General features: G+C 40.4%; 1 protein-coding gene across 1 annotated transcript; it reads right to left on the minus strand.

Moving 5' to 3' along the window:
* Nucleotides 1-2,637: 2,637 nt before the first annotated feature.
* On the minus strand, nt 2,638-37,419 carry LRRN1 (leucine rich repeat neuronal 1). Its single transcript, XM_039480906.1, has 2 exons — nt 37,047-37,419; nt 2,638-5,622 (listed from the first exon to the last, which is right to left on the minus strand). The coding sequence occupies exon 2, from the start codon at nt 5,384-5,386 to the stop codon at nt 3,236-3,238; it is 2,151 nt and encodes a 716-aa protein (XP_039336840.1). The 5' UTR covers nt 5,387-5,622; nt 37,047-37,419; the 3' UTR covers nt 2,638-3,235.
* Between the last annotated feature and the right edge of the window lie 34,670 nt (nt 37,420-72,089).

A 72,089-nucleotide genomic window follows, 5' to 3' on the forward strand; every position in this document is an offset into this window, starting at 1 on the left:
ACATTATTTTATAGCCCATTACACTGCAAAAGCTGTAGACACAAATAGCTTGTTCTTGCACCAGTTCAGACAGGAGGTTCAGATACAATACCATTGACGTTGTGGTCATCTTATACTTTGAGTATCATTATACAGCTATGCAGTGCTGAAGAAGTGTGAAGAGATGGTGAGGAGGCCTATGCTGCAGCATCTGACACCTGCTCAGTGAATTATTTTGTGAAGACTATTTGATGCCATGCAAGTGGGAAGCCATAATTTTCTGTCAACCTTGTCCTTACTGTGTCCTTTACATTGAAGAAACCAAGAGTGCATCTCCACTGCAAAGCAGATCCCAATTTTAATTAATATAGTCTATCAGAGCAGTGGCAACTCTAGATTATAACTGCATGTATACATGTATAACTGCATGCTCTGAAGCTGCACTTCAGAAAGAGGCAGAAATTGACATTAAGAAGCAGATATAGTAGAGTATGACAAAATTAACACGTTCCTCACCTTGTTTCCTCTCCACAAGTAAAAGAAACACTTAAAAAAAAACCATATACAGCAGGCATGTAGGTAAAGATTTGAGATTTCACAACCATATAAAGAAGTTCTTGATTTTTTACATGAAAAACCAATAGTTTTACCAAACTCTCTTTAATTAAAACATGAGATTGAGGAAGCTATACATTAGCAATATAAAATTATTATATTGAAGCTTTTGCAGCAGTGAAACTTGTATGAAAGATTATCATAGAATTGTAGGCCTGGAAGGGACCTTGAGAGGTCATCTAGTTCAGTCCCCTGCACTCATGGCAGGACTAAAATAGACCATCCCTGACAGGTGTTTGGAGATTAAGAGGAGGTTAGACAATGATGGAGATTCCACAGCCTCCTTAGACAATTTATTCCAGTGCTTAGGTTGATGTTGAGACTTTATTTCTCATATTCAGACATAACTGTCTGAAGAAGAATTCTTTGAGCTTGAGACAAGGGTGGATAGTTTCATACCAGAAAGTTTTGGGGAAATGTTATTTTTGAGTTACTGAAGATTTTAAAAAAAAATAAATTAAAACTACGATTCCAGCATTCAGACAATTTATTTGTGCTCATCATTAACTCAAAAATAGCTTATCAGTATGCAAAAACATCCCACACATTGCATATAGTTAATGATCATTGCAGAGTCAGCACTTAGCCACATTTTGGGTAAGGAGAAGAGGGGTAGTCGAAAATTAACATGCCACACAAAATTTTCAGCTTCCTCACTTAGCGTCTGGCATGACTACAATTGATGCTTCATTAGAAACTCTGTCCCCTTTGTGACCTCACAATGAACAGTCCCTGTCAAGGATTTTAATGAGAGTAGAAAGGCCAAGGTTGAGTGCTTCTGAAAATCCAGCTCTAAATTATTCATGTATTCTCACCACTGTTTTCTGTAATTTTGTACCATTTTAACCTATTCTGTAATTTGGTAAAATATTTTGAACTACAGATATGGAAGTCTATAAAATAGATATTGGTTGTTAAGCCCTCATTCCACATGAGCTATTGTATCAGAATTGTAAATACCCTAACTGATCCTTTAAAAGACAGTAATCCAAATAACATGGATTTTTTTTTAAATAGGTAAACATTTGTGGATTCAACTATTATAATTGACTTAGTGATGTTGAGTTGCCTTGCTTCTTTAATTGTCAGTGATAACCAAACACTTGTTTCATGTATAACTTAGCTTATAATATAAAGAAAAATGTGTACAGAAAGGAAAATGTGCCACATTCAGTGTATTTTCTTGATGTGTACCTAAGTTGTATCATAGAACTATAGGGCTGGAAGAGACCACGAGAGGTCCTTTAGTCCAGTCCCTTGCGCTGAGGCAGTTTTGATTTTCCATGTGATACAGATACAGCCCTTACTTTACTTGATATCTTTCTGATTAGGTACTCTGTAGTACTTTGTTATTAATATTGAAAAACAGTGCAGAAAAAACATCCCAGTTAAAACAGATATTTCTTCTTTAGAGCAAAAACTGAAAATCTGTTGAAATTTGACTCCCCTCCCCCATGTTACATAATAATTTGGATATATTTATATTAAAACATGATCACCAGTCAAACTAATGGCAACTAAAAACAATACATTATTGTGACTGTTTTTAAAAAAATCAGAACAAAACTGTAATTTATTATAGTTTTGCCTTCATTATACACCATGTGTTGGTGGATTAAGCACAACAAAATGCTAGTATTCTTTAAAAGTGTCTACTAAATATAATAAAAAGAATAAGATAATTAACATTTAGTTTGTTACATTTAAAAAAAAATCAGATGTACATATTTCTATTGCCTGTTAGGTTTACCTAAGTCAGTGTTTCTCAAACTGGGGTCACTGCTTGTGTAGGGAAAGCCCCTGGCGGGCTGGGCCGGTTTGTTTACCTGCTGCGTCCACAGGTCCAGCCGACTGCGGCTCCCGCTGGCTACAGTTTGCTGCTCCAGGCCAATGAGAGGTGCTGGAAGCGGCGCGGGCCGAGGGACTTACTGGCCGCTGCTTCCAGCAGCCCCCATTGGCCTGCAGCGGCGAACTGCGGCCAGGGGGAGCTGCAGTCGGCTGGACCTGTGGACGCAGCAGGTAAACAAACCGGCCCAGCCCACAAGGGGTTTTCCCTACACAAGCAGTGACACCAGTTTGAAAAACACTGATCTAAGCCTTTTCAACTATTACAAAAAAGAAAAAAAAAGTCATTGTTTAAAGTCAAAAACATTCAAATCAGTTGATACAACATTACAGTACAGTCAACTAACATCACTGAAGATCTAGTCTTCTTTTCTCAGTTTGAGTCTTTAGACCAGAGTGTTATAAAACTGGTTCAATGCCATTTCAAAACTGTATGTTAGCTGTTGCAGGATACTGTACTCTCTACTGATGGCTTCAGAAGAAAGGGGCTGTGCTATCTGTGAATCATAAGGTAACCCCAGCCTGTCATTAATTTTATTCAGTACTGTAGTTAGAACAGCATTAAGTTTAGCACAACTAAAAAAAAAAGTAATTGGAAGCTAGGTGAAGCTGCCATTTGTGTCAAACAATTGCGATACGCTATACTAAAAAATTCTGAAATATCCACCTGTCCTCACCACTCTGCCACAAACTAGCAAAGTCAAAAAATTACAAAAGTCTTCAACTTTTCATTTTTGCAGAATAAAGCAAAAAAGCCTTTGTGCTCCTTACTACCAGAAGCAGAATATCCTCTGAGTTACCACATGTAATAGCTTCTGGTTGTGTCAACTTGGGTTGGCTTGGTCTCTGCAGAACCATCCTTGTCTTTTTCACTGTCACCTTCCCAGAGATTAATAAGTGGCGGATAGAGCTCATTCAGTGGGATTGAAGAGGTCTTTTGCATATACTTTTTCAATGAATGGTGGTAGTTTTTTCTCTTAAACCTTTTAGCAATATAAACAGAGATGGAGGCAAGGCTGATCACAGCAAACATTGAACCCATTACAGCTGCAAGGGCGGTACTGGTTTCTTGGTCAGAAATGTCAAGGGCAAAAGCTGCATTTTTTGTTGTAACATTAACACAAGACTTTTGAGTTTGCTGATGGATATTTGATACAGTTAGACAGACCTCGTAATCTGTGGATGGCTGCAAATGAGTGAGGTTATATTCATGTACATCAACTGGGACCCTCGCGGTGTATGTAATGTGAGGGTTATCAATCTTCATAGTGGCTGAGGACCATTTTAAATTGGAGGTCATGACATTGGAATTAACCTTCCAAGAAACTAATATCGAATGAGACTCAGCTTGCTTGACATATATTTTCAGCACTTGTGTACCATCCAAAAGAGTTCCATTCACTCTTATAGTAGCTACTCTTGTATCAGCCCCTTCTATATTTTGAGCAACACATGTATATCTTCCAGAGTCTTCAATCTGAATATTCGAGATTTCCAGGGTACCTTCACTACTCAGCTTGTACTTGTCTGAGAGACTTTCAACTGTTATTTTATTTCCAAGTGGAGTTACCCAATAAATTTCTGGTTCGGGTTCTGCCATGGCTCGACAATCTAGAAACACTGTCATGCCAATGTCCAAATTCAAATGATTTGGAAAAGTGTCATGAGAAATCATTGGAAGACATTGTTCACTTGAATCCTGTATTAACACTTCTTTCACCTGTTGTCCTCTGTATTCAGGTGGCATAGCACAAAACATTGATAGAGGCTCCATAAAACGGATATTGGTTTTGTTTGAGTTGATCCAGTGAATGACACAGTCACACCTGAGTGGATTACTGTGAATACTGATCTCACGCAGATTTGGAAGGGATTCCACTGTCTTTTGGTAGACTGCATTCAAAGCATTGTTGTTCAGCATCAGGCTTTCTAGAGCAGGAACATTACGAAATGCTAAACGATGTATGTAAGACAACTTTGGATTGTTGGTAGCTTCAAGCTTTGTAAGTTCAGGTAGGTTGTCTAGTGCATACCTATCAACAGAAACTAGTTCTCCCATATTATTGATCCCAAGTTCTTTCAACCGCAGCATATTTTTAAAGTCACCTTCTTGGATTTTGTGAATTGGGTTTTTGTTGAGATCAAGGAATTTTAAATTTGGAACTTTCTCAAGAGCAAGCTGAGGAACCTTGACCAATTTGTTATCATAAAAGGAAAGACTTTCAAGACTATCCAAGCCTACTAATGCATTTCCAGGAATATCAGTGAGGTACATACCTGCCAAAACCAGACTTCTTAAATTTGAGAGTGGCTTGAAGTTCATATCTAGTATTCCAATCACTGGATTTTCTCCAATCATAAGGATCTCCAGGTTAGGAGTAGAATCAAACCAACGACTGTCAATAACCTTTAATTTGTTAGAGTTAAGATGAAGTCTTAAAAGGTTCCTCAGGCCAGAGAATGCATTTGCAGAGATGCTACTAATCTGGTTATGGTTTATATATAGTTCCTGGAGATTGCAAAGGTCCTGCAAACAGTAGTCAGTCATCTCTGTTATCTGGTTTTCCTCCAAATGTAAAGTAGTGAGCTGAGTCAGATTTGAGAGTCCCACCTCTTTGATACTAGTAAAATTATTCTGTGAAAAATCTAACTCTGTTAAATTGAAAAGCTGTTGGAGTTCATCTGTGGTCTTTGCAATGTTGTTGCTTTGTAAGAGAAGAACTTGAGTGTCACTGGAAAGATTGCTGGGGATTTTTGTTAAACGAAGGTCATTGCAGTCAACTGTTGTAGCTTCTCTGTAGGTCGACTGTGGTGTAAACCATGGCCTGATTTCACATACACAAAGCTGTGGACATTCATTATTCTGTATAGAAGGCTCAGTTACTGAATTCATTAGCAATTCTAGCACCAACAGGCAAGCTATTAAAACCAATCTAATCCTAGCCATGTTGGTTTGCTAGTAAGTTCAACTGCCTAGCCCCTTAAAATAGCAAAAGACTGAATATATAAATCAGTATCCAAAAAAAAAAAAAGTACAAATTAAAGTTTAGGTTGAAACTCTTGGACATTCAGAATATGGAAGATGGTTTTCAGAGTCTCTTCACTCTTCTCTTTTGTTCCGAGTGCTTGTACAAAGCTCTGCTGCATGCGTTGGTTAACCAAAATCAGTATCTGGCGAGGTGCCTGAAAAGCAGATTAGGACAGATGTTATGTTCATTTCATAACCATTTTTGTACATTTCATATGTTCATTTTCATATACATGTATGTTCCTTTCATTTTTTCCTTCTCTAGATAAAGTAATTTTAAATAAGAACCCTTTTAATTTCCAAATTCCTTAAATGAAAATTCCACTTAGGTATGGTAGAAACTCTTTTCTACAGTTAATTCATATTAGAACTATTTTTGATATTCCTAGCTGACTGAACATTAAAGCCACTAGAAAACAAAATACTTAATTTACAAATACATCACAAAAAGACTAACTGAAAATTTAATATTGTTGAAGCGTGTTGTCTTGGAGCATGAAATTTCGTGGGTGAATACCAACTTCGTCGGATGCATGCATTCACCCACGAAAGCTCATGCTCCAAAACTTCTGTTAGTCTATAAGGTGCCACAGGACTCTTTGCTGCTTTTACAGATCCAGACTAACACGGCTACCCCTCTGATACGTGTTGTCTTGTTTTTCTTGCAAAACACTAAAAATATTGAAACCCACTAAAATGTGTTTTGAACTGAAGGTAGGCCAGGGAAATCAGTGTTCTGAACTCAGTATTGATTAGATTTAAGGCTTGTGTTCACTTTTGGGCTCAAGACCAAGCCAATGTAATATTTTAGGTTCAATGGCACTGAAATCTAGCAAGATGTTCTCTTCAAAATTTCAACTGACCATTGGAAAAATCTTCCAGGACTTCCACCATCCTGGGTTGATCTCACCCAGTTCCAGAGAATGGGGTCTACTGGGTTGGGATCTAACTGCACTCAAAATAATAGTGATTGGATTTTATCTAGGGAGTCAAATCCAAATGAAATTTTTGCAGGTCAGACCCTTGTATATCAGAAACTCCAAGTCTGAATAAGAAATACAAATAGATGTGGTGTACAAAGAGGTTAAACAAAACTGATAAAATATAAGTTAGCCTGGAAAATAAGTTTTAATATACAAATTTCCAATATGATATTTAAACAATGAATGGATTATGAATGTTTATTTATTGGACTAATGACATTTTATTTTAGTTTTCAAAACGTTGATCTTTATTTGTGTGTGTCATATAGTGAGCACAAGCAAACAAAACTTCATAATGACTGAGCTACTTCTCTTCCTCCTCCTCAGACTCCCCACATGGTTGGAAGTTGCCTCCAATTTTAGCTTCCACTGACCCAAAATATGATGGCTGGATCTCCCATATGATGATAGGATCCATTATTCCAATAGGTTGGACAGTGTAAGATAGATCTATATAAAATATACTACCCTCAATATCCATATAATGTGTTTCTGTTAATGAAAAGGCTCTTTTAAATATATATGGAACAACCTCCCATATGGGCTTTCAGAATTTGAATCCAGAAACTGTACCATCCCACTGCAGATCACATGAGCTAAAGAAGGAACTCCATTAGCTAGTAGCAGAAGTAGGCTGTTGTACTCTAATGAATCAGGGTCATGACATACACCAGGGGTAGGCAACCTATGGCACAGGTGCCGAAGGCGGCACGCAAGCTGATTTTCATTGGCACTCACACTGCCCGGGTCCTGGCCATTGGTCCGGGGGGCTCTGCATTTTAATTTAATTTTAAATGAAGCTTCTTAAACATTTTAAAAACCTTATTTACTTTACATACAACAATAGTTTAGTTATATATTATAGACTTATAGAAAGAGACCTTCTAAAAACGTTAAAATGTATTACTGGCATGCGAAACCTTAAATCAGAGTGAATAAATGAAGACTCGGCACACCACTTCTGAAAGGTTGCCGACCCCTGACATACACTTTGTCAGTATCTTCATACAGAACTCTACAAAAGACCTCCTGCTTGATATCTTCATTCTCTTATTGTGAGAGGTTTCTCCCTATTGCTGGAAATGATCTCCACTCTAGATTGTCATCATCGCTACTGCCTACAAACTGTGGAACCTAATATTGCAGTCCTTACCCAGAAACCATTCCCACTCAACTTCTGTGAGGGCTTTGTCTGAGCCCAGTATTTGATAAAACATCTCCTAAATGTAGCTGTTTGCATTGCATTGAGCGTCTGTGGATACACTATTCACAGCATTTACTTATTACTATGCAAAGCTTGCCAACTGTAGGTGTCACATTAGACTGAAGTTATTCATAACAGAGAGTCTTTGAATTAAAGTTAAATTTTGACATTATTTGGGAAACCTATTCTATTAAAATTTCTTGAGTCATTAAATGTACCTTCAAGGCATATGCCAGGCTCTTGACAGAAAACTTCTTGATGTTTGCTTTCTAAAAAAACCCAAACCAAAACACTATAATGGAATGTTTTGTATATGCAAACTTAGTGATAGATAATTTCCTCTGTATATTGTGAATGTAGTTTTGTGTGTGTGCAATCAAAGTTCAGTATTATGTACAACTACTATATAACCCTAACCTTGGTGGTAGGAGGAGAACTTTAATTGCTAGATTCTCCTGTAGACACATGTAGTACCAAACCAACCAATGTGTTGAGGTTCCTCAGTAAAGTTTCAGGATACAGTTTATTTTCAGCTCTTCACAAGTCTCATTCCAACACTAACCTATTCTGTTTCTCCAGTTCAGAGACCTATAGATGCTGCCACATAGACTCCTTTTCTCTAGTGGTACTTATGGTGGGAATTTCAGATATACCTAGGCTTGTTACTCATTGGCATTTTGAGAATGCTGCTATTGTCAGATCAAGTTTCTTAAACTCATTGTAAAGGTATTGACACTGTCTACCACATAAGGCAGATACAGTTATTGAACTCAATGAGACCCCAGTAAGGGGCAAAACTGAGTAAGGATGTCAAGATTCATCCTCTGGAAGTTTACTAGGAGATGCTTAGGTTCATACTATAAGGATTATGACAACATTCACCTGAACCAAGGATGCTTGGGGAAATCATACTCCAGGGTACTTGTGGATGAGAGAACTCTCAATTAGATGTACTTATCTTAATTACCTTTACTTATAAAGCAGATATAGACCTACTATATCTGAAACAAATGGAAATGGAGAAGTAGTATGCCATTCTTTAGTAAAACTGTTAGATTGTAATCTTTAGTAAGATTTCTTAGACTGTAAGCTCTTTGGATCAAGGAATGCCATTTTCTATGTTTGTGCTATGCACATTACATTGGGGTCTCAACCTAGTAAAGGCCCCTAGAAGCTGCCACAATATAAACAAACCAGGTAATGGTTTTCAGAAATATCCCTTAGAACATAAGAATGGCCATGCTGGCTCCATCTAGCCCAGTGTCCTGTCTTCCGACAGTGGCCAATGCCAGGTGCCCCAGAGGGAATGAACAGGTAATCATCAAGTGATCCATCCCCCATCGCCCATTCCCAGCTTCTGGCAAATAGAGGCTAGGAACACCATCGCTGCCCATCATGGCTAATAGCCATTGATAGACTTATCCTCCATGAATTTATCTAGTTCTTTTTTGAATCCTGTTATAGTCTTGGCCTTTTTTGAATCCTGTTATAGTCTTGGCCTTGACTGTGCATAGGTGGAAAAAATACTTCCTTTTGTTTGTTTTAAACCTGTTGCCTACTATTTTCATTTGGTGGCCTCTAGTTCTTGTGTTATGAGAAGGAGTAAATAATACTTCCTAATTTACTTTCCCCACACCAGTCATGATTTTATAGACCTTTCTCATATCCCCCCTTAGTCATCTCTTTTCCAAGCTGAAAAGTCCCAGTCTTATTAATCTCTCCTCATACGGCAGCCATTCCATACCCCTAATAATTTTTGTTGCCCTTTTCTGAACCTTTTCCAATTCTAATATGTCTTTTTTTGAGATGGGGCAACCACAGCTGCACACGGTATTCAAGATGTGGGCATACCAATGATTTATATAGAGGTAATATGATATTTTTGGTCTTATTATCTATTCTTTTCTTAATGATTCCAACATTCTGTTAGTTTTTTTGACTGCCGCTGCACATTAAGTGGATGTTTTCAGAGAACTATCCACAATGACTCCAAAATCTCTTTCTTGAGTGGTAACAGCTAATTTAGACCTCAACATTTCTTATGTATAGTTGGGATTATGTTCTCCAGTGTGCATTACTTGGCATTTATCAACATTGAATTTCATCTGCCATTTTGTTGCCCAGTCACCCAGTTTTGAGAGATCCTTTTGTAGCTCTTCGCAGTCTCTCTAGGACTTAACTATCCTGAGTAGTTTTGTATCATCTGCAAATTTTGCCACCTCATTGTTTACCCCCTTTTCCAGATCATTTATGAATATTTTGAATAGGACTGATCCTAGTACAGACCACTGGGAGACACCACTATTTACCTCTCTCCATTCTGAAAACTGAACATTTATTCCTACCCTTTGTTTCCTATCTTTTAACCAATTACCAATCCATGAATGCTACCATGGAGGTCCTGGACTTCAATCTCTTACCTAGCAGCCTAAATTTGGCCTCCGGGCTCTCTCTCTCTTATCCTTCCCTGTGTCATTAGTACCTAGATGTACCATGACCACCGGCTCCTCCCCAGCACTATAAGTAAGGCTATCTAGCTATCTCAAGAGATACGCAACCTTCGCACCAGGCAGGCAAGTCACCATGCCGTTCTCCCGGTCATAGCAAACACAGTTATCTATGTTTTTAATGATCAAATCACCCATTACTAATACCTGTCTCATCTTAATAACTGGAGTCCCCCCTCCCAACTCGAGAGGTAGCCTCAGTGAGGGAGGATACCACAGCATCATCTGGAACAACTATGGGATCGTTTCCCTCAGGCGTGGGTGGATTTTAGAGACAACTGCAGTTGGCAGTGTGCAGCAAACCAGATCCCCAGACAAGGCAATTCTGCTCCAAGTGTTTCATCCTGTGGATTCCCTTCTATAGCATATACTATACAATTGAAGTGAGAGGCAGACAGTTACAAAGCTCGAGTTTCCAACCCAAGGAGAGAGATTACTTTCTTAATCATCGGAGGAGGGAATGAAGGGGAAGCTCCAAACTGCATCAGTTTATTAGGAAGATAGCAGTTGGATGCAGAAATAAAAGGTCAAAAAGTCATCTGGAAGTAGCTCAGTGGTTTGAGCATTGGCCTGCTAAACCCAGGGTTGTGAGTTCAGTCCTTAAGGGGACCACTTAGGGATCTGGGGCAAAAATCAGTACTTGGTCCTGCTAGTGAAGGCAGGGCTGAACTTGATGACCTTTCAAGGTCCCTTCCAGTTCTAGGAGATAGGTATATCTCCTATTATTATAATATTTCTCTGGTGAATGGTATCAAGTTTGTGATTCAGATAAGCTTCAAATGTTTTTATTTAAACACTTGATAGAATGACTCTAAAGTGAATACTCTAACTTAAAACAGTAGTGCCTGAGATGTACCAGTTTTTGTCTGACATTCTTTTAGGGAGGGGGGATGTTGGTGATCAGATGCTGGCAGGCAGTGACAGCCTAGCAGCAGAAGGTACGGGAGATCTCCAGAATTCTAACTTAAAGGTCTGTTTTCTCAGTCTTTCAGAAATGAACTCTGACATATTGAGGGAAAGTCTATCAGAACAGAGGTCTCAGATTAATTTTACACTGAAATAATAAAAATTTGCTATCTGAAATAATTGAATTAATGGCTTAAATTACAATTTAAATACCAAAAATGGTTGCTAATATTAATTTGAATGTTTAAATGAGTTTGTTTCTGCCATGTCCTTGCACCGCTTCTGTGGGATTTCCTGTGAATATTCAAGCAAAGGTACTTACAAGCAAAAATGCTCAGAGAAAGTGAATGTCAAGGTCACAGGCATCAATATTTGAACCAGTACTGCTAGTTTGCTTGTCCAGTCAGGAAACAGGAGCATCACCACTCACAAGTAAGCAATACAGCTCAAATATACATGTCTGATTCAAAGAGTTAAAAAAAAAATCTAAAGGATATTTGTTGAATTGATTATTTAAATTTTTAAGGAAATTTAAATCTTCTCACAGAATATCCACAAGCAGAAAAAGAGCATAACAATTATTCATTCCAAACGATTGGTTTACCCACACTTTGCCTATATGTATTTACATCTAAAATTTTACCTATAAAGACTTCATTAGCTTTTTCATTAGGATTTTGAATAAACTATAAAAACAAACTTTTGTTTGTTTAATGCTTATATCCCATCATTTGTACATTACATTTCTAGCTCATATTGCAGAGATCAGCAACCTTTCAGAAGTGGTGTGCTAAGTCTTCATTTAGTCACTCTAATTTAAGGTTTCACATGCCAGTAATACATTTTAGCATTTTTAGAAGGTCTCTTTCTATAAGTCTATAATATATAGGAAAACTATTGTTGTATGTAAAGTAAATAAGGTTTTAAAAATGTTTAAGAAGCTTCATTTAAAATTAAATTAAAATGCAGAGCCCCCCCAGACTGGTGGCCAGGACCTGGGCAGTGTGAGTGCCACTGAAAATCAGCTCGTGTGCCGCCTTCGGCACGTGTGCCATAGGTTGCCTACCCCTGCCATATTGTATAAAGGTACATTTCTGATTTTATTGACCAGAGTCTTGGTTTCTAAACTTTGTAGACATATGGCTTTAGAAGCTAACTGTGACACTTTCTCTCTTCTCTAGGTAAGTTATTTTCTACTGCAGATAGATTTAATTTTCTTTTTTTCCCCCACTGAAAAATGTTCTTTATAAATGTGCAGGTCATTTATAATTGGCTCCAATCTCATCCAGCCCTAGGGCAGCTTGGATGAAGCTATAAATGAAAATCCAATGTAAATCAAAAAGCAAATTCTGATTGGCTTCAGATGCCCTACCCCATTTTAATGCTTGCACGAATGACAGTCCTGAGACCAGTGTGTAAATCAGCAGATGGGCAAAAAGGCAGCAAGTCATAGGAGTTTGAAAACTAAAACCAAAGCTGCCACTTTGCTGAGCTTAACAAGGAACCAGTAATTATGGAAAAAGCAAAGCATACTGGAATACTGGAGTACAGCTAAATATGAATATGAATGGAAACTCTGTTCTACTGCTTTATATCCATGTTTGATTTTCCCATAGTGTTTCGTACAACCAATCATGCTTAGATACCATGGTGATGGTGTTAACTGTAGGCTTGGCACTGCATGGCTTTGCATCTGCTTGATGATTATTGTTTGCAGTTGGGGTCCTTATGCTGACTCTGCACAGAATGTTTTAAGTTTCTTGAGATACATAAAGGCAGATGTAGTGTTCGCTCCTGCAGCTTGATTCCACGTCCCCTTACTCTACTGCCCATGGAGAGGGACTGCAGAGTAGAACTCTATGGCACACACCAGCACGGAGTCCCCTTGAGGGCATTTCTGCATAACGACTTCCCCTGCTTAATGCAGGGAAACTATTGTAGGGGTTGTTTTTTAAAAACTGCTCTAGGCAAACAAACATCTTTATTGATCTTTTCAAAATAGGTCCAATCCCGTGATGTGCTAGCTTTTCAGCTCCCAGTGACTACACTGGAAGCTGCAGTTACTCAGCAAGATTGTGCTCTTATTTGCCTCACAGTGGTTTTTAAGAGTGGCTCTATATGCACACAAATCCTTGTTTGTCAAATGTTTATGTATCTATTCTTGTTATTAACTTCATGAAACAAATAGTTGGGCAAAATATAGATAAGGAAGCTAGAAGCTTTGGAAGGGATTTTCAAAAGGACTCAGTATTGGCCTATATCTGATCCCACTGTAGGGCAGTTTAGGGCAAACTTAGTCATTCTGTCAAGTATCAGAGGGGTAGCTATTCCATCATGTGCCTATATTGGGACCAGCAACAAACAAGTGGAATTTAAGATGATGATTGAACAAAGGCTAAAAGCTGCTAGCCTCTGCATAGGTAATAGAGCACAATATCTGATCTATCTTTTGCAGCATTATAGCGACCGCGGATGAACCCCTAGGATCCATTTCCCCAAAGCAGCAGTCTTGGATCACAGAGAAGATTATAGAGTTGTGTGATCAACAAAGGCAGTTAAGAGCAAAAAGGATGAGAGACGAATCTGCAAAAAGCAATACTTCTGTATGACATGAGAGAGATGGACTCATTAAAGTGGCAAAAGAAGATTGGTTTGAATAACCGTGCATTGATACACAAAATTCCTTTGCAGTAAATGCTGCTAGGAAGACCTATCAAACCATCAAGACTCTTTTGAAAGGTTTTCCTTGTAGGAAAAATACCATTTCACCAAACACTTGGGGTAAATATTGCTGATAACTATAGAATATGAGCAAAATTAACTGGATATTGGAAGTGAATATGGCAGGAGAGATCTATATGAGAAGCTCCCCCTGTGATTTAAGACACTGAGGAAGCTGCCTAGATACTGAAAAGCAATAAAGCCCCTGGATTGGATAACACATAAGCAGAACTAATTAAAAGTGGTGGAGACACATTCATCCTGGCATATCATAACACTGTTAATGTGATTAGGGAGTCTGTAAGATGGCCCAAGACTTGGACATAGTCCCTGATGGTTCCTATTCATAAAAAGGAAATTACCATACAATCCTATTGACACACTCTAGCAAAATACTGCTGTGCATTATTCTGAAGAGAATTGTTCCCAAGATAGAGGGCTCTCTGGGCAAAAACAAGCTGGATTTAGACTCCCCCACAAGGTATAGAGCAAATATTCAATCTGTATTTGCTATGGGAGAAAGGGCTGGAGAATGAGGAAAAAGTGGTCCATGTCTTTGTGACTTCTGCTAAGAGGTTTGGACAGCATATGGTATAAACCTTTGAGCAATCCTGTGGTTGGCTGGAGTTGGTGAAAATATAATAAGGTTGATACAATTTCTGTGGAAGCAGAACTGCTTTGGTCTTTATGGGGCATGAGCAAAGTAGTTGATTTGACTTGAGGATAGGTGTCAGGCAGGGCTGTAAATTATTACTAACCCACTTCAACTGTGATGTTGGAAGAAATCTTTAAAAAGCCATGGATGGAAACCTACAGGAGAGTGTATTCTTGGTGGCTGAAAAATTAGTCATCAGGGCTTCCCTGATGATATTGATCTGACTGGATTATGGCAAGAAAAAAAAAGTGCAAAAATTGTTTGAAAAATTAGTGGTAGATGCAGAGACTTTTGGTCTAAGGCTATCCCACAAGAAGACAAAGACAAGTGTGTCTGCAGTGTTGTTTTAGCCATGGTGGTCCCAGCATATGAGAGAGACAAGGTACTTGAGGTAATATCTGTTATTGGACCGACTTCTGTTAGTGAAAAGGTTTTGAGCTACGCAGATTGTTTAGCATAAGTAGTTAACCTTGAATCATCCTGTAGGGCACAAGTTAACTATTTATGGTAAACAGTCTGTTCCACCTTGTATTAAGTGTGATGTTCTGAGTACCTTCCTCAGACCTGAAGAAGAGCTCTGTGTAGCTCAAAAGCTTGTCTTTCACCAACAGAAGTTGATCCAATTAAAGATCTCATCCACCTTGTCTTTTTAAAGACAGTGGTGACATCCAAGTCTGATGAAAAGGCAAAGATATTTTCTACCTAAATCTCAGGAGGCATTGAGCATTTCAAATACCTGCATTGTATAACTACAAGGGATGCTAAACATCACTTAAAGATCTGACATAGAATTGGACTTGTGACTGCTGCTCTAGTGACACATTTGGTGAAGCAAAAGGTGTTGCCAGGAAGTATAAAATGAAATTGCTGCAGTCTCTTGTCTTCAGTGTCTTGCTATATGCATGCAAGACATGAACACTAAAAGGAAGAAGACATTAAGGAGCCTTGAACTGAAATGCAATTACTGGGTGTTAGTTATATGTTGCACACAACTAACGAAGATATCATCAAGATGATGAACGAAGGAACACTTGATTTTGTGGGACATGTGGGTTGGATGAACAGAGGAAGATTGCTGAAGCAAGTTTTGCAAGGATTGGTGCCGGGGCAGAGGCTTCCCTTGGTGAGTGTGGTTCAGTGGTGGAGCTAACAGGATGGGAATGCAGGGTGGCACGCTTCAAGGCTATGTGAAGATCACAAAACCTGGAGGAAGATTGCTGGCCAGTAACTCTCGTGTTTGCTGTTCATTGTGATGGGACTCTAGGGTGCTATACACTACAGAGTTATGTATGTGTGTGACTGATTTTCAGTGGGACTTGTGCATATTAATTAGGTGCTTTTGAAAGTCCCACTCAAAGTCAGATGAATGGGAGCAGGAGCTGGAGTCACCTTGGAGACTGGGGAATTCCACCCCTTCAGAATAAGGTGTAAACCCTTCCCTCCCCCCCCATTTTTTTTTTTTTGCTCACTATGGTGTTTCTAACCATAATAAATTTTTTGGGAAAAAATGAAGTGATAAAGGCAACTAATGCCAATGTTTAGACTACCTGTTGGTAGTAGCATAATTCTGCATGGCCCTCAAAAGCTGCAGGAAGGAAGTGTGTTATAAATGCCCAAATGGAACGAGATTCCAGGGGGTGATTTTCAGGAATATTACATTTAAATTCTCATAAGAAAATCTATTATGTGCACAATCCTAAGAAATCAGAACAAAAAGTATTCAGCTGAAGGCAATGCCTGCTTAATGTTAGTCCTCTCTTGATTTTCAAAAGTGCATTGTCAAACTTGGAACTGGCAGATCCATCACCTAAGTCTCCCCCATGAAAAACATGGAGACAACATGCCTAGAGAAAACTCATTTGAAAATGGAAGAGAACCCAAGTTAGGAAAACAATTATAGTGAAGACACCACTTGTAATATTCTTTTGAACATAAGCGAGGTCAATAACTGTCTTCAGTTAGGGCTGAATACGAAAGACAGTGAGTGTCTTTTCAGCGATGGAGAGTATCCTCAACTCTGACTGAGCTTCAAGAGGTAGAGGGCAGTTGTTAAATTAGATGAAAACTGGATGGGGAGCCATTCCTGACAGCTGTCAGAAAGAGGAGCTGAGCTCTTCTGTATTACTTACTGGTTGTCAGTGCTAACTAGGATGGGCTGAGCATTTTGCCAGGTTGGGCCAATATTATGTGACTTTGTGGATACTCCAAGAGTTTTTAGTCTCTTTCACCATACTTCTACCTTCACGTCTCAATGTTTTTAATAAATAGATAAAAACGTACAGCCATCCAATGCTCCTGCCACTCCATAAATCACAAAGGGCACTTGGCAGGCTTTTCAAGGGAAGGGGGAGGGGGGAACTGATCTGCTGCAGGATAGGTTTAGGGAGCAATGATGTTATTATGGGAAGCAGAGCTGCTCTGCATGGCAGCCTAAAAGCCCATGTTGTGTATCAATAAGCAATTCCAAAACTGGCCTCTGAGCAGCTAGGAAACTGTAGTACAGGGGCCGCATTCCCATTATTACATTGTACTATACAAGGTACCTTGGAGAGACTTAATTTGGGTTCAATGTACTAATGTGTGTGTTGAATATATTGCCCTATAGTGGTATCCTGCAGATTATAAAAGCCCTAACTAAGAAGGTAACATAGATTGCAATGGTAGGGCCTGTGTAGGTGTTGGTTATTTAGTGGGAGGAGCAAAAGATCCTGAATTTTAGTTCTGTTACCATCTGCAAAAATGTATGAGGTGATTGCACACAATAACTGACTGGCATTGGAAGCTATTTAGCTGTGCAAGTGATGTGTGTACACACTTAAATCAACAAAACAGCAGTATATACAGAATGTGTACCAATAGTGACAAAGAATAAAAACAATGTTAACAATTAACTGCTACTGCCAGCTACCAAGCCATAGGTATTAAAAATTTCCCTACTAGGAGGGGAAAAAAAGCCTTTTAACGAAGGGTGCCATTTCTCTTTCATTTGTCCCAGCAAATATAAATTGAAAGGTAAAAACCAAAGCACCTTCACATAAAAAAGTCACCCGGCCCTAATAGATTTGAGTGTTTGCTGTTAAAGGATAGACAATTATTGCTAAGAGCTTCAAGAATTTCTGCAACAATAGTTTGTCCTTACAAAAAAATCTCTTTGTATTGCAGCTAAGTCAGTGTAAGATTGGGTTAGCAACTGCATAAATTAAACTTGCCTGGGGGTTAGCCTAACTCACGCAGTCAGTCTTTCAGAAAATTGTCTAAGTGCTGCATTCATGAATTGTGGTAACTTATTTGTCTCTTTCCTTTGGGGTTTATAAAGCCCTTGTCTGGTACAGTCTCAGTATAGCTATAAAACTTGTCCTGGACTGATGAGTACTACACTCATTAAGTTCATTTGGAAGAGACGTTACATGACACTGCCACATGTGACCAGTGAACTTAAACATCAGTTTACGTGGTATAAAAACCAACAGAACTACTCACGTTGTACACTGAAATCTGGGAGATGCAGGTTAGCATGGAAAGGAATTTTGCAGAAACAGCTCACTAAACCTCGCTAGGTTTTGTATTATTCAACAGGAACTCATCATGGCCACTGTGCAGTGGCACTGAGATGGCGGGTAACACGGGGAATCAAAAGTGGGATGTGTAACAAGGAAAAGATTGGGTATCTTTAAGGCTCTGATACAAAAGCAGGGAGCTAGCTGCCATATGGGCTAAGGCAAACTGAATCTGACTAATGTGAAATTGCAATCAAGAAAGTTTACCAACTCTAGCAGCAACATCTTTGTCTGCTTCCACTTAAAACACGCAAGACTGTCTACTCTTGGGGAGCATTCTGCACCAAAAAATTAAAAATTCTGCACAAAATATTTTAAAATTCTGCAAATTTTATTTGTCAAAATAACACTACATAATTATACGAATTTCAGTTATTTTGGTAATTTATTTCAAAATACCTGTCAGCAAGTATGTCTGTAACAATACAGACACACACACAAATTGCCCCAGGAGTAGAGTGTTAAAGAAACCCCTATGACAACCCAGTTCCTGTTTCCCTGCCCACTTCAGAACCCCAACGCTCTCCTAGCCCAGCCTGCCACCCATTCCAGACATCTGCCTCCTTTCTCCTCCAGAGCCCAGAGGGAGAAACAACCTGATGCTCTGTCCCAGGCTTGCACAGAGTTTCCTGAGCACCACCCTCTCCTTCCCTCAGGGCATACTGCCAGGAACCCTCTATCTCCCTCTCTTCCCCTCCCCCAGCAGAGCCTTCTATGTGTGAGCTTGGCTCTGTGGGGTCCAATAGCCCCTAGTGGTGGCTAGCAGCACTGTAGCCCATTTCCGTGGGGGGAAAAGAAATTCTGCATGCACAATGTTAATTTCTGCAAAATTCCGCATGCGCAGTGGTGCAGAATTCCTCAAGGAGGAAAAACTTTTGGAATTCACAAGGTTTTTTGGTCAGGAGGAGGGATCGCAGTACCATGGCACAGTATTAATAGGTCCTAAGTAGTCACTCCCTAGAAATATTGCAAGATTGTTGCCATGTATCTTTTTAGTTATCTTATCTGCAAATTGTAGGCCTGATTCCTTATTCATTACTTTAACTCCATTGGCTTCAACTGACTGTTTTTCGATTTCCATTGGCGTGAGACTGGAATTTTTAAACAACTGTTGCCATTTTTGGAGAAAAGGCAATGACGTTGCTAATTAAGACAGGCTTGATTTGAATATGCAAAAGCGGCTTAGACATCCAAGCAGTGACTTATTTGTGCAGTTACCATATATACATGCAGAATCACAGGACCTGGGTGCACAGTTTTAAAAAGAAAAACATCTGAGCCTAAATTGTATACTACCATAATTAGGCCTCAATCTGGAAGAGATTTCCAAAAGTATGACCTTTACATCTCACCAAATTCAAAGGGACTGAATAGGCAACCAGGATCAAGGTCTTAAACTATATATGCAACCAGGATGTTTATGGCTAGTCTATTAAAAGGGCACTTTTTCTAAGCATCACATCAAATGCAGTCCTGACTACTCAAAAGATTGTCCAAAAATGCCACAAAAGTATTCCTGTTTAAAACACTTTATATAAAGGATTATTAAATATTTCAAACAGGACTGGGGAAAAGAACTGTTCATAAGATTTATGCATAAGTTTAAGATAATGTCAAGCTTAAAATAAGGCAACTGACAGTCATAATTTGTTAAGAGCATACTGTAGCTCTTAAATCTGAAAATCTGAGCTTGCTAATAGAAGCAAAGGAGTAAACAAGAGCGTAAAAAGCATGAATTAATAGGATGAAAACTGTAGGAAGCTTAATCCCAAAAGATATTTAAGGTATAAAAATCTCTTTCCAAATAATGCCTGCTTTTTAAATTACAGCATTTTATTGTTTTTTTCATCAACACAGCCCATAAGAATAAAATTGTTTCATTTTAGTATGTTTGCAGGAAAAGCTTAAGTGTTCATACTTTTCATACTCCAAAGAAGCTGATTTGCTGTATTTAAAAAAAAAACACCTTTAGCAAATTCCATCTATTATTCCAAAAATACTAGATTCTTTATCTCAACAGAAGAAAATGCAAAGATTGCCCTGTTCCTAATATGCATATTAATATTAAATCCAACAACACTTTTAAGTATTGTTTATTGTGGCTGTTTTTTAGCCTTCACATCAGATACAGTACTTTCCATTAAAATCTTGAAGTATATTCACAGGAGACAGATTCTTCTCATTCATATGCTCAGTAGAAGCACAGTGGTGCATGCTGTGCAGAATACAGCTACTGTATATTGATGGGCCACCAACTCAAGCATGGAATTGCAACAGTGCCTCTCTGTCGTCTCCCATTTGAAAATATCTGGCAAATTAGCATTAACAAGTCATATTAGAAACATCAAGAATAATAAGTGCTTTCAAACAGTGGGTTGTCAAATTATATGCACTAGTAGTCTGTTTGTTTGGTTTTTTCTTTTTTTTTTTTAAAAAAAGAAAAAACCCTCAAATACTCAAAAAGCCATGAAAACCTGCAAGGCAAAATACATTTATATAGTAGTGATATTCCTAAATTTGAAGCCCAATGTCCTGAGTGGCTATGTGCCTGTTACATTCATTTTGATCGATGGTAAAGGAAAAAGATAAGCATTAGGAAAATGTGTATTGTGCTTTTGTTGCCCACAGTCCTATTAGTGTTCTGCTTATGGGAGCCTCATCCTGTCCTCTCTGAAATCAGTCCTCCCACCGAACTCATTGGCAAAGGATCAAAGCTATGGTTAATACCCTTATTCCAGGTGATTAGAAGATGAATAGACTAAAATTCTCTGCATAAATGAGGTTTTCAAAAAGCCAATAAAATAGTTCTGGTTATTTTGTTCACAATCTCCTGAGAACTCTTTGGAGACATTAAGGGTGAATTCTCCTCTCAGGAGGAGGGATGCACATGTCAGAGCCCAATGGGCTGGAATACTCTACCTGAATGGGGAGGAAGAGATTTTTTTTCTGCATTTGGCCCACTCTAGTCCAAATTGTGAGAGGTGATGAGCACCTCAAACTCTCATGGTGCAGCTCCACAGCACAGCTTCTGATCTGGCCCTCTGAAGCCACAATACCCAACCGGTGGCAGTCCTTTAATATGGAAAGTAACTACCATTTACTGCCAGGAATTAAGCATTGCTCTTACACTATGCAAGACAAAGGGGTGGAGCCCCAACTGCCTGGCTACTGCTTCATTCCCCAACTTACTGAGTACTGTGCCTCAGGCCCTACTAGTCACCACTCAGTCTGGATCGAACTTCAAAACCCGTCCTTTTCCTCTCTCAATTCAAGTGTCTGGTGGGAAAGAAGTAGGCTGTAGCGTAGAGCTCTTGGGATGAGCAGGTGAGACTGTTGTCTTTGAGGTCTCGATAGTAAGAATCTAAGGGCAGGCAGGGACATAAGACCTCAATGGTAGCCGTGAGCATAAAAATCCAAGGAATGTAGGTCTGGAAGGGACTTCAAGAAGTCAACAAATCCAGCCCCCTGCGCTGTGGCAGGACCAAGCAAACTTAGACCACCCCTAGCAGATGTTTGTCCAGCTGGTTTTTAAAAACTTCCAATGATATGGATTAAACAACCTCCCTTGGAACCTTATTCCAGAGCTTAGCTACCTTTATATTTAGGATTTTTTTTCCTAATATTAAACCTAAATCTCGCTTGCTGTAGATAAAGCCCATTACTTCTTGTCTTACAGCTTCAGAGGATCTGCAGAACAACTGATCCCTGTCCTTTTTATAATAGCTCCTGACATATTTGAAGACTATCAGATTCCCCCTCAGTCTTGTTTTCTCAGGACTAAACATGTCCACTTTTTTAAGCCTTTCCTTACAGGTCAGGTGTTCAACATTTTTGTTCTCCTCTGGACTCTTTCCAATTTGTCGTCCTCTTTCTTAAAGTGCTGCTTCCAGAATTGTACACAGTACTCTCAGGGCCGGCTTTAGGCTGATTCCCCCGATACCCTGGAATCGGGCCCTGTGCCTTAGGCGCCTTTTAAATTAAAACACAATTTTTTTTAATTTTATTTATTTATTTTTTTACTCACCCAGTGGCGGTCCGGGTCTTCGGCAGCACTTTGGCAGCGGGGGGTCCGGGGAAGACCCGGAGCGAGGGAAGGACCCCTCACCGCCGAAGACCCGGATCGCTGCTGGGTATTCGAATCAGGCCCCGCAGTTCCTAAAGCTGGCCCTGAGTACTCTAGCTGCAGTCTCACCAGTGGAGCAGGACACTTACCTCCCATGTCTTACATACAACCATGCTGTTAACATGCCCCAGAATGGTGATAGCCTTTTTTGCAACTGCATCACATTCTTGATTCTCAGTAATTTGTGATCCACTATAACTGTCAGGGCCTTTTCAGCAGTACTACTACCTAGCCAGTTATTCCCTATTTTGTAGCTGTGCATTTGATTTTTCCTTCCTCGGTGAAGTACTTTGCATGTGTCTTAATGTATTTCATCTTGTTGAGTTCAGACCCATTTGTCAAGGTCACTTTGAATTCTAATCCTGCCTTCCAAAGTGCTTGCAACCAATCCCAGCTGGGTGTCAACTGTAAGTTTTATAAACATACTGTGCACTCCATTACACAAGTCACTAATGAAAATATTGATTAGTACCCGACCCAGGACTGACCCCTGTGGCACGCCACTATTTATGCCCTCCCAGTTTGACATCAAACGATTGATAACTACTCTGAGTACAGTCTTTCACCCACTTTATATTAATTTAATCTAGTTTGCTTATGAGAATGTTATGTGGGACTGTGTGAAAAGCCTTACTAAAAATCAAGATATTACATCTACTGCTTCCCCCAGATCCACTAAGCCAGTAACTCAGTCATCTTGCTTGTATTTTACAATTTCATTACTCCTTATTTAGGGCATGGTCCCTCTTCTAGGGAGTAAATTCTTCTAAGTCTGACCTGTTGGAACCTACAGTTCATTCATTAAGAAATGGTCATGTGTGCTCATGTCAAGACAATGCTGGTACCTAGGTTTAAACAGGTCTTGCCCCTTTCTCTAGCCATTACTACACCTGTAGATCTGCACTAAGGAATATAGCAAAGCAAATATGATGATGCAAAACAATATGCTGCAGAAGTATAGAAGTGACTCAGTTTATGGACTCGGTATACTTTCTATGCATTCAGACTCTTCTGCATGGTTGAAATACTCTGAACAAATTAATCCTCCCCCTTCTGCTTTGCGTATTCATATATTATGTGCAAGGTGTAACCATTTACACTAGACAACTTGTTCCCTTTACTCAATAACACTTGCCTGCTCATTGAGTAAAAAAGGAGGCAGGAGCACTGTTGCAGAGAGCTACCGCTCTGAGTCTTATTGACTGCACCATTGAGGTCTTGTGTCCCTGCTATGCTGTAGTTACAACTGAAGATGAGTTTCCTTTTACTCTGCATTAGCATCTGCAAAGTCCCAACCAGAAAAACTCTTCTGGGTGATAAACTGTCTGATTGCATCCACCTGGCTTCCAAATTGAATTTTTTTCCTCTCACTCCAGGTTTTCCATTTTCTTTGTTAAGATTCATTGAAGATTGAAAAGAAAGATGGTCTGGTGGTTAAGGTGCTGAATTGGGACTCTGGAGAGCGGACTTCAATTTCCAGCTCTTCCACAGACTTCCCATGGAGTGGGCAAATCACTTCATTTTTCCATGCCTCAGTTTTCCATCCATAAAATATGGATATTATATTGCCTCATCTATTATCTTTCTTGTGTATTCTTTCCTGCAAGTGGCTATGTACAGACATCCCAGTCAAGTCAACGAGGTTTTGCGTAGGTGCAGTGCACCTGCTTACATGTTGTTCAGGGAAGATCAGTCATCATTCATTCATTCATGCCCGTCACCCCAACCGGGGTATGGGCCGCCAACCACAGATCTCCATAGTCTTCTATCCTGGGCCATTCGCTCTAGCTGGTTCCAGGTATAGCCCATTTTTTTGCTATCAACCTGAAGGTCGCGTCGCCAGGTATTTCTTGGGCGGCCTCTTTTCCGCTTGCCTTGGGGGTTCCACTGCAGTGCCTGTCTGGTGATGTTGGTTGGCTGCTTGCTCCTCATCTCTGCTGCAACCTGTGCCGTCTTTCCTGACTCGTACATGGTCCTCACATTCCATGTGCCGATGGTAATCCTCCTGGTTGTAAGAAGGGTGATCGGCTTAGTGGCTTCCTCGCAGCTTTCACCACCCAGCGTCATGCATCTTCGAGTTGAAGACCCTTCTTTTTCCAGGCTAAAAGTCTCTGTTAACTCTATTGTTGGCGTTTCTGTAGCAAGCTGATTTTTACAGGGTGGAGTTGCTAGCCCCACGCCCAACCCTCCTCCTTTACCCTGACTTGGGACAGGCAGATGGCCCCAAAGGACCTCTCTGGTGGAGTTGGAAGATCAGTAAAGCCCTGAAAATCTGCAGATATTCACAGACTATGTTTGCATATTGCACATCACATGCGGATACTGTATCCGCACAGGGCTCTAAAGATCAGAGGCTTACACTTATCTCAGAGAGACAGGGTCTGCCTCTTAAGGAGTCTGTACAGTTCCTAGCACAGTGGGGCCTAATTTCAGTTGGGGTTTCAAGGTACTACGGTTAGAAAACTATAATTATTTGTATGAATGGTATCCAGATATTATAGTGGTTGCCACCTTAAAAATGTGATGATGAATAGATTCTGGTGGAGAGGATGACAAGGATAAGAGCTATAGTCAGTTGTTTAACTGTGACTCCTGTTACCTGAGCCTGCAGGGGCTGATGTTGCAGCAAACTCCCAAACCACTGGCCCCTGCTGGAGGACAGCAATGATGGGGGGTGGGGGAGAAGAGCATACCATGGGAAGGGAAGAAGAGACTTCCCAAAGTCACTGAGCTTGACTTGCTCTCATCCCCTCCTCACAGTCTACCCAGGCAGGAGCTGGGTGAAACTGCTTGACTTATTTTCACTGGAAAGAAGAAAACAAAAGCCCACGTTTTGCAGAAAGTCACCTACATTTGGACTTTTGTGACATTTTTCTCAACAGTCCCAGTAGAGAAAGCAGCTAGGCACAGTCTTCTACCAAACAGACTATCCCAAAATGACTTTGGGGTGCATTATGCCCCTACGTGTTTATCTATTTTACGCAAGGCTGGTCATGGAGATTTGAATCTATGATTACTGGGTTTTGAATGGTAGCCTAGACCAGTGCATCTCAAAGCCGGTCTGCACTGGGTCATAAAGCCCCTGTCCGGTTTGTTGCATCCACCTGCTGTTTACCAAATTGCAGCTCCCACTGGCCGCAGTTTGCCGCTCCAGGCCCATGGGAGCTGCGGGAAGGGCGGCCAGCACATCCCTTGTCCTGTGCTGCTTCCCGCAGCCCCCATTAGCCTGGAACGGCGAACCGCGGCCAGTGGGAGTCACGATCAGCCAAACCCGCGGACACGGCAGGTAAACAAACTGGCCCGGACCGCCAGGGGCCTTCCCTGAACAAGTGGCGGCCCAACTTTGAGAAGCACTGGCCTAGACAGCTCATTACCTGAAAGGATGCATAAAGAGCATCAGTGGCCTACAAAAGAAAAAGGAGAACTAGGGAGCTGGGAGGGAGTGCTGGAAAAGAATGTCACGACCTGGCCTAGTTTATCTGATGAGTGATAGTTTTATTGGTAGAAATAGTAATAAAAATATGGTGTATGTGAGAAATGCTTTGGACCATAGAAAAATGTGTGTGCCTGAACTGCACATGCATTTCCTTAAGCCAGAGACAATAGCTTTTCCCTCTCTTCCCCCTCTGGTTCCCTGCCAGTGTGGTTCTTTTGCTTCCAACACAGCTCTAGAAGAGGCTTCCATTTTGTGACTTATCTGGATTCCCCATCTGCTTGGGCAGAGCCAGTCTGTAGGTGGTTAGTACCACAGTGAGTGGTACCCAGGAAATCTTTGCTAAAAAAAGTTGCCAAAAAAATAAAAATCAATGAGCCAGTTTCTAAGTGTGAATTTATAAGACTGACATCATAATGGCAATGGCTATAGGAAGCACATAAGCTTTGCAATGACAATAAGCAAACAGTTCATTTACTTTTATAGCCTAGATTCTGTACCAACAAGCAAGTAAAAAAGGAGGGGCAGAGCCTTGTTGTTAAATCGCACTTTGGTAATTTTATTTATTTTTCTTTATAGGGCTGTACTAAAATAATTACTTTGTAATTATCATAGTGATTAAACATTAAATAAAATCAAAAGCTTTACTTTTACAGTGTCTCTCTGTGCCACTTATGTATAAACATTATATTGTAGGGGGTGAATCCTGCATTCCTACTGACTTCATTGGCAATTGTGTGCGTGCAAGGAATACAGGATCAGGTCCCATATTACATAGTGTTTTGTTATATATGTAGGGTAATAAAAACAGTGTATTGAATTGGCTTGTATGGAGGCTTTTGACTGCTCATTCAATACTGTGAATACACCCATAAGAAAATAAACAGATGAATCATGGTAGGTGCTTAAAGATCCAATATATAAGTTGTTAACACCAAGCCACAGGATTTGGAACCTAACCAAGTCAAGAGAGCATAGAAGCAATTCCATTAAGCAGCCTCTGATTTGTTTTTGTTGCTAGTCTGGAATAAAGTTTAGTTGATATTACTGAAAATAATTTCTCATCAAGTTAATGGGTACCATAGTTTCTCCTCCTATTTTACTAGTTTTTTAGGATAATTTTCTTCTGTATAGTTTTCTACATAAGCTCTTTTTCCCCCTGGAGAACCTCCTGGTTCTTCTTTCACTGTTGGTAATATAACACTTTAAACTAAACCCAGTACCTTACTTTAAAAAGAGTGGTTTTTTTTGTGGGGGAGATTTTCACCAATAATTTAACTGCTATTGTGGTGGGAGGGGGAATGGCTGGTAACATACAGTTGTCATCTAAAAGATTAAAGTCCATCTCAACTGAAAACTGAGAAAACATGAAGCAAATAGGTATCATACTGCATCTCCAGGAGCACCCAACATTTGCAAAGCAATGACTTTTCCATATTGAAAAGAAAGCATGATCCTTGTTCTGAGTAGTTCATAATCTAAAAAAAGACCTATAGAGAGTAGGGGAATTTGTATATCATACATTATGCACACACTTAAAAAGCACATAGAAACTATTCCCAAATTTTGCTCCTCAGGCTTGTCATTTTCAAGTCAGCAAGTTTCCCATAAATATAATTGCTTATTTAAAATTCCGAGAAATATATAGGATGAGCAATAACTGGTGGAATTGACAGAAATAGCAATTTATACTTTGCAGTAAAGATTTTAAAGTGTTGATGCTTTATTTATTAAACTCAGAATGTGAAGACTTTACCTAATTGAGACTATTTATCCAGACACTGAAATGTTTTGTATATAAATGTATTTGTCCACTAATTTATAAAGACCGTTGGCACAAGGTATCTTGTACTGTAATGAAGTTGTTCTGAAGTGTTAAGTCATCATTTCTTGGCAAACTTGTTTTTGGTTCTTGAAAAATAGTTCACTTAGCAGCTTTGTTTACCCAAGGTGAAATCAGGATCTACAACTACCTTCTGCAATATCTAGGATTAGTAGGATGGTGGGTTTTTTAAATGTCAATACTTAGTCAGTTTCTAATTAGTAATATATATTTAATTTAAATTTGATGAAGGCCCCATCAGAATAAATGATCTTCATACTAATATGCACATTAGCAAGGTGCATATAGGAGTTATTACATCTGTGATAGACTGCATGTACTGTTAACCACATGTTTAACAGCTTTGATTTAGACTTTCTATAATAAGCAAAAAAATCTAAAGCTCCTGCATTCTGGGCAACCACAACTATTCTATCTGCAAATACAAAACAAAATGTACAAGAAATACCAATTCATAAGCTTTCTACTTCCTGATCTGTTTAGCCAAGTGTTTTTATGCTAGTTTAATTTCTTAGGCCCTGATCCTGCAGGGTGTTGCTGACAAGTGAATCTGTGAACTTGCTTGGAAACCTAGCGCAGGAGTTAAACTGAACCAGAGCTTTGTGATCTAATCCAGTCCCCCCCTGAAATCAATGGGAGTCTTTCCTGGGTGCTGGATTAGGACTTTAAGATTATAAGTAGGAAGACTTTATAGGGCAAATTCTGCTTTGAGGTCAGTGGAGTTTCATAGGGTATTCGTCAATGGGGCTTCTTGAAGTGAACGTCAGTGGAGAATTGGGCCTCATGTCAACTTTTCATGAAAGTAAAACAAACTCCAAAGATTGCATCTAAACTTGGCTAATGATTTTGAAGTTCTGTTTACTGTAAGAATTCAATGAACATAAGCTAAGCAGATCTCCAGTATGGTGGAGAAACCATGTAAACATTTTATTTAGATTAAGCAAGACCATTTCCCCCTATTAATTGTCTTAAAATTTATCTCACCAATTGGGATTATCTCACCAAGTGGTCCCATTTAAAGTATTGCAGTCAGAGGGACAGGTCTGTTATACAGATGGAGATCCAAGCTAACATAGATGTCTTCTGGTGGGATAACAGAGGCCATATCTTAGAGTCCCTAAAGTGGTGATATGAGCAGTTTCCCAATTTGATTAATTACAAACGTCAAAAAAAAAAAATCAGCAGCTCTTTCTGATGTCAATCACCATTAGACTCTTGCAGAGACCAGATGTATCTGAGTCAACTTTGCATCAGACATGCCAAACCCGTGGTGGGGCAGGGAACATGCAGAAATTGGGGTTGTTTTTGGCTTAATTGGTTTGAGAGTTGCTTGTTGGCTAGTAGTAACTTGTTGCTTGTAGCAGCTTCCTTTTTTCTTTTGATTGGCTCCTGGCAAGCAGGGACAAGGAGGAGGGGTGAAAGTCAGGGGTGCATAGCAGGCCCACCACAGTTCCAGACTACATGCCAGGGGGATCCAGTTACAGAGTGTTGGGGTTCTTAAGGATTGGCTTGTTTTGAAATGGGATTAGCTTGATTTTTGGCTTATTGTGAAAGTCAGGGTGCTTATTTACCACATGAAAGTTGGCATCTGGGCTTTGCATATGTCATAGCAAAACCCCATGAAAATGAATAACTGTGGGGGAAAGGGAACATACACAGTTTCTAGGTTTCCTAAAAACTATCTGGGACAGAATTGGTGATATGTGCATAAAACTGCTCTGCAATGGTCTATCAAGATGTCCAACTGCTACAACAAAAACTCTTGGTCAACCCTATAAAATACCATGGAAATACTGAACATCAAGAGAACCTGATGTGGAAATATGCATGAGACACAGCTATTAAAAGTCACGTGAGCCAATTTCAGTCCTGGTGAAACTCCAGCATCTTCACTGTATGAGGAAAAACAATGAGGAGTACTTGTGGCGCCTTAGAGACTAACAAATTTATTTGAGCATAAGCTTTCATGGGCTAAAACCCACTTCATCAGATGCATGGAGTGGAAAATACAGTAGGCAGGTATAAATACACAGCATATGAAAAGATGGTAGTTGCCTTACCAAGTTGGGGGGTTAGTTCTAACGAGAAAATTCACTTAAAGTGGAAGAGGGCAATTATCAACAGGAGGGGAAAAAAATTACTTTTGTAGTGGTGATCAAGGTGGCCTATTTCAAACAGTTGACAAGAAGGTCTGAGTAACAGTAAGGGAAAATTAGCATGGGGAAATTAGTTTTTATAGTGACCTATCCACTTCCAGTCTTTATTCAGGCCTAATTTGATGGTATCCAGTTTGCAAATTAATTCCAGTTCTGCAGTTTCTCATTGGAGTCTGTTTTTGAAGTTTTTTTGTTGAAGAATTGCCACTCTGAAGTCTGTTATTGAGTGTCCAGGGAGATTTAAGTGTTCTCCAACTGGTTTTTAAGTGTTATAATTCTTAACATCTGATTTGTGTCCATTTATTCTTTTGTGTAGAGACTGTCCGGTTTAGTCAATGTACATGGCAGAGAGGCATTGCTGGCACATGATGGCATATATTACATTGGTAGATGAGTAGGTGAACAGGTGATGGTGTGGCTGATGTGATTAGGTCCTATGATGGTGTCCCTTTAATAGATACGGGGACAGAGTTGGCAACAGGGGTTTTGCAGGGATAGGTTCCTGGGTTAGCGTTTTTGTTGTGTGGTGTGTAGTTGCTGGTGAGTATTTGCTGCGGGGGCTGTCTGTAAGCGAGGATTGGCCCGTCTCCCACTCTGAAACTGTTCACTGTAGGAACTGAATAGAGTTTCCTCAGCGATGAATTTGGCCTACTTAACTCATAATCCCGAATAAACTGCAGCATAAAGGTAGGGAGAGTCCAGCTTTGTACTCCACATCATATTTCTATCTCTGAAAACTATATACTTAGTTCTATACTTCCTGCTATATAAATGTGAACTGCTTAAGAAGTGCCATAGGCTATGTAACAATCCATGAAACAAGTAATGTGGAAGAGAGAACAGAAAAGGGTTCCCTGTGAGTAGTAAAGTTACATGAACACAACTTCCGTTTGAAGCCTTTTGGGAGTTGCAGCCATGTAACGAAGAACAGTTTGGACCAGCACTTTTGGAAGTGAATGTTTATATGTATTAAAAATGAGTAACCTAATCAAAAAATTATGTTTAGAAAAGCCCCTATTTTGCCACTTTCATCCACTTGCAGTTTCAGTACAGCAACTGACTTGGGATCTCCTGCTTCCCTGTAGAAACAGCAATCTCTCTCCAGGTCTCTAATCAAAGGTGACAGCCATATAAAGTCATGCATTCACAGGAGTTTATTAAATTAAATATCATAATGAGATGCTAACAATGCCTAAATAAAACCTGCGAATCTCTTTTCCCCTTTGGTATTAAACTTTGTGAGGCAGCAGAGAAAAAGTATCAAACCATGCTCTCATAAAAAGAATGATGGTTGGCAGTTTAGAAAAGTGAATTATGTATCGAGGTTATTGTACGAAATAAAGGAAAGACTATCTCTAGGGCACTTTCATAACTCCTACATAGTTTGGAGCCATTACATCTCAAAACAATGTCTTGCTAAACATTTAAGACCAGTATTTAAAATGACTTTGCCTTTCCTTAAACTTTAGATCTACCTTCTAGATCAAGTATATTTTTGCCTATCTTGAGACGGTGTGTTCTAAATCAAGTTTGGTCCCTGTTCTCTTGCCACTTAAGTCAATAGCAAGATCTAGACCCAAGGTCTGGTGTGCATCATCAAAAGAAAACTGCACCACAGAATTTGGACAAATGAAATTTTCCACTGAGCACTTGCAAATTACAAGTTAAAGTTACCCAAAGTATATCGAGTATTTTATGGCAGGATTTTCAAGAACATTTAGCATAACTCTGCTCCTATTGGAGTCAATAAGCATTCATTGACGTTAGTGGGAGCAGAGTTAGGTCAACAGTGAGTGGTTCTGAAAAATCTCACCCAGTGCATTCATTGTCATACTTTTAAAAATTGAGAGAAGCAATCGGACGTCACAGAAGGCCAAACAGATTGAAGTGGTTGTTTTTAAGAAGCAATGAATAAGAAAATGTAGTTTACAAGTTTTTTGTTTTGTTTGTTTGTTTCTTAGCTTAAGAAAAGGTGTAACAGTTCAGTCAGTTATAACCACAAAGAATACAAGACAAAGTTAATGTCTTTCAAAATCAGATGTTCATTGGTCTATTTTGCATTAAAAATTACTCGAGTCTCTTATTAGCTTTTCTGAATAGGAGACCAATCCTTTAGGAAGCACAACTTATTAGTGTTATGATATGACAATACTGGTTTGGTGTAGATTAGGGGTTTTGTTTTTTTACTGTCACTCATTTCCCCCCTATTTTGCTGTAATTTGCTAGGTGTTGAGACTATGGGATTGTCTACATTTGAAATATTACAGCAGGTTCTCCCCTAGGCGAAGGCAATCCACTTCTCTGAGAGGCAGTAGCTTGGTTGAGGCAACTTCTGTTGACCTAGCACTGTCTAAACTGAGGTCAGCTTAACTATTTCATTCATAGGTGTTGATTTTTCACAGCCCTAAGCAATGTAACTGAGTCAACCTAACTTTTTAGTGTAGACCAGGCCTAAGCCACTTGTAGGAACACTTTTCTTAGCTACAACTCCCGTGTTTACTTTTTCCTAAAGGCATATTTATTTAGCAGATTTATTCCTTCAGTAAGTGTTTCTGCCTCTTTTCTTTATAAAAATCAAAGCACACACTAATATTTTGTTAACAGACTGTACATTCATGCATCTGTACATCTATGAAAACATTAAAAACCCAAAGTGCGACAGACAAGGTCTGCAAGATATATTATGGTAGAGAAACAAGCTCGATATACTTTACAGATGCCATGGTATTTAATGGCTTCATCTGCTAATTGCTTGGCACCTTCTGTGACACTCACCACTCTATGAGCTCAGCACCTTGCAGAATGAGGCTTTTAATTAGGTGAAGATGCATGATTAGCATTTGCAATACAGGACTGCTGTGAATTAAAATTATGGAAACATAAAAATGGGAAATGAATTATATGCTTCCAGAAACTTTATATAGATTTTCTTCAGTTCTATGCCTACAAAATGTCTGCCAGAAAACAAAAACAACAAAACAACCTTTAGCTTGGAAGAATGAAGTATCACACATGTATTGTTCATGTAACTATGGTAACCTACAAATGCCACCAGTGTTTCTATTTCATACACAAATGAGGGGACAGCTGTGGCGACCACATGTCTGCCAATAGAATAATATATGTGAACTGGGATAGCTTGGGTGAGAAAATTATAACTCACTTATATTAATCAGGGCTTCAAAGAACAGACAGCTCTTGAGTTATAATATACACATCACAATAAAAGTCAGAATAAGAATAGTTTTTAATTCTTGAAGGACATTTGATTGTTCAGTGAACATTCCATTATCTTTGCAATTTGCTAGATACTGTATTTGTTTGAATAATGCTGTAAAATGCAATATTTTCTTATTAATGTCACTAGACCCCTTCCCCCCTTTTGGTTTCATCTCTTCCTGATGCCCTAGCCTAATCCTGTAGTCCTTACCTAGTTGGCACCCAATCCAAATCCCACTGAGGTCAAAGGAAATATTTTCCCACTGACTTTAATGAGCTTTGTATCAGGGACATAATGCGTGTTTTGCCTGAGTAAGTACCCCAGGGAAATGCTGAAATATTGTGGTTGACATCTGTAATATTGTTGAATAAAAATGGGGGAGAGGGGAAGGGCAGAGAGAGCTTGTTTTACTTGTTAATATCATGCAAATAAACTAAACTAGAGGCCCAGAAGTAAACTTTGATACATTAGAAACAATCTTACCATGACCTTTGTTAGGAAGGTCACCACTTGCAATAGTGGACATTTTAAAAATGAAATTAAAATCTGTTTAAATAAGTTTGGAGGTGGCATCATCCTTAAGTCACAAAAATTAACAGCAGAGTCATAGAAGTACAAGTATTTTAATGAATTATGCAAGCTGTATTTTAAATATTGTACCTGAGCTATGATTCATGCAAGGTGTTTTACTAGTTTTCCCTAAAAGTCAAGAGCTTCCAAATGTTGCCGTCATTGACAGTTGCAGTATGCTGCTATAAAGATGTACCGAGAAAGCATAACACAAGAAATATAATTAAAGAAAAGTTTTCCTTGGTCTCCAAAGTACCCTGATATTGCATCAAACTAAAACAATGAGGTTAGTCCCATTACTTTAGTGAATGCTGCTTTGAGTGCAGGAAAACAAAACGTGTGCTTGCAAGCAACTGCTAGCAGAATTATTTCATGTATAAGCCTATGATAATTAAATATTAATCAAAGCTCTATTCTTGAGTTGGAATAAGATGCCCAGACTGAAAACTTTAAAAACCAACCAACCAAAAAAAACAACCAAAAGATTTTGCTACATATCTCAAAAGCAATCTGAATAAAAAAAAATAGAAATCTGTCTGCTTTCCATGTGAACTTGCTACTTTATTGCAGAAAGTCTTCCACACTTAATGTTTTCTAAATATTTTTAACTGATTAAATTAGATCACGGTATATGCCATGAAATTTGCAATATAGCTATTTCCCTTCCTAACCAATATAATGTCACTCATCTCAATGACTGGTACAAGCAGTCTTTTAGTTTCATTACTGTAATTGATCCTTTTAAAGTGCAATACAGTTATTAGAATATGTACATTTTATAAGGATGGTATAAATTTTGAATTATGAAAGGAATTCTATTCTAGGAATTCTATTTTCAGCTCCTGAAAAAAAAAAATCTCAAGCTTCAGAGTGTAAACTGAACACCCACGGGGGGTGGGGGGAAGAGGAAGGGAATCTCTTCCTTTCAGGGTATGGTACTATATACACATGCAGCATTATGGACCGAAGGGGGCGTCAGCTTCTTCAGGAGCATCAGATATTTGCCCCTACCGAAGGCAATATATCAGATTACATAGGCCAATAGTCTCATCAGGTATAACAAATGCTATTTCATTATCTGGAATGCTTCCTCCTCCCACCCCCTCCAATGAATTCATTTGTTTTTCTCTGTCCAAATGTATCTACATTTTTAATTCCAATTGATAAGACTTGAAAAATATTTTATTTGATTAAAACACTATAACAATGAGATCTCATCTGATGTAAGGCTTTGGTCATTTTAATTGTCTCCAGGATTGTTTTATGTGCACCTAAATTACTTACTTTCCAATAAAAGGTTTATAGGCTCATTTAGAAATGTCCATAAAGAAGAAAGACAACCATTCACAGAAGAGCTTTAATACTAGGATTTGTAACTTGGTAAATACTGTGCAGCTTTAAGGCAAAAATGATAACTGCTTGGTTGGGTGATCTGTCTATTGTCTTTCGACTATAACTTTTTTTATTTAAGTTTTATTGTTACATTTTTCCCTATTGCCTAGTGGGAAAAATTCATTGAACCAGCACTGAATAACTTAAGGAAACATGTAAAATAGCAGACTAACATCTGTTGTATTCCTCCTCAAAACATCCAACACTTGAATACAATGCATGCTCTCTCTCTTTAGATGCCTCCGTCCATGAAGTTTTAGAATGCAGGGGTTAACCCCTTTCAGTGAATGGGCCTTTTTACTCTTGAAAACAGCCTATGAGACTCCAACAAAAGGAGAGGCAACTGGTTCTTGGCATGTTAGTAGGTATATTCACCCAGACTCACGTGCAGCTCATGCTGCAAGCCCTTTGTCCTACTGGGCTTCACAATGCTGGGAGGTGAACAGTGCACAGAGTGCTGTCTATCAAGCTAATACTGGAGAAAACAAGAAAAGTCCTTGGTTTGTGGCCATTTGAATCAGTTATTGATTTTCAGCATCCCGCACTGTTACATTAAGTCATAATGATGTGGAAGGGGAATGTGAGATACTTCTATATTTTAAATCAGCCTTCAATAAAAAAAATAAATTAAGGTCAGATTCTCAGCTGGTGCAAATCTGCATACACCACTGGCTTCAATTTACACCAGTTCAGGATCTGGCCCTAAATTATTTGAGGCCACTGAGATTTAGTGCATTTTTGTCTGAGTTTATGATGTGCAATATTAGAAGATTGTGCAAATGGGACAGATTGTGTCACTTAGTGTTTTTTAAAGTATAATGGTACAGAAAAATCTCTATAGGAGTAAACAGCTACTGCTGAAATTGCAAATCATACTCTCCTTCCCTACTTCTACCCTCCATCTCATCCACACAGACTTTTAAATATTACCAAAACAAGTTGATACAGGTATGGAGCAGTCATGACTTCAATATTTCATTGCAAACCCCAATTAAAGATTTTGGCTTTCAGATAAAAGTGACAGCCATTCATACAATTCCCAAACAGAAAAACTTACACTGAGCCTTTATTCCATTTTCTGAAGGGCTATTGTTAAACTGAAGACTCCTTGTCGTTTCAAATTCCTTCATGTGAATGGAGGAGGCAAGACATCTGCCAGGATACACTCACATTTGCATGCAAATCAGAGATTTGGAAACACACATGCCCCTGCTAGACAATCAGCACCAGATTCACTCCATACGTACAGTGATCAAACTTCATTCCTCTACTTGTTCCATACATGACTTGCAGTCAGTTTTATTTCAGTAGTTTACCAGTGAGATAAATGCACTAGATAAGTGCATGACATAGGAGGTGGAAACTAGTAAAAATGAACAAAACAAAACTGAAGTAGCCTAGAGGAAAGCAAAGTGCCTTAAAAATGAATAAGGGGACACCAAAAGCCCATCTGAATGGCAGGCAACATTCCTGAAAAACCATCTTATCCATTTTCTTGTTTACCCTTGTGGGTTTGAAACTTACAAACAGCCCCCTTTCCTCCCCGGATTATCCTAATGCACTATGAAATCACTATTCATGCAGTAATCTTACTACCCTTTGTAACTTTCTTGGTGGCAACAAACAATACCCTACCCATGTACAGGGCAGGCCTGGGAGTAGCCAGCTTTTCACTGGAGAACTCTTGCTTTTCTATAAAGGACCAGAACCTCGAGGCTGAATCCCTAACCAGAAAAGCCAGTTGACTGGGATTTCCTTGGAGGAGAGGGAACCCCTTGCTCCTGCTGTCACCATCCTCCCTCGCCCCTACCCCACATGCCTCCCAGCACAAAGGACACTGCCTGGGAAACTTTCCTCACTGTGTCTATCTGGCATAGAGTTGGCAGCAGCAGCTCCCTGCTGGTCCTCTAGCAGGATGGAGAGAAGCGGAGATCGCTTGGAACCACCACACCTATTAGCACGTGTGGAGCTCACAGCCTGTGTCTGGGGGTGGGAAATGATGAGGGGGGGGAAGGGGACGTTTATTATATTCCCATTATGAACCTTAACCCTTTGCCAGCTGCGTCCGCCTGGGCTGTGGCTCCCCTCCTCCGGGTGACCGCTTTAAAGTAGCCTCAAGGTTTTCTGCTCGACCTTTAGAGACAAAGGCGGTCTCTGCGATTGTCCCCGGGGCGGCCACTTAACATGGGGGGGGGGTCACACACACCCCCGTCCAGCACCGGCAGCCCCCACTGCTGGACGCCACCCCTCCCCTCCCCACTGCAGCTCCAAGCCGGGCCGCCCTCCCCCGCCCAGGAGAAAACACTTACCCAGAGGGTGCGGGGCGGCGGATGCTAAGCCCCGACTCCTGCCCCCAGCCGCACGCTGGGACGCGGAAGGACGGGAGCAGGCTGGCTGCCCATCCACCAGCCGCTACCCCGGGCAGGAGGGGCCCCGGTCACGGAAAGGGGGGGGGAATGGGGACGTGGCTGGGGTTTTTTTTGGTTCAGGGTCCAGCCCCCGGGGGGGGGGGAGCGCGATACAATTTGTAGCAGGAAAAAAAACCCCTCGAAGTCTCGGCCAAGCCCTAAGCGATGCTGGCTGCGGTGTCCGCTCCACACCCTGCTGCTCAGCCAGACAGTCCCTCGCTTTGCTGCTGCTGCTGCTGCTGCTGCTGCTCCGCTCTGATCCTCCTGCCGCCGCCGCCGCCGCCTTCCCTCCTCCGCCGGGCTTTGTGCTGCCTGCAGCCAGCGTGCACCTGGTGTAAGCAAAGCAGGTCAGCTGATGGGCCGGCTCCTGATTGGCTGCCCCCCCCCCCCGGAGACCCAAGACGGGCACCATCTGTAGGGGCTGGTAACAAAGGCGGGGAGCGTGCGCGGCTGTTCCGTGGGGCCCGCCAGGCAGGGCGCTCCCGCTGCTGCTGCTGCTGCGGGAACCAGGGGGCTGTAGCAGCATCTCCCCCACCCCCGGCCCCGCACCGTGTCTTGTTCTGTCGGGGGGGAGCTGCCGCTGCTCCGTGGTGCAGGAGGGCAATGCGAGCCGGTGCATGGGCAGCACAAAGGGGCCATGGCTGGCGCTGTGCGGCGGAGCGGGTCACATTTTGCAAAGGAGCAATCCTGTGGGGTGCGGTGCATTGTGTGTTGGCGCGGGGGCCTCGGCATGGCTGCAAAGCAGAGTCATCTCACCAAGGAGGCGGGCAGCTGCTGCTGCTGGTGAGCTGGCACCTGGGCGCAGGGCCCCGGATTCAGGGCTCCCCCACGCTCTGGTGTCTGAAGAGGGATGTGTTTGTCCTCCTCTCCCTCACGGTCACACTCATGCCAGGAGCGGGCCCCTGTCTCTCTTGGTCCCTAGGGATAGTTTTGGCTCTTGCTCCTGGGAACGTTTCTGTACCCCCGGGCCTCTTCAGGCTCTCTCTTCTTTGTCCCCTGAAAGCCTGAGTGCTTTGCTGAGTGGTGGGGTTTGGCCAGGATAAGGGGGGACATGCAATTGGGGGGGTTAGTCAAGTTTCAGACAAAGAAGGCGAGTGTCTGTCTCACCCTGGGGTTGTTAATGATGTTAGGTCTGTGCAGCACCCTTATATCAAGGATCCGATTCGGAAAACATAAGTACCAAGTTCTTCCCACAACCCAAGTGCTGCCCATGCATGAAGTTAAAAGTCAGATGCCACCCCTAGTTTAGAGTGAGCAGATTTTCATATGGGGTTCCTCTGCTTTCTTGTTTGGATCAGTCAAATAGTTACCAATGCTGATATTTAAATTGTCATTAGGCTTTGGTGCTAACATCCCTGGAAATGCATTGAGCCAATTCACATCTCTCTTTAAGCTGCTGGGAGTTTCAGGCAGAGATCACAGAATTGGTTCACATGCTGAAGGCTGTCTTTGCGGCCCCAAGGTCTAGAGACTTCCTAATTCTTTAAAAACAAGAGCCTAGATTCCAAAGCATAAGCTACATCTACCAGAGGAATTAGCTCACAGTGCACCCATGACCTAGTGCCGTTTGACTCCTGCCTTTCATCTAGACTGAATACAAAATGATGTATTAAATAAACAATATATGGAGGAGAGTAGTGCTAATGCTGAGATGTGGTGTGTTTTGAAGTACAATGGTGGCCACTGAAAAGTCAATCTTTGACAATCAGCACTATATTTATTTCCCATTCTGAGTATAGGGGCAAATGCTTGTATCACTCAAGACACCACTGTGCAGTAACCGTTGGCCAATGCCACTTTTTAAATAGCAACTGTTGTACTGCAAAAACTCATTGTATGGGGAAGCCATAAATGGAGGGCTTTCCTAATTGAGGCACAAAGAACATTTACAGGTTAGGGAAATTCTCTTACAGGAAAGCGAGACAACATCACTGTCTGATGTTATATCCATGTATCGTTAATGACTGCTTAAAAAGGAGCTTGGTGAATTAGCTGGGATTAAAAAAGAAGCTGGCTCAAACTTCAGCTCTACAAGCAAATTGAATCTGAGAAGGGTCTGAAACTGTTCAAATAAGTATGTCAGCTTCCCATTTCTTCTCCGTTTCCTCTCCTCTTTTCTGGACTCATTGACTTATATTGTTCCTTATCTTTTCTATCACTGACCCCTGTCTTTATCCACTGAACTGCTAACCAATTTCTCCATGCAAGCTGATTGTGATTTCCTTAGCAGAGTGGCAGCAGGTGAATGATACTTGGTTAGGGCCTGGGCTAAATGCTGTGTTCGAAATCTCCAAGACAGTGCTTCAAAGGTACCTCTGGCCCAGGCTTGACTCAAAGTGTGAGAGATTTGATCACACCAGCCAGATAGATCCAGAAAAAGGCTGGAATGTCCTTAAATATAAGGAGGTTCAAAAGAGGAGGTCGAGGTCTTCTCTCCAAAGAGCTTGCATGCAGCACAAAGCATTCTGCTCACTGCCACACAGCACTAGAGCTTGAGTAGTCAACGTCACACTAGCATTTCCCTGGTGGACCTGGACCCTCAAGGTAAATTGCACGTTTGGCAGCATAGTATGAATTAGCCCTTCTCCAAAACTTTTGATATTCGTTTATCACTCTGGCTTAAACGAAAATGGATGCCTGAAGGGTGCTACGTTGCTTTGTTCCCCCATTTTGCATGCCATTCAACCAACCAACTTTTACTACTGTATGACTTTTCATGTGTAGTCTGACTGTCCGAACCCTTTTATTATACCATGCAAATAATTAGGTACATTCTACCCTGGGTAGGCTGGGTTCCACTGGAGCAGCCCCATTTAAATACATGGTCTTGCTTAGGTCTACCTGAAGGTAGAATTTGTCCCAATATGTTTAACATAGGCAGGATAAAGTGTCCGAACATGTAAGATGAGGTTAGTTGCTTTTGCCTAGGGAAGTGATGGAAATATTAATATGGCACTTTCTCAGGAACTGGTCTAAAAAAATCAGTTTAACCATTTATAACAAGGAAAGCTCTCTTTTTAAATGAGATGAAGATAAGTTAAATACACAGTCATTATGGCCTTTGGTTAATCATGCTAAAGGCCTCAGCTCTCCCATTGAAGCAATGAACACTTTCTCAAAATCCAAAAAGGTCATTCAGATCACATTAAAAGTACAGTGAAGTTTTTCATATGCAAAGACACCGAATTTTCGGAAGAATCCCATAAACAGCCTCCAAATGTTTCTTTCCTTTCCACAGCATTCTAAATTCTCATCACTCTACATGTTATAAACCCACCATCCATCACATGTTATTGGTATAGAAATGATATAATAGTTGAAGCTTCCTTGCAAAATCCTGTATATTGTGAATAGCTTCTGTTCTTGGCTCTTTTGGGGGGATTTATTATCTCTTTTGAAATGGAATAACTTTAGCCTTTATTTCTCCAAGTGTTAGATGTATGCAATTATTATACCCCATTTACACAAAAATGACTTTTTTCTAAGCACATAAAGCAAAAATAGGCAGATCCAACAGAAAGAAAGAGGTATTTCTTGCAGGCTTATTGCATGCATTACCTGTTTTGGGGGAATATTTTACATTTTATTTTCGCGCTCAAGCTAACAATGCCTTTTGCTCTAAGATATTTCTGTATTTTAATTAGTAGAACCCTGTGTATGTACAGAGGTAGAAAACAGCTGTGGGTACGTTAGGAATCTTGCTATACGGAAAAAAGTTGTCCATATTTGATTTTCCTGAGCAACAAAATACTTATCTACGCATCCATGTGACCATATGCATCAGCTGAAGTCTTTCATTATTCTAAATTATATGCATGACATGCGTGAGGATCCTGTGAAGTGTTCAAAAGTCAGCTTCTAAACCAGGGTTTTCAATGTCTGGTTGTAAAGCGAGTGAGGATGATTGCAGCGTGTTTATCTTCAGTTTGAAAACTCCTAGATGGTCCCATGCATTGACACGTTTTTATTTGTACAGCTAGTACAAATATAAAACTTGTTTATTTATCATTTAAGACTCATGGTGTGTTTCACTGTGAGCTAAATTACACAGCTGCTAATGAGCACGAACTGCTAAAAGTAATCGTGTTTGCTAGTGTAAACGTAACCTGTTTTCTTTGGTGTGAAGTGTCTGTTTTACACAGAACTAGGTGGAAGACCAGGGCTATATTTTCCAGCAGTCTGTCACTTTAAAGGTTGGAACTTTGCTAAAGAAGTTAGGAGGGCACAGTTATGGAGAGCAAGGTGTGGTTCCTTGCTCCAGAGTGTGGTGCACCTCAAAAAACATTTCCAGCAGTGGGGCTTGTGTAAACTGTGTGTCGATTCCAGCAAAAAAATCAGTAAAATGCTTCAGTTTGAAAAACTAAGAACAGAAACAGAAGGAACAAAGCAACAAAGGTTGCAGGATCTCATCAACATGTCACTCATCAATGCCACAGAGAACTTCAGCTTTGACAAACCTTCACAGTGGGCAGACTGAAAGCAGTATTTTGCAAGATTTCACATTGCAATCAAGCTCCACAAAGAAACTGGAGATATACAGGTATCTCCTTTAATTTGTTATGTGGAAGCAGGGAGAGCATCTTTAAATCCTTTGACTTTACTGAAAAAATATGACTATGAAAGGATATGTTTGATGCATATGTTATACCTCAGAAAAATGTGGTTTATGAAAGACCGTATTTTCACCAGAGGATTAAAAAACCAAGGAACACGTTGAATGTTTAATAAGAGTTCTGCATACATTGTCTGAAAACTCTGCTTTTGGGAATGCAAAACACACACATTTCAGAGACAGGTTGTGATTGGGTTAACGGATAAAAATCTTTCATGGCAGCTATCACTGAAGACAGACTTAACCTTAGCCACAGTTATACAGATAGCAAAGCAGTCTGAACTAGTCGAACAGCAGAACAAAAGGCAGGAGCAACTTAAAAAAATGAGACTGGGTTAGAAGCTATAAACAAACACTTGAGTGTTAAAAGTCACTATCACAAACCCCCTAAGACAAGGAGGGAGAACTCCCAGGCTAAGAAGGACAAATTTCAGCCTAGGTGCATAAGGATGTGGAAAAAGTAATATCCTAAAGAGATGATGCATGTCCAGCCAAAGGCATGTGGTGTAATAAATGCACAAAATATTTATGTTTTGTAGTTGTTTGCCACACCAAAGCAGTCAGGGAGTTGACTCATATTACAGACAATCAAGAGCCATTTTGGGGAGGGATCTTTCACCTGTGATGACACAGAGCCTGCCTGGAGCGTGAAATTGAATATTCATGGAAAGGCTATTGGCTTTAAAATTAGACTTGATGTCGCAATCATCTCAGAAGGGACTTACAATCAACTTCAACCCCTCGCAAAGCTGAAGTCAGCTGACACAGCCCTGATTAGCTTTGGATATATTCTGAACAGCGTGGCCCAGTTCACCACAGAAACAGTTTACAAAGACAAAAGTTTTGCTTTCAGAGTGTATGTGATCAAAGACCAACAACTGTCTCACCTGCCATGTGGCAGCCATGATGGGTCTGCTGAGAAAGGTGGAAGAATTTGATGGAGGATTTGTTATTGGACTTTTGAAAGGAGATCCAGTATAAATCAACTTAAGAGAATCCTGAACCATATAATGCACAAATCCCCCTACCAGAGAGATCTTGGAAAAGACTGGCTGCAGATTTATGTGAATTCAGAGGACATCACTGCCTTTTGCTGTGAACAACTTTTCCAGTGTACTTGAAAGACGTAATATGCTGCAGTAGTAATAAGAAACTGAAGTGCACATTTGTTCATTTTGGTATTTCAGACAATTAGTGCTGGACAACAGACCACAATCCACTGCAGTAGAATTTGTCATTCCAAGCAAAATATGACTGTGATCATATTACTAGCAGTCCACATTACTCACTAGCGAGTAGTGGTTACTGGATATAGTCCAGTACAACTTCTGATAGGAAGACAGCTAAGAATTATAGTTTGTTCCAATTTTGGAAAAGAATCTCCAAAGTGGCCAGACATGAAAAGAGTAGCCAAATCAGATAAAAAAACCTAAAAGACCGTATGAATACTTTTACAACAGATGTCACTCAGAGACTTGCTGGGTCTAGAACCTGGTGCTTGTGTTTGTGTCAAATTGGATGGAGAACTGCAGCTGTCGTGAAGAAAAAGAATTCAGCAGCCAGATTATATGCAATGAACACCAACAGAGGAGAGTTCAACAGAAACCATCAACATCTACAGTTTATTCCTTAGGAAGAACAATCCACAGAACAAACTCTACAGATGGCAGATGCAGAAGAAGACTCAAGAACTCAAGAGTGACCACAGCCAGTCATTGCAACTAATGGATATCCAGAAGACCGAGTTGTTACGTGTTTGGGTCATGTAATTAGAAAACCAGTATGATTCAGCGATACTTAACAGACAGATACCTACTGAACTTCAAAGATTTCCTGATAGTATAAATATAGTAAATGGTAGGAATGTGGAGTTTTTAAAAGGGGGAGATGTTTGGAACGCTAAACTGTATTATACCATTTAGGCACTGGGTGGTACTGTCTGTAAAAACCTTATTTAAGCTAACCTCAGCCATACTCGGCAGTGCATTAAAGGCTCTTATGATGAACACATCTGGTGTGTATCTCACTCAGAAAAATCTCTGTAGCCAGTCCATATTTCATACAAGAACATGACAGGGCCTATGAAGCTTGTCTACTCACTCGTGTAGCTCATTAGCTGGTCAGTCCTACTCCTTCTTCCAAGACATCACAGGGTCATCTTGCAGTGCCAGAAGTTCAGCTGTACCTTACAGGTGGTGGGAAGGTAGAATTTATGAAGGTCATGTACTCACTACTTGCCACAGACCTCAGTTCATGGATGTTCCATTCACACTGCCACATAGCAAGGTTTTGGATGATGGGCTATATAGAAGCTATGCATTGACAAAGAATTACTCACATGCGCTTTGCCTAGCTTTTGGAGCAAGTATTTTGGCAATGTTGCCAGTTCTTATGATTTTATCACAAGTATTGTGATAGTTGGTGTTTTTCTTAAAGCTCCAGCTCCTGCAATCAAGCTATTATGTGAGAATCTCAGCTTTCATTAAAAAGAGAGGGAGAGAGCATTTCTAGCCCTCAGGATTGCACAGAACAACGTTGAAAACATGAAATTTAAAGGCTCAAAACCCACAAAGCAAATTAAAGAACCTAAAATGTATTATTTATTAAAATCTCACAATTTTAAAGCCAATCTCATGATTTTGGGCCTGACTCATGATTTTTAAATCAGGGTTCTCAACACTGCTTTTGTGAATAGCTGCTGATTTAAATAAAAACAATAACAAACAAAACCTTTCATACTGTAAACTGTAAATAAATACATTTGCATGGTAGACATTGACAGTAAGTGTTGCTGGGACCTTGTTCATGCCCTAAGCGATGTCTGATGGCACAGAAAAGGATTTATTTTCAGACTAATAATACAATACTCTGTGCAGCCCCCTCACTGACTTTCCTACACACATGCCACTGAAATTTTTCTCTGAAAAGACACCATACCACTAAGCGGCTTAACTTTCTGAGTCTGTGCATAATTCTCATCTCTGAACTATGTTGTGACTCTCTATTGCCTATTTCCATAAGGAGAGCCCCTAGTGTTATCAATGGGAATTCCATACAAGAAAGGAGGGCAGCATATTTCACACAGATCCTCACTGCAGGGTCCGGGAGCTGTATGTCACAACAGTATTTGCTATGAACTGGAGTGAAAAGAAATAAGTCTCTAAAAATGCCCAATGGTTTTGTTGGAATTTTTGCAAGATAAATATGAATGTTACTGAAGACTGATTTGCAAGTTAAGTAGAGAAATAAGTGTTGAAATTTGCATTTTATGCTTACAGGTTCCTTAGCTTGGATGACATTTTATATTAGTGAGATAAAACACTACTAGGTTTTCTTTTGACCCAATTTTCTAAACTGTTAGCATGTATTTATGTTCAAAATTGCCTGATTTGTGCATGCTGTTACTATGACAGCCTATGCAAATTATCTGTAAGTAACTGTAAGCCAATGACCAATTATATGTATAACTGGTCATTAGCGTACAGTTTACCCTGGTATGCATGTAGATATATTTGCATGCACAAATGACATATGCAGTTGTTTGCAGAATTTTGCACCTCTTGTCATGTGTATAGAGTTTCCAAAATCTTTTTTGAGTGTATATATATTGAGTGCACCAGTTACCATGGTGCTTAGGTTCCAAATGCAAGACTTAAAGTCTCAGTTTTGACCTGAAAGGACCATTTTCTCTGTTGATTGGAGTTGTATTATTTCTGCAACCAGCTCTCTTTGTGAAGAAGAGGACAGGCTGGCCAAAATGTTGCTGCCTCTGTTGAGGAAAGGCTGGTGCAAACAGTTGCCATGTCTGTTCTTTAAAGGAGTCATGAATACATCTTGATCTCCTGCTGTAGGGAGTTCTAGAACCAGGACCTGAAACAATACTGAGATGGTTTTTTTTTAAAGCAGGTTATTCATTTCAGACAAGTATCCCATACCACATCTCTTATGTATTATTCATTTTGCAGCTTTTCTTTTTGGTTGATGCATCCTTCCCCAAACGATTTATGGTATGAATGTTTCATGAATGAAGAGTGCTAATCTTATTTCATCATTTTACGATAAAACCTCATAAGCTTCTCAGAAATCCTGGTTTGCCTTGAAGAAAATTAAGTTTAATTGCAGCCCTATCATTTTCATCTACCCTAAGAACAGAAGTCATGACAAATAAAACATGAAACCTGTTTCACCAGATTCCCATTGTGTGCTATTAGCAGAACATGCATTTTTTGCAATATCTGGTACAAGAGATGAATCATTACTTTTGACTGACAATAAAAGTCCATTTCTCAAATTTCATGGTATTATAGGGCCGGAATATGTAAGGCTCAGTGATTTATTTTTTTTGCGTTTCCTAGAGGGGCAGGCCACACAAAGGCTTCTGCACTGCAGACTGAGGTAAACTATGTGTGTGTCTGTCTACTTAAGTAATTATATGGTCCCTATTTCAGTCGCAGCTGAATGGCTCACAGGTAATAAAAACTGGAAATTACAGGAATAGTCTCTCTCTTTTTCTTAACAGCTGTAGGATGAATACCTTGATTAGCTTATAGGTTTGTGTGCGTGCAACATCATATGTATGAAGAACATATTCAAGGGAAGCTAAATCAAATAGATGAGATTTGCATTTAGCTGTGAAAGAGGTGAGATTGGAAGTTATTTCTCTTTCTTATGGGAGTGAGTTCTGCAGTTTGCCTCCAGATCCATGTCATCTGAAAATTCTGGCTCCTGATTCTCTAGCTTCTCCCTTTCTGGTCTATGGTTCCAGTGTTCCAGGGGGATGTAGCAATCACGGAAGGGTTTGACCTGAAAGGACCAAGTAATAGAAGTAATAATCTCTCCAGTAGCTGGGGCCAATCTACAAAGGGTTATGAATATGAGATCAGAGATCTTGAACTGGACCCTATTCAATATGGAGAGTTGAGTACCAGGCTGATGTGCTTGTGGTGACCTATGTTGCTAAGAAGACAGGCTGTTGCCTATGGTAGGTTTTTCAGGATGTGTGACTCCATTCTTAGATACATAACAAGCAAGCTTGGATCTCTGTGGCCAGGTCTGCATCCAGTAGGATGTGGTAATATGTTCAGTAGGGCTGTCAAGCAATTAAAAATATTAATTGCAATTAATCACAGTTTTAATCGCACTGTTAAACAGAGCAACTACACTCCTGTTAAACTCCTTTTACTGCTCCCTTCAGCTGAGCTAGCCCTTGTTTGCAAGGAAAGGTGGGTTTTACCTCAGGGACGCTGCATGTGGCAGCAGAGGAGAGGCTGGTGCAGGGAGCCTGAGCTCACCAGGCCCTTGTTCTCTATGGCAGTGGTTCTCAAAGCCGGTCCGCCGCTTGTATAGGGAAAGCCCCTGGCGGGCCGGGCTGGTTTGTTTACCTGCCGCGTCTGCAGGTCCGGCCACTCGCGGCTCCCACTGGTCGCGGTTCGCCACTCCAGGCCAATGGGGCCTGTGGGAAGCGGCGGCCAGCACATCCCTCGGCTCGGGCCACTTCCCGCAGCCCCTGTTGGCCTGGAGCAGTGAACTGCGGCCAGTGGGAGCCACGATCAGCCAAACCTGTGGACGCGGCAGGTAAACAAACCGGCCCGGCCTGCCAGGGGTCTCCCTGAGCAAGCAGTGGACCGGCTTTGAGAACCACTGTTCTATGGGATACCCCCTAGAGCAAAGGGCTGGCCAGGGGCACTGGGACATGGTGCGGGGGAGGAGGGGTTGGTCCCCAGAGTGAGAGGCTAGCCGGGGGCAATGGGGCACAGTACAGGGGGGCAGAGGGATGGTCGGTCCCCAGAGAGGTGGCAATGGGGCATGGCAGGGTCAGGATCCCTACGTCTCTGCTCGATCTGGAATAGGAGCCACTTCCTCTTTTATTCCCGTCCTCTGGTGGCAGCTTGGGTTACTGGACCTGACTGGACACTTTCAGGTCTCTCTGTAGCTGCTGACTCTCTCTCCGCCCAGAAGTATGCGATTAATGTGTTAAAAAAAATTAACACGTTAATTTTGTTTTCAGTTAATTGCAGGCGTTAACTGCGATTAATTGACAGCCCTAATATTTAGTAACTGATCAGACAATCTATATCATAAAATCACTGAGGGTCCAATTCCAGCCTCATTTATGCCAATTTTATCTATAACACCAAAGCAATCAGTTGAGTATGAGTCACTTCTGAGTTACACGAGTGAGAGATCAAGCTTAGAGCTTCAGGGCCCAATCTTACTGCCATTAAAACCAACCGCTTTGTCATTGATTTGATAGAGAGGAGGATTAAATGCATAGAGGAGCCTGTGACAATTACATTCCTTGGTCCAGATATTATTGTAGTTGAGCCAGGGAGCAAACAGTTTAGAGGATGTAAAAGGGAGAGTTTCTCCCTAAACAGAAATCACTAAAACGACCGATAGAGAGAAAAAAATGTTTACACTGATTCTCTCAGTGGGGCTTGTCACGGAGTGTGGGGGAGTCAGGGCCCTGCACCCCCCACTTCCTGCGATTCACTGTGACTCTGCGGCAGCCAGTAAAACAGAAGGTTTATTAGATGACAGGAACAGGTACCGTCCCTCACCTAAAGTCATCCCCTGCTCTCTCATCCCCCCATGCAGACCGTCCCAGTAAAACTAAACGACATTCCCTGCTCCATCCACCTCGTTCCCTACTGCATCACAGGGCTACTGAAAACAGTCAACAGTTTTCAAAACAAACACTATTAGGAAGAATCATGGCCTTGTAGTAAAGGTGTGACCCTGGTAGTCCGGAAAGCTGGGTTCAATTCCCAGGCTTCCTGTTTAAAGTTGGGCAAACCATTTAATCTTTCTATACCTCCATCCCCATCTGTCAAATAAGGATAATAATAATTTCTCCCATGCTTTTGTCTGTCTAGTATATTTAGATTGTAAGCAGTTCAGGGCAGGGCTCTCATGATGTGTCTGTACTGCAACAAGCACAGAGCCCCAGTGTCAGTTGGGAACTGTAGGCATTAATGTGATACAAATAATAACTTTTAGTTTGGATTCAGAACTGCTTAAGATGCAAAATGACACAGTTTAGTAAGTCAGTGAAGCTCCTCCGCTCTGTATCTATTTGAAGCATACCTGGCTTCAAGCCACTTTCTTTCTCGTCCTTCCTTTGGCCACCCAGTCTTGCACTGAGCTTATCTTGGCCAGCTCAGATTATCTGGGCTTTCATTTTTAAATATATTTTTCTGGAACACATTTGTTCAAAAACCATCTTCGTATAAAAGTAACCTGGAAACTTAGGAACGTTTCCACGCTAAGCTGTTGAACTGGCCTCTGTAGATCCACATGACTTCTGTGTTTGTGGTCCCAAAAGGGACATGTTCTGGCCAAAATTGTGATGATTTTATGCAACATTGCTGTCGTCTGAATAAGGTATCTCAGAAGTTATTTAATTAAGCATAACTTATTCCAGAGCCCTGTGGAATAAATAACATACTTTGAAGGACTGCAAAGCTTGGGAGTTTTGCAATTGTATATGAAGACCTTAATGTCTTTCTGAGTCGGTCATGACAGAAAGTATTTATTCCCTGTTGACTGTTCAGTGGCAAATATGAAAAGCATTAGTGGTTTCCATTCAGTTCCAGGTAGACAGGTGTCCATATAATTAAAAAACAAAACAAAACAATCGCCTCCCCCGCAACAATTAGTTTTAATTAGTAGTCTCAGCAGAGAGAGACTGTGGATTGAATAGAAATGGAGAACCAACTACCCACTTAATCATACAGACGGCTCCTAGACAAAGAGGATGAATCACATCGGGGAGGCTGTGTGGGGAAGATTGCATTGGTGATGCCTTTGCGTTACCTCTTCAGTGATGAGAACTTGACACGTGCCAATCTGGCATTTTTTTTTTTTTTTTACGTTAAACCACTACATATACTTTTAAAGGGCAACATAAATCAGGTCACTTTACCATCCTTTGATGAGTGGGCAAATGTGCATTTTTCTCAGTGTGTCGGTGATCTAAAAGTAAAATGGAGTACTGCTGTACATCTGATATATTCCCTGGAGGATTTTGGACCCATAAACTAATAAATAGATTACACTGATATACTCTATATATGTAGTTCTTTCCATGTGTGACAGGTGGAGCAATACATGTATTTTATTTTTAATATGAATAATCTTAATTTAAATATAAATCAAAATATCACATCTTGTCAGTTTATGTTAAAATATTCTTCATGTAGGTGAGAGTACATGAGAGAACAGAGATTGCTTATATATGATATTATTGGGTTCTGGATATTCTCTGAAATTAATAGCAAAGAAAAGGATAAAGAGAAATAGGGGCAAACATAATGTATTTCCTGGCTATGTGGATGTTGCCTAAGCCATTTAAATCCTGGAGTTTCAGGCTGCAATAGCAATCACAGGGCCAATTTGTGCCTTCAAGATCTATGCATTCAAGTTTCAACCTTTGCAGTCAAAAGTGAAGGAGGGTCTGCTATTTCTGGCCCTGTTATGCTTACCTGAGTAAGGTAATATCACCTGGGCTGTCTGATCTATTCTGCAAAATGTCTCTTTAAGGGGAGGGCTGGGACAGATGTAACTAGAAGACCCTGGTAACATGGGGAGGGCATAGAGCTAAATGTGGATGCACAAGTTCTCTACAGAAATGGCCCTGGTCTCTCACTGATACCCCGGGATCCCATGGGTCAGGTAGTAAGCAACTCCACTCTTCCAGTACAAACACTGGGAAGAAACTCCATGAAGGGATCCATGCAGATTTTTGACTCCTCAATAGCTCGCTCTTGTGAAGTTTACACCAGAAAGGAATGGTTGGGTCCATAGCTGGCCTGTGACAATGGAAGGGCTTTGTGATCAGTGAGTCCTAATGAGATATATGGTAGAAAAGCGCACTCCTGAGGCATTCTTGCCCTCTAGGTGCAAGGGAAAACCCATGCAGCGTCCCTGGAGGAAATTGCTTCTTGGTTCTTAAAAAGAAAGCAATAGTTTCAAAAGCAAGCAAACAAAATATTTGGGTTACCAAGATCTACCTATTCCAATAGTCTGAGAAAGATTATGATAATATTTCTAACAATAAGGCTACGGCATCCTCCAAGGATGCTGCCTGGGGTTCATCATTCTTTCAGTTTACCACAGAGTCAGGTGCCTTACAACTAACAGAGAGAGACAAGTTTGGCGGTAAAGTGTTGGCCACGTTTGGGAGAAATTTGATTTACAAACAGCACCTTAATACAGGTTAGGTAATACACTCCTATGAAAAGCCAGTGACAGAACTTGATAAAAGATCTATTTAACAGTTATATCATAAAGAGATCGGCTGACGTTTGCTGCTTCTGCCTCTACTGGAGAGACTTTTTTTTCACTTGCAAAGAAGAACTGTCACAGTTTCTTGTGATTGTCCAAGTGCAATGGTTGGCACTTTCTGAGGTACCACACAGTGGAAACGTTGTATGTAGACTATCAATAACTGGCTTCTCAGATATCACTGTTTGGTAACTGTTGGCAACCCCTCCCCCCCCAGTATTCCAGATGTGTATATATACATCCATTTAATAAGAAAGTTCATCTTGATGTTAAGGCATAGAATTGTGATTCAGGAGACTGGGATTCAAGTCCAGTTTTGACACAGACTTCCTGTGTGACTTTGGGCATGTCGCGTAAGCTGTCTGTTCCTCAGTTCCCCATCTATAAAATGGGGATAATGCTTCCTTTCTCCCCCCAGCTTCCCTGTTTAGACTCTAATCTCTTTGGGGCAGGGACTGAATACAAATAATAATAATTCAATGAACTATAATTCATGTGGCTTGTCTTGGCAACTGAGTCAAATTCAGCCCTTGGTGGCATCTGTTACAAGTTATTGCCTATTTGAAGCCTGGACACTAGTGTTTGCAATTCCTGAGCATTATACTTTGAGCATGACCTTTGAATTGCACTGAGTAGGTCCCTTGATTTTTAAATTATGAACTAAAAATCACCACACTGAAATATTGTCTATGATTATAACAGCTTCTGAAGCCTCCTTCCAAAGGGTGCAGAGAGTAAAATCAGCAAAAATCCTTATTTTACACACTTGTCTGCATTTAATCCTTCAGTCTATCTGTTTCACTTGTGTAGACAAGGCAAGTAAGCTGAGATCATAGCAGATGTGTCCTATAAAGCTTTACAGAAAATCATTGCTTTTTAATCCCTTTATCCCTGCTATTTTCCTACTGCTGTGAAAATCTAGTGGCAGGGAAAGCTGCCATCCTGTAGGACAGATGCGTAATGTGTAATGCTAAGTAGGCAAAAAATCCTTCTGTTTGTATGATACTCAAAATACATTTTATATGCCAATGTTAGCCTTGTCTGTCCTACATAAATACTGTAAAAATAACTTATCAATACCCAACAGAGAATTACACATATTTATGCTAACCTTTTATACATGCTGATTTGATAACTAGGGCTAATCTTACTTCTAATCAAATATAGGTTAGCCAGGATGCTAATGCACTGAAATGGTTTATGAAAACAGGTACCACAGAGAGATATTTAGGTATAACAATGAGATGTGCATTACGTGTTCTACGGGACCTCATCTCAAGCCCTTCATTTTAGTTTGTGTATTAGTTTTCTCCCTGCATAAACAGAGAGAACTGGCTTAGACAATAGACGTGTACCAGAGTGCCTAGCAGGCATCCAGAAATTTTCAGGTGCATGCTTGTTTCCTTGATCTTCACATTAAAGGATTCCTTCTCACTGTAGTACAAATTTAATCAGCTAAGCTACATCCTCTTACTACTAAAGAGTCCATGAGTCCTGGAAGTTGACTAATCATCACATTATGGGAGACTATTTTGTAACACAAGGGTGAGAATGGATTTACTTAAAGTACAGAAGTAAGGCTTGAATACTGTATAGAAGCTGTAATAAAAGGCAAATGTTTTAATGCGCATAAGATATTATGAGGGGGGATCATTTACAGGAATTATTTTAAATGCACTATAAATGTTTACATCATGCACTTCTTTAATTGGAATACTTTGAAGTGAAGTTGTGAATTTATATTGACTTCAATGGGAGATTTGGCTGAGTAAGGACTGCAAGATTTGTCACCTAGCATTAAAAAAATTGTGTTGATTTCAAGACTCAGGAGTTAAATAAAATAGTTAATTTTCAGAATACTAACATATATTCCTAAATAGAAAACTGGATTTAATAGGTTGAGGTTGAAAGCATGTGTTTCAGTGGAGTCCAGGTAACCCCCCAATATGTTTACACCTTCTTTGCAAAAATTCTACAACTTCTTTAAAAAAAAAAAAAGGCAAAACTCTGCCCTCCAAAAAACCCACAAATGTTAAAACACCTAGATATGAATAGTTAAAGGATCTAGCCCATTCTCCACTGTCATATGAATGATCCTTTGTCATTGAATGTTACTCACTTGGACTCCAGCTAACCACCCAATCTCAATTTTGCCTCCTATAATTTGTATAAAACATATGAAAATGGTTTACATAATAAATTAAAATTTAAAACCAAAAGTTTAACTCTTTTATAGCACATTTCAGCCACAGATCTCCAAATGCTTTGCAAAGAAGGTAAGTATCACTATCTCCATTTTACATATAGGGAAACGAAGGCACTGAAAATTAAAGGATGGGAGTTTCAAAAGCATGGAGAGTAATCCAGATTCTAATGAAATGTGTTGGAGTTTTAGCATTCACTTCAGCAGCAGCAAAACTAGGCCAGCGTTGAGAGCATTTGAAAATCCCACTTGACACAGCAAAAATGGCAGAACCAGGAATAGAACCCAGGACTTTTAAGTCCCCATCCAGTGCCCTATACATTGGCCCAATGCAGCTTGCACTTAGGGTCAATTACCACCACTGCTGGGCTCAGTTCTGCATAACTTACCAGAAATGGTAAACTCACATTGATTTCTATGGAAGTGATGTCAGACTGAGGTTCACAAGATCAGCCTTGCCGTGTGGTTCATAACAGATCATGGGGACAATGGACTAGCTGCTCAGTAAATCCATTGGACTAAGTCTGGTGGAACCTTCTGGTGGACAGAATAGCACAATGGCTCCAGAATGCCTGCTAAAGGGATATAAACCAAGGCAGATAATAACAGAGGATGTGTGGTTTTTTAAGCTAGGGCTGAAAGAAATATAGAGCATCAAAGCAGTATCAATTGAAGAATCTGACAACAAAAATACGTATTCCTTCAGCCATAATAATTTAAAACAATAGTTCATTTTTCTTCTCCTCTTGACTGTACATTCAATATAAATTTCATGAGAGTGACAGGCTTTCAAGCTGTTCTCATCCAACTTAAAAAACATCTGCCTCAGGAAATGACTTTTGTCTAACCTCTGAGGTTTTTTCCTCATTATCTTACTAAATAGAAATATTCTGTAAAAAGCTGCTATTCTTTTAAAAAAAAGATTACCTAAGGTTCACATCAGTCAAACAAAATGTGATATATTTTTGGTAAATATTGTAGAAATAAATGCTCTCCGTCTAGGGAACAAAGTGTTCTCTGCAGAAGAGAAGAGTGAGGGGGGATTTGATAGCAGCCTTCAACTACCTGAAGGGAGGTTCCAAAGAGGATGGAGCTAGACTGTTCTCAGTGGTGGCAGATTTCAGAACAAGAAGCAATGGTCTCAAGTTGCAGTGTGGGAATCTAGGTTGGATATTAGGAAAAACTATTTCACTAGGAGGGTGGTGAAGCACTGGAATGGGTTGCCTAGGGAGGTGGTGGAATCTCCATCCTTAGAGGTTTTTAAAGCTAGGCTTGACAAAGCCCTGGCTGGGATGATTTAGTTGAGGTTGGTCCTGCTTTTAGTAGGGGGTTGGACTGGATGACCTCCTGAGGTCTCTTCCAACCCTAATCTTCAATGATTCTATGACTGAAATGTTTAGCTAATTCATGATGAATTCACTGACTTCTCAGGGAGCGGGGGGGGGGGGGGGAAGAGGGAATAATCTTTTAAAAAAAATTCCCCCCAATTGAAACATTTTGTTTTGACTTTTTTGAAAATTAAATGTTTTATGTTTTTGTTCTAAATGAATTTTTGTTTGAAATGTCCTTTCATTTTATTTAAACATTCAAAAGTTTTAAAAATAGTCAAAATCAAAATATACACTTAGATTTTGTTTTTAAAAAAAATCCATTTCATTCAACCTCAAATGATTTTTTCTTTCACCTTTCACATTTTTAAATTTTTTAACAAATCTCATTTTTGGTTCGACTGGAAACCCGTATTCTTCCAATTTTTTGGAATTGCCAGCGAACTGCGAAATCTGTTATGCATCCAGAACTACAGCTGTGTGTGTTTAAATTGATGGTGTCAGAAAAATTGTCAGAAAACTAGTCAATTGCTGAGTCACAATTATAAGGCCATATTATTGCTTTGAAAATGCATGCAGGCGGTTCTATTGACTTCACTGGAATCTGTGTAACCATATCCAAAACCCATGTATGGGTCATAGCAAAGTTTTATAGAATGAGCAAAACTTGTAACTTTTCTATAGTGGTTTTTTAGCCATTTAACAGAAAATTATATCCCTCCTAGGGAATCATAAGATGCTTTTATGAATAACTTCTATCGGACCTACATTTCTATAGACTTTAATTGGTTTTGAGCAAAACTTGTAACTTTTCTATAGTGGTTTTTTAGCCATTTAACAGAAAATTATATCCCTCCTAGGGAATCATAAGATGCTTTTATGAATAACTTCTATCGGACCTACATTTCTATAGACTTTAATTGGTTTCATACCTATTACTTTCCCTTAATGTTTTTTAAATGTATTTAATCAAATAGATGTAATCTTGATGTCTTGGGCACATTATCACACTAACCTCATACTAGGATTAAAACTGGCAGCACACACCTATCCATAATGAGGGTCTGTGTGCACTATGGGGTTTTTATTATGAAAGAAAAATGAACAAGGATATTAAGAATGGGGAAAATATGGAAGTCCACATTTTTGACAAAGCTATGGACTCTGATTCTCATTCCTGTAATCATGGCTGCCTTTAGGCACACACCTCAATAACTGCTATATTATGCTTAACTGTGATGGCTTCCCAAAGTTACTCTTTGGTGAAATAGACCATTTGTGCTGCTTACCCATAAAAATGACTGATCTTTGGTGTTACTAGGAACACTGGCACTTTTCCATTGCGAAAACAATTATAGCTTCAGTGCAATTGATGTATCGAGAAGGGAGAAATGAAACAAACAGTGTAAGTGTCCATATCAACCCTCCTTTCTCCCTCAAATACCTTTAGACTGGTAGGATTTTCAGAACTCCTGAAATGAATGCTTCCTGAAAGAAATACGCTTCCCTGGGGTACCAGACAGCTTTCAGTCCTGCTTCTATGAAGGTAGGAGAGCTCCATTTTCATTTACTATTTATGAGATGTACATTCATATTATTGAGTGACCATGGGCTTCTGTGCTCTTAAGACCCTGCAAATGAGAATAAGCTCATTATTTTTTAATGTAAAGAGGATGATTGTAAACTTTGCAAGAGGATGTACAACCTCAGAAATCTTTACATGGTTTTACTATAGGATATATATTGATGCTGTTCACTTAAGAAGCTAGTAAGCTATACATAGTATTTACCAGACACTCTGCCTGAAATATTGACGTGGTAGTTATTGGGAATAACATTAAGCAGTTTTTTATTGTAAAGCATGACTCATAGAAAATTTGCCTGCTCTTTGAGGGAATTTTGCTGTAGTGTGCTTAGGTAAATGCAGGATCACATTTACAAAATAAAGCTTCTGCTTAATAAGGAAATTCATTCAATCTACTCCTGTGTCCCTGCTCAAGGAGAAAGCTCTCATTTATGCATCCAAGGTTTGTACAACCCTAAGGGAAACAGAATCAGATAAATGTATCTTAATAATCCCATGTTCAATTTTTTTCTATAAATTAAGATTTATTTTACAGGATCAGACCATTGGTATCTCAAGCCTGATGCCCTGCCTCCAGCAGTGGCCAATACTTGATGTTTCTGAAGATGGAGAAAAACCTGGATAATATGTCTAGCTATTTGTGCAGTAGCAGTTTCTGATCTGAACCAAGGTGTATGATCTCAGAAGAGGAGAACTAACAATAAAGAAAGTACTGAAAACTGCAGTAAATCTGTGTATTGCAACCACAGGTCCTGCTTCACTGTATACCTGTCCTGTTTCCTTGGTACCAAAGAGATCAGAATAATGATCTGGATTTCTGTTGTCAGTGGTTCTGAGGAGTTTACAGCTGTTCTTTCTCCCTCTCACGTGGAACACCCACAAACACCCTCCTGTCCAGGAAGTTACATACCAATGTTACTTTTACTATTTCCTAGCCACCTTTAGTGAACTTCCTGTATGTTCCTTTGAAACACATTCCAGCCATTGGACAGGGGAAGGGAATCATCACCTGTTCAAGGGTACTTTTGAAGGTATTTCTACAAAAAGTGGCTGATGTGGGGAAGCTGGACCTACTGTTATGTATTATCATACTGCATCTGGTACCTAAGAACTACATTCATTTGGCTATTTCATTAAATTTGCACCTGAGAACAAGAATTTGACAAAAGTGAACTTATTTATAAAAGGATGACGGGTTGGACTTGTTTTAATACTGTCTTGATTAGCACTGCTAATAAAGTTGTATCTCCCACCCAAGTTATGTGCTGTCTAAAATGTATCCCCTGCTGTTGGCCCACTCATAGGGCCACATTAGTATTGGCTAAAAGGAGCTTGCAAAAAATGAAGGCAGATGATGAACACGCTACATGCTTAACAGCTACTAACTGTGAACATGGCACATGAGCTTTCTGATGTTATTTCTGGCTCTCTGGCATTTTCAAGCCCACGCTTGTACGTCTTTTTCTGGCTGAGTGGGTAGGAGTCCAGTCTATAGTCTCTGTTGTCATGCCCACATATCAGGGATGCTTTTTGGGCAGATGCAACTCTTGCAAATGTTCTTTTTTCTCTGTTGTCCCAAATAAAAGAACCTTAACCACACAGAGTCACATCCCTTCAGCGGACTGTCCACCTTTGGAAGGACAACCACTTCTCTCTTGGACTCTGTTTGACTCTCCACTTTGCTCTCTGGCTGGTTTGAGGATAAAATCTACTGTGAGCTTGCCTGCAGTACATATAGAATATGTAGGCTGTACCCAGGTATTGTATATACTTTGATTGTCCACGTCTTGATGGATTAGTGAGGCACCTGCTGCAACACATCTTGCCTTGTCTTTTTTTCTTCAGATGCTGATGACTCTGTGTCTCTTTCCTTTGCTATTAGATAATATTTTCTTGGACAGAAATGTCAACAGGTGTGACCAAGTATAAAAAGACATGTGAGTGACGAATGTTACTCTTTCTGAGGGTGGGACACACCTTGCGAACTCACCAAAGACAGCTCAAGATACTACAGAAAATAGTAAATTATATGGAAGAATACCACATTTCTGCTAGGTTGCTTTTGTTGAGCTAATTATGACTATTGAACACTTATGTCGGTAGTACCTAGAGGCCTCAACCAAGTCAGGGCCCCATTTACACTAGGCATGGTACAAACATGCAGGAAATTAGTCTTTGCACCAAAAAGTGTAATTAAACGTATGTTAGATTTTGATACAGTACAGCAGAGATGCATGGATCCAAATATATAGCATACAATAAATAGGACACTCTTCATACACAACTATTAATTTGCTTATGGAGCCAGAAAAGAGCATTAAAATGTAAGGCTGGGATTTTCAAAGGCAAGGAGTCTAAGGAAGTTAGAGCCCCAGCTTTGAAAATCCCAGCCTAATTCCCTTCATTCATGTTCTCCCCCATTTTGTGTCTGCTTTCCACAGGTGTTCTAGGGAACTGATTTATTGGTGGGAAGGGTCATGGAAGTGATGAATTTTGAGAAATGGAAATATTGCAGAAAGGAAAGTTTCAACCTGTATAAACATGAGGATTCCCAGCAAAAACCATATTCTAAGAGTTATGCTCATCCATCAGGGAATAGACACAGTGCCAAGTGTTTGATGAAGAGTAATAAAAGCAGCTCAAATTTCTAATTTTGAAAATGAACACTTCTAATGAACTGTTTGTGCCTGGGCTATCTAGCAAGTGTTGTTCACAGCTGTTACATTTGTCAAGTAATTGCAAATAAACACAAGAAAATGGTAAACTTTTCACAGTAAATTCATAAAAAGAAAGTATGGTCAAATTCATCAAATAAATTACTTGCTGCACTATCTAAATGATGAACATTGCTTTTTAGAACAGAAATGGCTGCATGCAATATAATATGATGGACAAAAAAAACCCAGACAACACAGCAGGGAGAACCAAAGGGTGTATTATACAATAAAGTGTTATAGATCTGACAAAAGTAGGGGCTTGCCACAGGAACTTATGTGGAGTTTCCTTGCTATAGCCTGGACCCAGCAAAGGACTTAAGCATGTGCTTAACTTTAGGCACAGGCATCATCTCATTGATGCCATTGGGCCTACTCACACATGCTTAAGTACCTTACAAAATCAGGGGCCTACATCAGGAGAATGCTCTAGTTCAATATGATATGATGCAATTTCAGAAGGCCGGAGGACGCCCATTCTCCCTTCCTGTGGGTGCAGTTTCTGTTAGATTGCAGAGTAATCTGCCAGTGGTGGTTGTGCAGACCCCATTGCTAGCAACATTTAAAACTAAACTACACAAAGTACTCAAAAATGTTTGTTCTAACTTATTATATCAAGGGTGTGGACTAAATGACCTAGTGCAGTTGGGCTTTCCCATTGCTAATTTAAGTAATTCTGTGATGCAGGCCACTGAATTTAAATGTAAAATGGCTGAATTTTTAACACTTGGATAGCTGCTTCTACTAGCCATGATGATAATTAAGAATTTGTATTTCTAATGAATCATTAATTTAATCTGCATTGAGAACTTTCAATGAAATTTAAATGTTTAAAGTGATAGTACTATAAGCATAATTCCTTGACCATACTTATGAACATCTTTCCAAGATAGATAAGGGATTGCTACACGTTAACAGAGAGCCACATCTGGGATAGAACGCAGCTTGTGATTAACAGCACCCCGCAACAGTGAACAACATTTTTAGGACAGGATATGTAGAAGAAGATCACATGCAGCTGAAGCTGCAAGGAGAATGCATATAGCCAGCATGTAATTAGTTGGGATTAGGCTGTAGGATACTGGCTTTAACATCTGTACTCTTATGAAAAGTATCTATGTGTTCTTTAAAAACTACCTATAAAAAGGATCTTTTTTTAACTCTCCTCTGAAAGACCTATTTGCAGTAAAGGTTTAAATGCAGAAATCTAGTCCACGCTAACATCATACCAGCTCCATACAGACTGACATGACAGAGAGAATTAAGGAAAGACTGTCTGATTGAATTCTGAATTTCCTTGCTGATTGAAGTTTGAATCAGAAGCAAAGATAGTTGGGAAGCTGGGCACATAAATGTACCCAGTTTCAAAGAAATTTACACCAGAACTGGATTTTTCTAGATTTGCACATTAGTATCCATCTTCATTTACATCTGAAACAATGTTTTCAGTTGGAATTTGGCAGGTAACGGAAATTATATTTTCAAACCATTTATGTGGCAGTAGTGGGGGAGCTGCCAGTGGGTTAGGATGTCAGTGAAAAGGAAGGTGAACATTCCTTTCTTGCTTTTGAACTTACAGCACCACTATGTATGCCCTTGTGTCACTTTATACTCCATTATCAATCGTTGGGGGAAAAAATCATTTATCTGCAGTCTGTGCCCTGAAAAATGGCAGCAAACAGCAAATTAAACAGGGTTGCCTGCCGTTTGCAGAAATGCTTTCTTCTAAAACCATCTTGGTACTCCCCAGACTCAGTGTTCAACGTTCCATTGCGAGTAATGCTACTTACAGGCTAATATTTTCCTCTTTGGAATAAGGGTAACCAAAAATGGCACACTGGGATTTGGGAATTATCCATAGTCCAGGATTGAATTCTTCCTCCTGCAGCACCCTGGACAACGAGTGAGCAAACTGACATAAGTTGTGGAGTTTGGGGTACAATAAAGTATTGCAAATCAAAAGAGATCAGTAATCCTTTTCCATAAGATTGTTCAGTTTTCTTTACTCAGCAACAGGAGGACGTGGGGACTTCAGCTATATGGAGAGGTGAGAGTGCTATCTTGCTAATACTCTGAACCACCACACTGAGCCACTGGGAAGTTAGTTGATATGTAGCAGCAACTGCAGCTTTGCAGGGGTTGGCTTTTTTATTTTTTTGTCATTTCCCACTCATAATTTCCTCTCCTAGCTTGACTGATATTTGATCCCTGTGAGTTTCCCAAACAAAGAAGAGCAATTATGGTCTCTGATTAAAAAGCCTCGGCAGCATGGTGTGTGCAAATCAAGATAAACATTTGTCTGCAACTGTTCTCTTTGTGCCCTTGAGGGCTTAAGCTCTGGCTTGGTTCAGGTTGCAGAAATATTTGCTTTTGCTGTGATTTCAGCATGTGGTGATGGGGACGAGGGGAGGAAAGGGATAGTGTGGGGTCTGCAAAATGGAGATAAGAGCTGAATTACTGGAAGGGATGACTTAAAGCTAGCCAGTAGTCACCTGCAGATAAAATGCTTTTGCAATGTGTAGATTCACAGTATCCACCAAGGTAACCACAATGTCTCTCATGTATTATTCGGATTCAGATAGCGGACATGTGTCTATGCGATTCAGACAACCCCTACCCCGTATTGCCTTTCAGAGTACACCTGTCACTGATCACTTTAAAAGACAAATATGAAAATATTTTGGTGTGTTACAGTGGAGCTGCTCTTGCCATAATGATAATGGGTCAGTCAGCATTTCCATCCTAAATTGCTTTTATTGAAGAGCTCCTCACTTAGTCATAAAAAAAATGTACCAGGCAGGAATTTAGTTAAAGGAAAACCAAGAATGATATTTTCAATCCCATGATTTAAAAAAAAAAAGTTTCCATAATCCCCTCCTGTGACTGTGTATTTGAATAGTGGAGGCACATAATTGCATATATACGGCTCAGGAAAGATTTCTTTGGTTAAGATAAAATATAAGAGTGGAACAGGCCAGGGTGCAAATTAAACCTCCAATCCATGCTTAAAATACCTGTACTTTGCTGTATCAGGTCCTTAGGGCTCATTAATGCTGCTTAGGCAGAGCCCTGTGTTGGGGGAAGTGTGGAGTTGCACTATCTGACAGATGGATATGGTTTGTGCCTGCCTCCTCGTGCTCCCTGATACGCACGGGAGTGCACCTGCTGATGCTCCATGCAAGAGAATGCGATGTGGCCTTCCTTTCACAGCTGGCTACCTCTTCTATCTCCTCACTCCTATGAGGTTGGCCTCCAGGGCAAACAAGAGCTGCAGATGAGGCCTATCCCTGTAGGGAGTGTGGATTCCTTGCCCCCTCCCCTCTAGTGCAGAGTGCCCTCCCCCCAAGCCATAATCTGGCCCTAATTGCTTTTGCTGGTCTTGAGTGAAGCCGTTTACAATGACTGAACAATTACGGTTGAATTATTCAGTATGGATTTTATCATGTGGATACAGGGTTTTTCAACTAAGGCTTCATGCTGCAAGCTGAGAATTGCCATGTAGATTTCACAGCTGCCTTGTCTCTGGAACCACCCTGTCACCTTTCTCCTTCTCTCCACTGCTTTGTCCACGTCTGCCATTAGCTGAGCCCATCTGCACAACAACTGTTATTGCACCAGGGACCACACTAAGGCACAAATCTTACTTCAGCTGTGTGCATTGGATGAACTGCCACCCTTCCTGCAGGTGTTTGCCATTGACTAACAGCGAGATCCTGTAAAAATTACATTTCTTTCCACAGGGCCTGTAGGATTTAAAGCTGTGTTTTAACTATTACTTAATTATTCTCTTCTATTCATGTTCCTATACCCCACCCATTGCCATGATGGAGTGCCTAATCCTGTAACAGGTGTCTGCTATAACATAAGTCTATGATTTATTGTCAGGGGACTGGGTCATAGACAGTCAGGCCTAGTGGTTGGCATCCAAATGCCAGCGCCAAGGAGTGAGACAGGGCCAAAGGTCAGAACTGGATTATCAGGAGCAGGGCTGGTTCTGATGCGGATGCAAGGCTGGAAGAGGACCAGAGCAAAGCTGGGCAGGCTCCAGGCTGGAACAGTAGAGCAAGAGCGGGACTTGGGGCGAGACAAGCACATGGAGGCAGAGAATCTGTGGATGTGCATACTGAACAACCAGCAAGCTGCTCCTGGGCTTTCAGAACCCAGGCTGGGTGATCCGTCAAGTAGCCCGGCTGACTGGCTGTCGGGAGTATTGAGCAGGTGCAGCTCCATGCTCTTACTCCTGACACCCATTTACACAGGCTAGTCTGAACCATGTTCTAATATCAGAGGGGTAGCTGTGTTAGTCTGGTTCTGTAGAAGCAGCAAAGAATCCTGTGGCACCTTATAGACTAACGGACGTTTTGCAGCATGAGCTTTCGTGGGTGAATACCCACTTCTTCGGATGCAAGTGGTGGAAATTTCCAGGGGCAGGTCTATATAAGCAAGCAAGAAGCAAGCTAGAGATAACGAGGTTAGATCAATCAGGGAGGATGAGGCCCTGTTCTAGCAGTTGAGGTGTGAAAACCAAGGGAGGAGAAACTGGTTCTGTAATTGGCAAGCCACTCACAGTCTTTGTTTACTCCTGAGCTGATGATGTCAAATTTGCAGATGAACTGGAGCTCAGCAGTTTCTCTTTGAAGTCTGGTCCTAAAGTTTTTTTGCTGTAGGATGGCCACCTTAAGATCTGCTATTGTGTGGCCAGGGAGGTTGAAGTGTTCTCCTACAGGTTTTTGTATATTGCCATTCCTAATGTCTGATTTGTGTCCATTTATCCTTTTCCTTAGAGACTGTCCAGTTTGGCCGATGTACATAGCAGAGGGGCATTGCTGGCATATGATGGCATATATTACATTGGTGGACATTCAGGTGAATGAACCGGTGATGGTGTGGCTGATCTGGTTAGGTCCTGTGATGGTGTTGCTGGTGTAGATATGTGGGCAGAGTTGGCATCGAGGTTTGTTGCATGGATTGGTTCCTGAGCTAAAGTTACTATGGTGCGGTGTGCAGTTGCTGGTGAGAATATGCTTCAAGTTGGCAGGTTGTCTGTGGGCGAGGACTGGCCTGCCACCCAAGGCCTGTGAAAGTGTGGGATCATTGTCCAGGATGGGTTGTAGATCCATGATGATGCGTTGGAGGGGTTTTAGCTGGGGACTGTATGTGATGGCCAGTGGAGTCCTGTTGGTTTCTTTCTTGGGTTTGTCTTGCAGTAGGAGGCTTCTGGGTACACATCTGGCTCTGCTGATCAGCAACAGATCAGGAAACAGATCAGGAAACAGATCAGCAGAGCCAGATGTGTACCCAGAAGCCTCCTACTGCAAGACAAACCCAAGAAAGAAACCAACAGGACTCCACTGGCCATCACATACAGTCCCAGCTAAAACCCCTCCAACGCATCAATTACAGAACCAGTTTCGCCTCCCTTGGTTTTCACACCTCAACTGCTAGAACAGGGCCTCATCCTCCCTGATTGATCTAACCTCGTTATCTCTAGCTTGCTTCTTGCTTGCTTATATATACCTGCCCCTGGAAATTTCCACCACTTGCATCCGAAGAAGTGGGTATTCACCCACGAAAGCTCATGCTGCAAAACGTCTGTTAGTCTATAAGGTGCCACAGGATTCTTTGCTGCTTCTACATGTTCTAATACAATCCTCAACCCAGTATAAATTGTCAGTATATTGATTCATTCTCTGCTTCCTCGGGCCTCCTCTCTTTGGTTTTGCTTTGCTTCTGCGGATTCATAGGCTCTAAGGCCCTCCTCTCTGTTTCTAGGCCTGTCTCCACTTTTCACGACCTCTCTTTCTCATTTATCTCCACTCTGTCCCTCTCTCAGGGCTAACTTCATTGCCTAGGAGAACTAGTACCTCAGAATATGTAACAGAACCATGTTCAAAGTACCGTGAACCTTTCCAAAGCTACAGAACGCCAAGAATAATAATATTTATCCCATCACGTTCATCTGGGTTTGAAATTAATTGGAAAATAACCTTGTCTCTTTCCCTAGCGCACACAGTTGGTAGAGAGACAGTATGTTGTGTTGTATAGACATACTTGGTTTTAGTTTAGTACAGGGATTTAATACATCAATCAAATGATAATGTTACACATCCGGACATATCTCGCCACAAGCTCTGTCCTTCTGAATATCCAATCAAATCTACAGTTAAATCCATTTCACTGATATCAATATAATTTATTATGGTATTTAAACATTGTGCCAGAAACCTGTTATCTGTTCTGAAGCTTCCAAATTTGAAATCATTCCCATCAAAATTAGTTAAGTACCAAGAATTGTACAGGTTGTGCAATTTTAATCCACTATTGTTTCCTGCTTCTTTAAATGAAGACTTTAGTTTGTAATAGATTAATTTGTAACAAAGCTTGAAATGTCGTCTTAAGGAATGAATGAAAATATAAACACTCCTCCAAGGTGCATGAGGCCAGAATTGGCCCAAATTCTTTGCCTTCAGAAGCTCATTTTACCTTGTTTGCTTTTTTAACAGTGCACGGCACTGAAATAATTTAGAAGATAGCAGGGAACAAAGGACATGTTGAAGCCTTGATAGGGGAAACTAAATAGATTATGCATAGACCTCCTGGGATATGAAGCTTGGCCATATGTGCAGTAGAGATATGTTTACATTTTAATTCAGTGACAAAAGAAGGAATATTTTGCTTTTAAAAATCTGTTCATATTCATAAATAGGGGTGCTATTCGGATATACTCCATAGTGAAATGGCTTAATTACTTTTTATATGTAAATTACATGAGAGAGCAAAGAATCCTTACTCTCTCCACAACTGGACTGCTCTTTAAGAAGGGAGTGCTTGAGAAAAATCACCTGCTTAGAGCTTAGCTTGCTTAAAACAATAAAGCTGAGGCTAGAGAGAGTGAGTGGATGGCTCAGGGGATTCATAATAGCATAGTGCCTTCCAGACGTAGGTCACTGGTTGAAATCCAGCCAGGGGAGTTAAGGGTTGAAGTCAGTATTTTTCATTGTGCCGTTCTTGTTGTTTCAATTGAAAACATAACATTGTGGTGACTTGGCCATATATCTATTTATATATATTTTTAAAAGGAGCTTAACTATTCGTGGTCTCTTACATGCTATATATTATTTTTAGAAAAATAATTAAAACTTCAAAAAAACCCAAACCAAACTAACCAACCAAACAAAAATCAGCTCTGGCAGGCCTAATTCAGGTACAATAAGCAAAACCCTTCCTAAGAGTCTAGCCTGTCCCAAGGGTGTTGGATTGGCTGTGTTTTTCCCTCAGTCCCTCCTTTCTCCAGCAGTATTTCATTGCGGAGAACATTAAACATTTTTCACTCCTTAGGATGGAAATGTATGATGCCTTTAGGGTTGTTTTTTTCCTGATGAATTTACTCACTGGGGTATAGAGAAAGCCTAGAGACCTAAGTGGCTGAAATGAGCTTTTGATTGCCTCTGGCCACTGAAAGATTTACAGGCCTCTGGAGCTAAAGAGATGTGGAGGCTATTCCTGATTCTGTGGGCTTGGTTCTCCCCAGCCTTTCACCTTAGGTAGCCATTAACACCGGTGCAATACATGTTTAAAATGGGAAGTGAAAGATGGAGAATTTGGATTTGATACATTTTAAACCCACTTTATATTGATTTTTGCATGGCTGTAAATGGCTACACACAAGGTATAGGCAGTGTCAAATCAGGCCCAAGGCTGAAACGTCATTTTAGAGCTGGAGTAACTGATCTTTGTTGTGTGGCTGTAGTGAGTGTGTCAATAATACAAAGCAGTCACACAGTCAGGCGGAAGAAGACAACTTGTCTATAGAGCCAAACCAGAATTCACAAAGATGTGTTTGAACAACAAAGCCCAAAGTGGTTTGCATGCTATTCAGGACGTCTTTCTGACATTTGAATGACTGAATTTTTGTTCACAAACTTTTTAATGGAAATAGAATATTGATGGGAATATTGGCACAAATACTTACAGTAGATGTGTTCAGGGGTCAACTTGAAAGATTTTTTGTGAGCAGTGTGAACAGTGAATACTCAAAGCAAAAACCACGGTGAATAGTTTGTGAGTGAAATGTGCTTAATAAACAAATGTTTCAAATAACCAAGACATTCAGGATATCTGAATTCTCTTTGTGGATAACTGGTGAACAGAAAAGAGGTCTGTATTTAAAGCTCTTTTTAAGGGCTTTGGAGGACAGGATTAAAATTCAAAATGGTCTTGACAAACTGGAGAAATGGTCTGAAATAAATAGGATGAAATTCAAGAAGGACAAATGCAAAGTACTACACGTAGGAAGGAATAATCAATTGCACCAATACAAAGTGTGAATTGACTGCCTAGGAAGGAGCACGGCAAAAAAGGATCTGGGGGGTCCTGGGGGATCTGATGGATCACAAACTAAATATGAATCAACAATGTAATACTGTTGCAAAAAACCCCAAACATTATTCTGGGATTTATTAGCAGAAGTGTTGTAAGCGAGACACAAGAAGTAATTCTACTCAGCACTAATAAAGCCTCAAGTAGAGGAGTTGTGTGTCCAGTGCTGGGCACCACACTATGGGAAAGATGTGGACAAATTGGAGTAAATCCAGAAGAGATCAACGAAAATGATTAAAAGTCCAGGAAACATGGCCTACAAGCAGGGCTGGCTCCAGGCACCAGTGAAGGAAGCAGGTGTTTGAGGTGGCAAATGGAAAGGGGCGGCACGTCCGGGTCTTCGGCAGCAAGTCCCTCTCTTCCTCTTTGAGCTGCTGCCGAAGTGCCTCCGAAGAAGAAGAAAGGGATCGAAGGACCCGCTGCCGAATTGCCACCAAAGAATAGAGCAGCACGATTGAGCTGCCACTGAAGTGCTGCCAATCGGCTTTTTTTTTTTTTCCGCTTCGCCACTTGCAGCGGCAAAAAAGCTGGAGCCTGGCACCGCCTACAAGGAATGATTGAAAAAACTGGGTTTGTTTAATCTGGAGAAGAGAAGACTGAGAACGATAGCCGTGTTCAAGTATGTAAAGGGTTGTTATAAAGAGGGGGGTGATAAATTGTTCTCCTTAACCACTGAGGACTGGACAAGAAGCAATGGACTTAAATTGCAGCAAGGGAGGTTTAGGTTTAACATTAGGAAAAACTTCCTGTCAGGATAACTAAGGACTGGAACAAATTACCTAGGGAGGTTGTGGGATCTCTGTCGTTGGATGGTTTGATAATATTTAGTCCTGGTTCAGTGACTGGGACTGGACTAGATGACCTATCAAGGTCCCTTCCAGTCCTACATCTCTATGATAATCTGTGATTCTTTGATTCAATGGCCCAGAACTGTGTACTAGAATTTAACATTTCATTTTGGAAAAAGTGTTTCTAGCTCTTATAGTTGCAAAGAAAAGTAGCCAATGATGAAACGAGAGTAAATTGATATAGTGCTGTCTTTCTGGGTTTACAGACAGACAATTTGTCTGAAGCAATAGCTCTGAAAGGTGTGAACTTCCACATCCATCTCAATGGGGTGTTGACTCTGAAATCTAGCAATGACGATTTAGTGGCTATGTTTATTATTTCACTGCTGGTCATCAGGGATCCTAGAAATCCATTTGCTATGGAAAACATAGAATTTGCATTTTTACAGAAAATCTTTAGTTTTTACATTTTGTGAAAAAATAAAAAACATATTCAGTAGAACCCCATTTAGCCTAGCCTCCATTATCCAGCTCTCTCTATAAATCGAACTGGGGCTGTCAGCCCCAGGTGGCAGGGCTGAAGCTCTCCGTAGTATCTGAATTTTGATTATCTGATATGGCCCTGGGCCCAATTAGATCAAATAAATGGGGTTCAACTGTATCAATAAAACATTGTGTTCAACTGATTCCTATATATATTGTGGCTAGGGAAACCAAAATTCAGCATTTCATTTTAATCATGGAAAAATATGGATTTTTATGTTTTTTATCAGATTTTTTTTTAATCATGGAAAACTAGGATCCCTGCTAGTCACTTTAGCTGAAATATCCAACTGATGATCCTGTTCCTCAATACAAATCTTTCATTTCCCTACATCCCAAAATCCCCAATTGTCCTATGTCCTATGTCCAGCACGCTTTCTGACAGCTGCTGCATCTTAGCATTGTCAACACAGAAATCATCAGTGCATTGAGCATTTAGAGGCAGAATGAAATAACTGTAATAACAAAATAAATAACGAGAGCTATTGGATTTGTTCCCATTTGTATTTAATTCATTAAAATCTTTGTCCTTTGAATTCACCTGAAGCTGCTGTAGAATTTCCAGTCTGCTGCGTCCAAGAGCTGCAGAAGCTGGAGCAGCTCTGCTTCAGAGTGCATGGGGCCTTGCTTATCTTCCTTAAAACAAGTGTACACTGTGAATAACCTCTAGGAAATACTTCCCTTGTGGGGAACTGAGTCACTCCAATACATGGCACTAGACGTTTTGTGATATCTATAGCATTCCCTGGTAAGTTATAATTTTTTATTACAGTAGCACCTAGAGACCTCATCTGAGATTAGGACCCGCTGTGTTAGGCACTGTATAAACATTTAGGGCTTATCTTCACTGCATCAGGTAGCTCAAGTTTCTCCACTTGAGTTAGCCTACTTGAGAGTGGATTGCTAGGGGCAAAACTTGAGTTATACTTGAGCTAACAATGTAGTGAAGACAGATTTATGAAAGTCCCTGCCTGGAAGATCATACAATCTAAACAGATCAGGAGGGGAAACAGTGGTTAAGTGATTTGCCCAAGATCACACAGCAGGCCAGTGGCAGAGTTGGGGGAAAAAAAAGGTCTTTCAAATCTCAGTCCAGTGCCCTATCCACTAGACTTCACTGCCTCACCAGAGATATGTCCAGATCTAAATCTCAGACCTGTCACTCATATATACTGGGGACGTTTGGAGCCCAGTCCTGAACTGAACTTTGAAGCTCAGGCTGAACTCTAGTGCAAATAGTCTGGTTTGATCCCAAGCTAGGATTTTTGTCCCCTTTTGTAGGGTTTACCCAAGTTGTTCCTGATACTTTTTGCTGGAAAAAGACCTTTAAAAATATGAATTCAGCATAATTCTTCTCAGCCTCACAATATGTTTGTTTAAAGTATAGGAGTCAATGTTAAATTAGAAATTGGAAAAAATGATCAACAGAGACCCTGTTTCTCTTTCAGTACAATTTCATCAATTTAAATGCTAATAGAATGCATACTGATAAGGTCTCACCAAGTGCAGTGTCCATGTTATATTTATTGTTGTCCTAGGCTGTGTAAAATAAATGCATTCAAGCCTTATAATTCCCACTGGTGCTCATATACAGCCTCCGGTATCTTTAGGTTTGTGTCTGTCATTGATAAAAGGTATTTGAAGATGACAACCACCTTGCACAATTCTGGTCCTTAGCATAAACAATACACGGAGGATCATTTTTATCCCCAACTAACCTCTCCACCGCTCAATAGCGCTTTCCAAGGAAATCCTCGTTGTCATTGTTTTGTTATATTTTAAAGAAGAAAGTTGTGCCCCCATGTTACTGGGCCACATAGTCTTCTAATTCCTGTTCCTGCTCATTATGAGATTCAAGGCAAAACTCCCATTGACTTCAGTGGTGGTGAATTGGGCAGCTAATGAGTGTTTGGTACTTGAAAGGTGAGAGATGGCATGGATTAAGGTCCATGATTTGGCTGGAGTCCCAGATAGACTTTTGGCTGACTTGGGCACAGCTCATGACTAGAGGAGTAGCACACCCATTGGAGAGCGGCGAGTACAGCATGTTCCTTTTTAATGCATGGCTCTTTCTTCTAGCTGGTACAAAGTGGAAAGGGGAACCATGGCTTCTCCCATACAGTCCTCTTTCAAGCACCTGTTGCCTAGATGGATGCTGGAAGGGAGCAGAACTTGTGCTTCCCAGGAACATTGTGGCTGGCCACCACATAGCAGTATAAGAGAATCATAGAATTAGAACTGTCAGGGACCTCGAGAGGTCATCTAAGTCCAGTCCCCTGTATGGGGAGGAGAGTCTTTTGAAGCCCTGCAACTGGACCCTAAGGGCTTGATTCCTCACTCATTGATGTCAATGTGAGTTTTGGTGTTCACGTCACTGGTGGCAGGATCTGGCTACAGTTCAGCAAAGCACTTAAGTACATCCTTAGTTTTCAGCATAGGCTTGAGTGCTTTGTCAAATAGGGATCGATTACTGACTCGGGCCCTAGGTGAAAGCAGTTAAGAGACAAAAGCCTAAAGCAATGATGCATTTACTACAGTGGTATGAATGATTTTCAGATTTTGAAATCCATGTAACAAACTGTCCCCAGTACAGCTGTGAAGGGAAATACGCATAATATGTTAAGCCTTCGAAACTCTCCTTAGACTGTAGAGCCAGTGCACAGGAAAAATTACTTTCTCACAATAAATTACATCGCTCGTCCCTGTATTGCTAATCCTCTGTGTGCCAGTCCTGTGGTTCTTTTAAATGCGTCTGTATTAACATTGAAATTATCCATTTGGGTGGTTCCAGCATCCATTTGGATATTTTACTCTCTTCTGATCTCTCTTCATTACTATATGGAACGGGGCATTAGAAAGGCAGTTGTGATGCAGGCTGTAAAAGTTCTACAAAGGCACAAGAAACTAGAGTAATTGGAAAGCATGTGTTGCCATCATGTATTAGGCATTTTTAATGTATTTATTTGCCTTTGGAAAAGAAACCTTTTGGGGTGAGTTTGCAGATGCCTTGTCCACACCAGTCCTAAACTAACCTGATACTGAGATTGGTTCCACTGAAACTGCTTTGCACTGGTTCAGTGCATATATGTTACCCCAGAGGGAACTGGTTTAGAGAGTATCTAAAACCCTTGTCTGCATGAGGTGTTTTCTCACCTGCTGGTCACAGTGGGTAGCTCAACACCAGTGCTAGCACTGGTACATGTGCTAATGTAAAGCAGACTTGGCTGTTTTTCTGTCTAGATGCTTATATGGCTCATCACCTTAGTAAATGAGCACCTTCAATTATTAATAGATTTTATCTTCACAACTCTCCTGTGAGTAGGAATTATTCCTCTGACCCTGTTTCCAGTGTAGGCATGGTTAGACAACATGGTTGTAAACACCTGTGAACAATGTGTACTAGCACTGCCCGCAGTGCTAACGTGAGTGCAGGCATCATTGCTAGCCGATCTCGATGCAAAGATAGGGGCCTAACACACTAATGAGCTGATAGACCGAGTTCATTCT

The sequence above is a fragment of the Mauremys reevesii genome, linkage group 7 (assembly GCF_016161935.1).
Source record: "Mauremys reevesii isolate NIE-2019 linkage group 7, ASM1616193v1, whole genome shotgun sequence".
Classification (NCBI taxonomy): domain Eukaryota; kingdom Metazoa; phylum Chordata; order Testudines; family Geoemydidae; genus Mauremys; species Mauremys reevesii.

What these genes read in the sequence shown, in the direction of transcription:
- LRRN1 (XM_039480906.1), bottom strand. Translation starts at nt 5,386, where the DNA reads ATGGCTAGGATTAGATTGGTTTTAATAGCTTGCCTGTTGGTGCTAGAA.